The sequence below is a fragment of the Phodopus roborovskii genome, unplaced genomic scaffold (assembly GCF_943737965.1).
Source record: "Phodopus roborovskii unplaced genomic scaffold, PHOROB, whole genome shotgun sequence".
In the NCBI taxonomy this organism is placed as follows: Eukaryota; Metazoa; Chordata; class Mammalia; order Rodentia; family Cricetidae; genus Phodopus; species Phodopus roborovskii.
Genome location: NW_026125546.1, coordinates 5,418,306 through 5,490,394, shown reverse-complemented (window position 1 = coordinate 5,490,394; position 72,089 = coordinate 5,418,306). Strand labels below are relative to the sequence as shown.

General features: G+C 37.2%; 1 protein-coding gene across 1 annotated transcript; it reads right to left on the bottom strand.

Annotated features, from left to right (window-relative positions):
- Nucleotides 1-13,998: 13,998 nt before the first annotated feature.
- On the bottom strand, nucleotides 13,999-65,030 carry Calcr (calcitonin receptor). Its single transcript, XM_051177208.1, has 14 exons — nucleotides 64,936-65,030; nucleotides 49,668-49,746; nucleotides 45,169-45,328; nucleotides 43,741-43,851; nucleotides 41,836-41,948; nucleotides 39,902-39,993; nucleotides 34,428-34,554; nucleotides 33,396-33,506; nucleotides 24,251-24,404; nucleotides 20,950-21,010; nucleotides 20,801-20,867; nucleotides 19,810-20,028; nucleotides 18,420-18,461; nucleotides 13,999-14,370 (listed from the first exon to the last, which is right to left on the bottom strand). Exons 1-14 carry the CDS (start codon nucleotides 65,028-65,030, stop codon nucleotides 14,107-14,109), a joined length of 1,695 nt encoding a protein of 564 aa, XP_051033165.1. The 3' UTR covers nucleotides 13,999-14,106.
- Between the last annotated feature and the right edge of the window lie 7,059 nt (nucleotides 65,031-72,089).

Genomic DNA, 72,089 nt, shown 5'->3' with positions numbered 1-72,089 from the left:
CTACTATCAGCAAGAGCAACATTGAGCAATAGATATATACTACATGATGCCATATATATGATATATATATGTACATATATATGTATGTATATATATATATATATATATATATATATATATATATTTGATAGGACGTATCTGTAAAGTCACATCATATAAGACAGTAGTTATTTACTATTTTACACAAGATTTATAATTTCTGTTAATTTCTTCATATATAGATTTAATCTAAACTTGAAGTTTTAAATTTAATTTTTAGTCTGTTTTAATTTATTTGAATATGATTATCAATGAGCATGCAAATACCTCAGTGACCATATTGTTTTATACTCTTTATAGTATATTAATTGTTCATCCCCTTATTAAATATTCCTAAAATAACAGTTACTTCTTTGTTCTTTGATCAATCTCATTAGAGATCTTCTTCCTCAATATATTTTCCAAAGGTTAAATTGGCATTATTCTGAACAGTGATACTGAAAATAAATGAATATCCCCTACTTCAAAATGAGATTCAGGATTGTAGAATGGTATTTCTCTTATTTTAATATCACATAAATTTTTAATTTTTTTAGTTCAGGAGTTCGGCTAATGTCTAGCTATGGTGTCTGCTTCTGATTCCATCAGCTACTAGATGAAGGCTCTAGGATGGCAAATAAGGTAGTCATCAATCTCATTATCATGGAAGGGCATTAAAGGTAGCCTTTCTGCCTTTCTACTATTGCTTAGATTGTTAGTTAGGATCATCCATGTAGATCTTTGGGCATTTCCCCAGTGCCAGATTTCTTTTTAAATCTATAATGGCTCCCTCTCTTCTATTCTTTCCCTGTCTCAATCTTCCTGTTCCCTCATGCTCACCCCTCTCCTTCTCTTTCTCCTAACTCCCTCGCCCCTCCCTCCATGCTCCCAATTTGCTCAGGAGATCTTGTCCCCTTCCTCTTCTCCAGAGGACCATGTATGTCTCTCTTAGGATCCTCCTTGTTTCCTAGCTTTTCTGGCAGTGTAATTGTAGGCTGGTAATCATTTGATCTATGTCTAAAATTCATATATAAATAAGTACATACCATGTTTGTCTTCTTGTGACTGGGTTACCTCATTCAGGATGGTTTCTTCTAGTTCCATTCATTTCCCTGTGAATTTCAGGATTCCATTGTGTTTTTCCACTGAGTAGTACTCCGTTGTATAAATGTACCACATTTTCTCCATCCATTCTTCAGTTGAGGGGCATCTAGGCTGCTTCCAGGTTCTGGCTATTACATATAATGCTGCTATGAACATAGTTAAACAGATATCCTTGTATGAATGAGCATCTTTTGAGTATATCCTTAAGAATGGAATTACTGGGTCTTGAAGTAGTCTAATTCCCATTTTCCTGAGGAACCACCATACAGATTTCTAAAGTGGCTATATGAGTTTGTACTCCCACCAGCAGTGGAGGAGTGTTCCCCTTTCTCCACATTCACTCTAGCATAAACTGTGTTTGGTGTTTCTAATTTAGGTATTCTGGCAAAAGATGGTATCTCAGAGTTGTTTTGATTTGTATTTCCCTGATGGCTAAGGATGTTGAGGACTTTCAGTGTCTTCCAGCCATTTTAGATTACTCCATTGAGGATTCTCTATTTAGTTCTGTACCTCACTTCTTAATTGAATTATTTTGTGTTTTGGTAACTAGCTTCTTGAGTTCATTGTATATTTTGGAAATTGGCCCTCTGTCAGATGTGGGGTTGGTGAATGGCTTTCCCCATTCTTTCTAGTATGCCAGCACCATTTGTTGAAGATGCTTTCTTTTTTCCATTGTATACATTTAGCTTCTTTGTCAAAAATCAGGTGTTCATAGGTACATGGGTTAATATCAGGGTTCTCAATTCAATTCCATTGGTCTACCAGTCTATTTTTGTGCTAATACTAAGATGTTTTCAGTACTATAGGCCTATAATAGAGTTTGAAGTCAGGGATAGTGATGCCCCCGGAAGTTCCTTTATTTTTAAGACCAGGCTGGAGAAACCCACAGAAACAGCTGACCTGAACAGCGGGGGAGCTCATGCACCCCAGTCTGATAGCTGGGAAACCAGCATAGGACTGACACAGACCCCTTGAATGTGGATGTTAGTTAAGAGGACTGGGCAGTCTATGGGGCCTCTAGTAATGGATCAGTATTTGTTTCTAGAATATGAATCGGCCCATCCCACATAGAGGGATACTCTCTCAGCCTAGACATATGGGGGAGGGCCCGGGCCCTGCTCTAAATGATATGACAGACTTTGAAGACTCCCCATGGAAGGCCTTATCCTCCCTGGGGAGCATAAAGGGGATGGGCTGGGGTTTGGTTGGTGTAATAGGGGAGGGCCGTAGGGTGAGGGAACTGGGATTGACATGGAAAATACATTGTTTCAAATTTAAAGGAAAAAGGAAAATTCTGTTTCATTTTAATGAGTGTACATATTTTTCCTGCATGTGCTTATGTGCACCACATTCATGTCTAATGTGGAGGTCAGAATGGGGTGGGGGACAGAGCACTGAGAATGGGAGTTGTGAATGGTTGTGAGCTACCACATGGGTGCTGAGAACTGGACACAGATCCTCTGAAAGACTAACAGTTTTTGCTTTTAGACTATATAGTCCATAGTATTTTATTATATCTCCTTGAGTGGATTAACATTGTTCTCTTTGATTTTTGTCTAGTGTTACATTTACTCTGATATTATCTTAAGATAGTATCTGTCTTCATTAAGGTTTCTATTGCTATGAAGAGACACCATAACCACAGACACTCTTGCAAAGGAAAACATTTAATTGGGGTTGCTCACTCACAGTTAGAGGTTCAGTTTATTATCATCATGGTGAGACATGGTGGTGTGCAAGCAGATGTGGTGCAAGAGACAGGTAGCTGATACATGCCTGTGTGTAGGCATCAGGAAGTAGACTGAGAGTCATATTGAGTGAAGCTTGAACACAGGAGACTTGAAAGCCCACCCCCACTGCCACACTCTTCTTCCAACAAGACCACATCTACTTCAACAATGCCACACATCCTAACATGCCACTCTCATTGAGGATTATAAGGGCCAAGTACACTCAAACTACCATGCTATGTTTTATTTATTTTTCTGTCACAACATTTCTCATTTCTCTTTGGTTTTCATTTTTCTTTTTGTGTTTTCTAGTGTTTCTTGTTGCCTTTAGAACTTTTTTATTTTCCAAGTGCAGCTTTGTTTCTTGTTAGTTGGTGACTATGACAGCCTTGTTATAATTGTTATGGTTTCACGTATCTACGGACTCATTCACTCATTTATGTACTCACATTCCTTCCTAAATCACTTACTTCTCCGTCTTTACTTTTCAAGAGAAAGTTTTATATGTCTGTCATATCGATCTTTCCTTACTTTGATTTTTATTAACATTAAGAATAGTTTTAGTTTTATGCATTTTGGGGGAATATTTGAGTGATTCATTTTTAGAGTCCTTCATCTTTTACGGTAAAATTTTTGATGTGCAAAATAATAGGTTTCATTGTGACCTTTAAATAGATTCATAATTTTCCCATATTCATCCATCTGTTGCTCTCCCCCAACCTTACTGTCATTCTCTTTCTTCCCCTCAACTAGATTTTTGCATTTATATATTTAAGTCTAAATTCTGCATATGAGAGAAAACAAGGGATATTTTCATTTTCCCTTTTCTACTAAAATCTTTTATTCTACTTTTTCTTTTAAGCAACTTGAGATTTTTAACCACATTTTAATAAATGTTCAATTTTCCATTTTCATTTTTGTGTTCCTTTTGGGACCACTTTTGCCCATCTCTTCCTCTTAATTCTTATATTCTGCTTTTTAAAAATATTTTTATTCCTGGAGAGACTTCTAATATGATTTTCTATTTCTTTAATTTATTTAAAAATTTGCATTCATGTTTTTAATTAAATACTATTTATTTCATCTCTTCTGCCTAGTGTTACTTCAGCTATTGTATTTACATAACCTGTAGTCTCAATGGACTCTTTTATATAATCCCTTGTTTTCCCTTTGAGCTGCAAGCAATGCCATTTAAGTCTTCCAGCATACATTTCTAGCTTTCTGGATACATCATTATTTCTTGATCACTGCCAGATGTTACGCTTTATGTCTTCTCACTCTCTGATGGGAAATGTCATTCTGTATATGTTTCTCATACAGAATAAAGCACTGTTGGCCAATAGGAAAGGAAGATAGGAGGGGCTAGGAGATGAGGAGGAAATAGGAAGTAAGAAGGAGGAGTCAAGATAGAGAGTCTGGAGAGAACAGAACCGCCATTCCTCCGCTCTCGGTAAGACCACGTGGAAATACATAGAAATGGGTTAATAATTAAGACAGAGCTAGCCGATAAGAAACTAGTACCTGGCCAATAGCATTGTATCAAATACAGAGTCTCTGTGCATTATTTGGGGCTGGTGCGGTGGCAGGACAAGACCAGCGACGGGTGGAGAAAACCGTACACCTTACAACTCTCTATTGAAGTTTCTAGTGGACTTATCCTGAAAACTCCTTTTCTGGAGATCTCTGACATCTGTGGGGGAATGATTAAAGGTACCTTTCTGAGTTCTGGCAAATTAAGGCGAATAAATAAGGTGAGTCAAATGGTGAAGATGCAGTTTCCATGGAAGTTTACTTATATTGTTGTTCTACTAGGAAAACCTCAACTTGAACAGTTATGAAACTTTGTGAATAAAAACACTAGGACTAGGATGGGGAGAACTACCACAGGTTAAAGCCCTCCAGTTCCTTGGGAGTTGAAAAGAAGTGGCATGAATGTCCTGGGTAGTTGCTCTGTGTTGGTGTGAACTTCTTGGGTCTTTGAGGCATTTGAATTGCTCTGAGAGTATCCCATGAACACTGGGAGCAGCAATTGGACTTGTTATGAAGGAAAATTCCCAAGACCTGGAGAGAGTTGAAGTACTGAATCTCTGTCTTCTCTCCTGTCCTTTACTGAACATGGTCTCTGCCTATCTTCTTTAGCTGTCCTTACTTTCTTCAAATGCACACTGGCTCATGAAGCTTTGTTTTAATCTTTCCTTATTTGTGTTACTTATCTCCTACTAGTTGATCTCTTTTATTACTAATGAGCTAATTATTGAAATGGAACCCCAGACTGATAGCTGGGAAACCAGCATTGGACCGTCTCAGACCCCTTGAACATGGGTCTCAGTTAGAAGGCCTGGGCAGTCTAAGGGACCTCTGACAGTGGAACCAGGATGTAACCCTGGTGCATGAAAGGACTTTGGGAGCACATTCCCCATGGAGGGATACTCCCCTAACCTCGAGGCAGGAGGGAGGGCCTAGTCCCTACCCCAAATGACTTGACAGATTTTGTTGATCCCTCCTGGAAGGTATCACCCTCCCTGTGGAGTGGGGGCGGGGAATGGGACTGGGATGGAGTGATCAGGGGGCATGGGAGGGAGAGAGAGAGGAAGGGAGGGAGGGAGAGGGGACTGGGATCGATATGTAAAATAAGAAAAACATATTTAGAAAAAAAAGAGAGAAAAGAAATGCATGTGTTCTATCAGATTCTATAGCTTCTTGGAGGTTAATTCCAAGAAAAAGGAGTCATCTTCTAACCAGTTTGCCATCTTGACTAGTTCTATCATATCATTCCTCAGAATACCTTTATTCACCACTGTGATAGTTTATATGCTTCAGTGAATGTATAGATAAACACAGATTGGACTTTTTAAATTTTCTCAATTGTTTTTATTTTTACCTTTTGTGGGGGAGCTCACAAGGGTAGAAGATGACATAGAAGGACTGGGAAGTGAGTGTGTTTGAGCTACATGATGTGAAAATTCCCAGAGAATCAGTGAAAGTTATGTTGGAAAAGAAAAGAACAACCACCATAGGCTCATGTATTTGAGTATTTGGTCCCTAGTTGGTGGAACTGTTTAGGAAGGATTAGTAAATGTGGTCTTGTTGAAGAAGGCATGTCACTGGGGGTAGTGCTTGATGTTTAAAAGCTCATGTTACTCTTGGTTAACTCTCTCTGCCACCTACTTGTGAATCACAATGTGAGCTTTCTGTAGTGCCATTCCTGCCAAGCTGGTGCCATTCTCCCTGTGTGGTGGTCGTGGGCTTTAACTCTATTAGACTGTAAGTCCCACATCAACTTTTTATTCTATGAGTGGCTTTGGTCATGGTGTCTCTTCACAGTAATAGAAAAGTAACTAAAACAGAATAGTGCCAGGGAGTGGACTATTACTGTGACAGACCTGGCCATGCTGTTCTGGGGAGAACAATGGAACACTTAGGGACTTTGGATTAGGAAAGAGGTTAAACACTCTACCCCTACACATGGTTTAATGGGTCATCCTAGTTGGAGCTTATAAGACAAAAGTGTAAAAAACAATGTGAACTATGAAGGCCTATCTCAAAGGGTTTCAGAGGGAAATACTATTAGCAACTGGGTCTATTATTCTTATGTTATGACAAAGACAAAGAAAGTGTCTGCCTTTTATCCATGTCCTAAGAATCTTCCTGAAGCTAATTTTAAAACTATTGGACTAATTTCCTTGGTAGAAGAGATTTCAAGACAGTCTAATATCGATCTACTGAGTGGTTATTAGCAATCTCTCTTATGCAGGTCTACAATGAAAAGAATGAGAAGGACAAAAGGAAATTTAGATCATATTCACTGAAGTGAAAATGAGCACCAGGAAATTTAATGGGGAAGCCAAGGCTTGTGGTGAAAGAGATAAAAAGAGGTCTTATATGAAATGTAGTAAGGGAAAGGATGCTGCCAGAAGATCTCACCCATCTAAGCTTGTTAAAAACAAAGGCCTGGGAACTTTTTTCATATAAAAAGCAACAAGGGAAAGTTTCTGCAAATGAGAGTCAGGCTACACCCCAAGTGAGCAGTCACACTTGGCTGTGTTGTTCACATGATTCTGGCTTTGGAGTAGTGAAAGACACAAGCGTATCGAGGTTGTAGAATCTTCCTCTGTGATTAAGAAAGCCGCCAAAGTCAGGCACGTGGCCGTGCGGCCCTTGCATGGCATCCCTGAGAGATCATGGTATGAAGCTGTGAGAGTGAAGCCTGCAGCATCTTGGAGACCTTAAGATGTTGGACATGCCAGACCATGGGATACCTGCCAAGGAGAGCTGCACACAGCTCAAGGGACAGAATCATATTACAGTCAGCAATGCTGGATTCATCTAAGCCCTTCGACATCAGGTTTTGAGGTTTATCCTGCTGGGTTTTGTTCTTGCTTTGGTCCAGTGTTCCTTCACTTTGCCCACATTCATACATTTTGGAATGGTTATGTATATTTTATACCATTATTACACATGTTTGAAGTTTATAGTTGGCCTTTTTATTTTATAGGTTTTACATTAACAAATTTCCTTGAATCTCAGAATAGACGGGATTTTAAAGTGTTTTCAGACTAAAAAATTATGGGGACACTTGAAGTTGGATGAAATGTATCTTACATTATGATATCGCCATAAGCCTATGTGGGTTAGAGAATAGGATATATATATATATATATATATATATATATATATATATATATATGATCCTAGAATATTTACTCTTCAGTTGATGGGAAGGGTTAGGAGATATACTCTTCCTGGAGTAGGTGTGTCATTGAGGGTGTCACTCCCAGTTAGCTCTCTCAGCCTCTTATTTGTGAATCAAGATGTAAGCTCCCAGGACCAACCATCCTTGTCTGCCTGTTGTCATGCTTTGTGTGATACTACTGTGTGATGCTACTGTGATAGTAATGGACTCTAACCCTATGAAACTGTCAGTTCCAGATCAACTCTTTTTTCTACATGTTTTAGTCATAGTATACTCAAGCAATAGAAAGTTGATTAAGACTGCACAAAACATAGCCCTGCCTAATTATCCTCAAGATTTCATCAAGTGTCTTGTGTTCATTGAAAGATTATGGAAAGTTTCCCAAAATCTTTTATTTCCTAAATGTGGTAGTTTGAATAGTATTGCACCCACAGACTCATGTTTTTGAATGCTTGGCCACAGGAAGTGACACTATTAGGAGGTATAGCCTTGTTAGAGGAAGTGTGTCACTGTGGAGGCAGGCTTTGTGGTCTTATGTATGCTCACACCATGACAGTGACAGTTGCTTCTGCTGCCTGTGGATCAAGAAGCAGAACTCTGAGCTCCTTCTCTAGTACCATATCTGTCTGAAAACCACCATGATGATAATGGACTAAACCTCTGAAACTGTAAGCCAGCTCCAATGAAATATTTTCCTTTATAAGAGTTGCTGTGGTCATGATGTCTCTTTATAGCAACAGAAACCCAACTAAGAAACCAAATATGTGCATAAAAACCACATTCAAGATGGAGAAGCTGCAACCAAACACTGTGTGAGGACAGAAGAAAACTTAAAACGTGGGTGTGGGTGCACTCATTGTGTTTGCGTATGTGCACTCACATTTGCTTATGTAGACACAACGTTTGTAGATTTGAGGAAGTTACTGGGTACCAGGCTTTATCACTCTTCACCTTATTCCTTTGAGGCAGGGTCTCTCACTGAACTTGAGACTCGCTGTTTTCTGGCTAGGTTGACTGGTCAGCAAGCTCCATCAACCTTGTCCCCAACCCTCTCTATCCAGTGTTGAGATAACAGGCATCTATGGTCATGAATGGCTTTTGACAATGGTGCTAGGGATTCTAACTCAGTTCCTCATGCTTCTATAGAATACATGTTCACCCATTGAGGTGTCTTCCTAGTATTAGAAGCAAACTTTTAATCTGCAAATGCCTTTCATCTATAGAGTCCTTATATTTGAATGAAATCTACAGGTCAATAATTAAGGTAATTTTGGACTCAAACTATATATAGTATAAACAATCCTTTCTGTTCTTTCAACCAGTAGGAGGCAGTCTTTTAGTGTCCTTTAAAGTTAAACCATGAAGGAAGAGGACAGCTATATTTGAGAGACAAGAATGCCAAGTTAAAACTCTTGGGTTAAGGAGTTTTGTTAAGTCTTAGCTCAGCTATTATTGTGGATTAAAAACGAAATGTCTTATGAGCTCATGTGTTTTAACTCTTGGTTTTCAGGAACTGAGAAAGCTGTAGTACTCTTAGGAGGCAGAGATTACCTGGGAAGAGTGGGGCAATGGGGGCATACCTTGAGGTTTTATAGTCTGCCCTACAGCCTGTGTATTTCCTGTTCAGGACTGTAGACACGATGTGACCACCCCCCTCATTGTTCTTCAGTGGCACCTTCCCTGTCAAGATGGGAGGTATCGCTTCTTTATGGTAATCATGATATTGTAAATTTATTCTTTGAGATTTTTATATATTTAGATAATATCCACTCCCTCCCCATCCAACTCCTCCCCACCCCTCAAACACAGGACCCTCCCAACTTTGCCAACTTTGTGCCTTTTTTTTTTTTTTAATGAGTGAGTCCAATGTCGGTATTCATTATTAAACCATTAGCCAGATTGATCCATTCTCCCTAAGGCTGCTCTTATCATGCATTTGATTATAATATCAAGAAAGTATCTAATATAACCAACTGTTATATGTGGACAAATTCTTCAACTTCCTTGTATGTAGTGTTCTCATCATTAAAATGGGAATAAGGAGTAGATCAATTGTTATAAAAGGCAGTATAGTGTAATGAGATATCCACCCTGCCCGCACCTGTTGCATTGACCACACCCATTGGGGGGTGTGGGAACTGGTGTGAGTGTGACCTGGGGTGGGAAGGAGGACTAGGTTTGGAGTCCCAGACTCCAGCTCATGCTTTTGCTTCTTGGTCGGAGACAGAGAGCATCCGGAGGCATCCTTGGACCGGAACCTGCGGTGGTCATCTGTTTCTGTTCTAAGTGATTTTTTTCCCCTGAATAAACATCCATCAGCCTATTGTTTCCCAGATTCTTATTTACCATGTTATAGAAGAGCTAGTGGCTATTGGTCTATTTTATAGAGTTCAGTGCTTCCTTGAATGGTGGTTATCTTCTCTGCATCTTCATAATTATCTCAATAAGACCCACAGTGCCTATCTGTCCATGATAGTGCACAGAGGTCACAGTGTATTGGCACACGGGATAAGTCATGTCCAGCAAAATTCTTGCTGCACACAGACTAACTATCCCCTTGGCTGCATAGATATTTCTGGAGTTTGTAGCTGAGTCTATACCTAGGAGCATGGTATATGTGTGAGACATCTGTGTACTAGCTTTGGTTAGCTTGACTAGCATGGTTGTTAGTCTATTTGTGACTTTTTTTTTTTTAAATGGAAGACATTTTCAACTGGCTTTATTGAATTTCTATTGAACACTCACTAACATAGTCTGATATTTGGCGGCAAAATTTCCTAACTAAGAGATAATAGATCACTTCAGAAATGGAGATGTCAGTGACATTAGGTGGCATTGCTGGTCAATAGGGAAAGAGGGGCGGTGCAGTTTGAGTTTTGGTGAAAGGGCTACTAGGAAAGTTTGATAGAATATATTAAATTTCTTTAAGTGGAAAATAGGCATTCATCAGGACCATAAGGGACTGTGTGGCTAACACTTAAAATAAAATTTGAAATCCTCAAAGACACTGTTAATAAGTGAAGGAAGATTCTGATAAGATTTTGCTATAGTTTCAAGGGTGCTTTTCTTCAGCGCTTAAGATTATTTGGATATATTGAAAGGAAATTAATCCCATGTTGCAAACAAAAGAAAATGTTTTTTAAAGTTCTTAGTTTGAAAATGTGGGGTTGGAGAGATGGCTCAATGGTTAAGAGCCCTGGCTGTTCTTCCAGAGGTCCTGAGTTCAGTTTCCAGCACCCACATGGCTGCTCACAATCTGATGCCCTCTTCAGGTTTGAAGGCATACATGCAGGCAGAGCACCTCTATACATTGCAAAATTAAATAAATAAAAAGTTTTAAAATTTCTTTAAAAAAGAGAATGCCTCCTAACTTCCTTTGCCATTATAGTGACATATTATCATTAGTTTTCTTTATGTTTCCATGTCAAGTTCCCGTGCTCCACGCCTGGATTTTTCTTTCAAAAGAACAAATCAAGTTTTTCTGATTACTCTTCAAATGTGGTTTTAAACCCTAAGGTGTTAAGTCACATGATAGTGAGCCATACTGTAACCATGGAAGGACTGACGTTTCTTCCATGTTGTTATTTAGGAAATGAGTCCTAGGTAAAACACTGTGTAGATGTTTTGCTGAGAACATTTGCTGATGCTTGGAAGGATGCTACTTGGGAGGAGACCTTACATTAGGCTTACCATCTCCAACACATACCACATTGTTTTCCCGCCCTCAGAATACCGATGGTTATGTTTTCACTTAGAAGGTTTTGATTTGTACCCCTGGCATAGAAAATAAGCATCTAGCACTATTAATAAATGTTAGACTTATGGCAGGATGGGACATTCATGAAACATCTGTTCCAGTGAGTAATGAATGAAGTGTAGCTTCATGATGCTAAACATTTTATCATGTCTTTTCCAATGCCTTCTCCTCCCTCAGGATTATAGTAATCAGTTGTACACAAAGGCCCATTTTGAGCCATTTTATATTAGAAAAATCCAAGGAGATGAGCAGCTATCTCTGCTTAAGTCACTTCTTTGAATAATTACATCTATGGTGTTGGAAATTATTTTTGTTCTTCAAGATCTCAAGAGTGCAACAGTCTGTTATTTCTGCTCTGTGGACCATACAGGGAAAGATGTATATCCCTTCTCAAAAAAAATTCCCAGGTCTCAGGAAGCAGCAATTTAGGGTGCTATGTCTATGAATCACTCTTGTTCTCCTTATTAGCTCAGGAGTTCATACTTAATCCTTAATCTTCAGGTTTCCATTTCATGCTTTCTGGATCTGATAAATCTTTCTAATAGTGGCCTTATGTATCCTAATGATATTTAATTAATTGGTCACCTTTTTATTAATTCTCAGTCTTTCTCCCAAATGATATTAGAAACTTGTCATTATAATGGTTCTAATGACCTGAGGAGATGTTGGACAGATCAAGTCTACCGCCAGAGCAATGGAAACTCTCACACAACAAAATGATTTTATACTTCCCCATCCTGGAATTCTTTGCTGTAATCCCCAAATATATCTCATGGCAGACTGACAGTTATGGATGGTTTCATATTATCAAGAGTATACAGGCTGTGTCACTAGGTGAGATTGAAAGTGGTTGGTTACATGAATAAAGACAAGGATCTTGTGATCTATGTAACCTATGCTTTCAGATCTTCCTGGCACACACAAGACGAACAAGGTGTGATGTAGGTAGTTTATGGTTGAAATGAAGGAAGCATGGAATGAGCAGAGACAAGATGGATGAATGGAAGATGAAAATGTATTTCTCTAGAAAAATATGCAAATGTACAGCTTTGCCTTTTCAATATGCTCTGTATTAATGTATACATGTACATAGCAGAAGCGTTTCACACAATTTAGGTTTTACATGCAATACTATGATAAGGTAGTTTGATTTCATCAGCTCCTACTACACCAGCACAACATCTCAAATACTTTAGCAATACATTATCACATTTGTACGAGAGCTGCCTGAAATACAAAGTTTGTGATGTTTGTAAACAAAAAAATAGGAACATCACCATGTAACACTGTGATTTGAACAAAATACCTTCATTTCAATTCTTCCCTTACATTTTGTAAAGGAGGCACACTTTCAGTATCCAAAGTCCATGGTCACTAGGAAAATGCAGTTTTCTCTGGGTGCACTAAATATGTAACCAGAATCTTCTGAAAGGCAGTGAGAGAAGATGTCATAGACGGACCCAGGTTTGGAGGGTTTCAATGAAACTCCTCATTTAGCATACAAATTAGATAATGATATTTTTGCTGATGCAGATTCAGAAATCAGTACTGGTATTGGTTGATTCATGGATCTTTGAAGGTGTTATACTGGAGAATAAGGAGAGATGTGGAAATAGAAGTCTGGGTTTTGATGAGAAGCTCGTTTAGTATTTTAAGATGAATTAATATGTGGTTAAATGAAATCTTTATGCTGCTCCCCCCTTTGCTAATAGCAGCAAACAAGAGGTCAGCTAAAAAGTGATTTGTAATTAGCTGCACTGAGTCTTCCTGGAAAACACAGAGATCTTGTTAAGCTTTAAAGCCAGGTGGAAGGAAGTTAATGGACTTGTATGGAGTCTCTTAATTACCAGTCATAAACAAATCTCTTTCTTACTGCTAGGTAGCACCTGAGGGCAAGAGGTAATCTGCTTTATAAACCTTGGAGTGATTTGCTTTATAAATCTTTTACTTTAGGAAAAGTGGAAACTCTCTTTAAAGAGTGTCCTCTTTCATGGAGAATTAAGTTTTTGGCAGTTTTGTGAAAAAATTGGTGATAGATTGTTGGTGACCTCCCAATTTATAAATGTCAGTGGCCAAGTCACATACAGCATTCAGATCAATTCCTTACAGCATTTGGGTCTTCCTGGTGGACAGGATTATCCAAAAGCAATCTGAGTGTGGTACAATTCCAGCAAAATCACTCTGGACGTCTTTTCATTCAAACTATCATATCTTCCTGTCCAGTGCACCTATCGTCTCCTATAACTTACCTGCTTGTATGTTTAACAAAAACCACATCATCTCTCAGAGGTCATGCTATTTGCGAAGTTTACATTGTATGGATGGTAAAACATTTATGTAATATAGGAATTGTTTGAAATAAAAAAATTAAAAAACCAGATCCATAGCCAAATACAGAAATAGTCTAATTCAAAGTCTAGTGTTAAAATTAAAAATATTGAGAATGATTTCAATTTCTTAAAGGTACAAATGGCTCAAGATTAACAAGAAGCACCCTGTGTCTGAACTAGGTCAATTTAGTGGCATTTTTTGGATACCTTGCCTTCAGTCTCAGTCCTAGATGAAAGATGGAGTTCACAAGTTGCAGTGGGAGACTCTATTCCTAGACTGTCTCCCAAAGCAATAGTACCAAGAAAAACTCTCTTCAAAATCACTAAGGACAAGTTCACTTAATAATTCTTCACGAATGATATGCTCAGCTCCTGGGAGGATGGGGGTCACTTGAAATGCATGGTCTATCTTTCTCCCAGGAAATGAAGGCTCAGTACATCACAATGCTCGGGGTAGCTTCACGTTCAAGCAGATCAGTCTTCCTGGGGGACGGATGGGTCTTGCTGGATGACGTTCATGGGGATCATTTCTATACCCTCTTCGCCTTGATTGTTGTTGATGGGAGCACTCCTGGGTTCCTGATGGCAGATGTAAATGGGGAGGCCACCTGGCTCAGCGAAGGCTGTAGCACGAGGAGCCGCGACCACGCGGTTGGTGGGGCGGCGGCGGCGCCTTCCCCAGCGCTGGTTCCACTGGATCTTCAACTGTGCCCACTGGCGCTTCAGGGCTACTTGGACCTGGAAGAGGAAAGAAAGGCTTGTTTTCAGTGACTGTCAGCTTATATGCTTGACCCCTGGGGCTTAACAGAGGCTAAAGGAGGATAAATTGTAGATCTGCTCTAAGAACCGAGTACCGTGGTTATGAAATATATCACCCTGGAATAACAATATGGCAATAGAAGAAGTGAGTTCCTCATCTGGGTAACAATGGGCAAGCTGTTGGCCATTTTTTGAGCAAAGCTTTCTGTCTTGGCTCTCACAGCCTGCAAGGGAAGGTTGATTCGTTTCATAATGTAGCAGACATGTCTCATTAGAGAGAAAGAGTTAGGAAAAATTTTACCTGCTGCCATTCATGCTAAGACATGATTTTATCCAAATATGAACTCGTGGATCATGAAAATACATCCATAAGTGACAACAGAGTCCCAAATTTTATGATAATGGACCCATGTTGTGGATTTACCCTTACCAAACAAGGCTCCAAGTGAGTTGTCCATAGAAAATTCTGACTAAGGCAGCTCAAAACCTTTCAAGAATGAGACTTCAGTCTCTTTTAGGAGAAAAACAATAAGAATAATTTGTCAACAGAACCATTGAAATAATGGACTTTTCAAACAAACTGTGGATATGCCTGTTTGGGTGTACCGTTTCATATTCAATTATATTTTAAACAGACAGAGAGACAAAAACTTGAAGTGCTAAGGGCTGGGGTATGCCATGCAGCTGGATTTTGCCTTGACAAAAGTCATACAGGGACAAGGGATGGCAAAAAGCATTTCGTTAGCACTTACAGACTAATTGCCACAGGCCATATTATAATCACTTGATTTGCATTAATTCATTTAATCCTCACAGCTGCCTCCTTACAAGGGCACCACTGTTGTGTTCACTTATGGCCAGGACAGCTTAGACTATGCCATGTGTGCACAGTCAGGAAGCTACAATGTGGCAGAACCTGAGTTCCAAGTGAAGCTTGGCTTTATTTGGATTGTAGATAAGCCCCTTGATGTCAGGTTTATAATCTATGTACTCTTGAGAAATTAGGAAAGATGCCAGTTCATTATCTTTGAGATGCAGCATCTGTAGATAAAGGAAACCGATAGTTTCCATGGATTAGGCATCTCTTAAATACCAAGGTTGCTCTTACAGCTAAACCCTTGAGTTTTAGAGGCATCCATTGCAGATGGTTACAAATGTAGTGTTAGTTGGCATACATTCTCCACAGGGATGAAAAAAAAAATCTTGATTTTGCCTTACTTGTCCTTTTACAATCCCACTAGAGTATCCACATATACTGAATTATCCAGTCCAACATGAGGAAGTCAGCAACCTTCTCTACTTGCATCTCAAATTTATGGACCATTGTTTTGTGTGGTGATGGCAATCTGCTTCCATTTATAAAGAATACATATAGAAACAGGCCCTGAGCAGTATGAAAAAGATACTGTGATGGCTATAGTCTAATAAGGTTGGTTATTTCCTATAGTAGGAGATAGATACAGTACATGGACTAGATGCTGCTTTGATGGTAAGAATAAAGGTATGAAATCTGTGACCTGACAAGGGCGGGGTGGTGGTGGGGAGACTTTCATTGCTTCTGGAAAGCAAGAAAAATGTGTGCGGGTTCAAGGAGTGAGTCTAACACACAATATTCTGGATTATATGAGTTTATTGCTCATTTTGAAAAATGCAACAAACACAAATAACTTTAATTCCTCCTTGATTTTATAGATTTATTTATCGTTGAATCTGGAGAGTGAAAGCTTGGTCTGATGGCCTGAAGACAGAACTGTTCTTATTGGCTCTATTGTGTAGTATGAAGCCATGGAAGGCTGACATATTTGGGCCTTCATTCCCATATTTGTGGAGACAAACATTATACTGAAATCTTCTTGGTCAGGTTTGAATGCTTTGGGGGTATTTCTCTTTTTCCCTGTTAAGCTTATCATAAGCACCTGTAGTTAAGTGCTTATGTACAGATGACATGATTTTCCTTTAATGATGGAAAGAGTTAAGTCCCCCTCTTCATTTGTTCCTCCGTCACCATAGTGACAGAGTTTCTGCTGCACTTAGTCTATCCATGGACCCTCTATATAAGGATTTATTTCCATAATGGCAATCACTGACAGCAACATGTTGATAACGAATCAGAATTAAAATTTCAGTTTTTATCATTGCATTGATTACTCCCTTGGATCTTTGCTGAAACTCAATACTCAGCCAGGCAAAGTTCCATGACATATCTATCTCAGATAGAGCTGGAAATAACTTCCTATGAGTGTGAGTGCCTTGCTTGAGTTCAATGATAGATGGGGAAATGTGTGCAGAATGTCCAGCGGAGACCTGGATGTCTGACATCCATGGGACTGTGATATTACATTTGCCATAGCATGCCATTTTTGTATTATTAGAAATGTCATGCTTATTCCTTCCTCTAGCTACATAATCTTAATGAAAACAGAAACGTTTCAGAAACAGAGAAAACATATGCAATAAACTCCAGCTATTTCAATTGTCAAGAATAACCCTTGGGTTTACTTTCTGAGACTCCCATTGACATCGTAGTTAAGATGCAATAAATATTGTAGCATTTTTACAAAGGCATGCAATTCTCTTGTGCTTTACAAGGCTTGGCCCTTCTGAGTCTGACTTTTCTATTAGCTCTATTTTGATATTGTTTTAGAAGAAAGAGTGCATTTTGTTTAGCAAAAACTAACTCAAAATGCAAGAGTCCACATTCACAGAGTATTCTCACTAGTGTAGTATTCTACACGGGATGATATGAGCCCTATTCATGTTTTAGTTTTTATTGTCACAAAATAAAGGAGGGGTAGAGGTTACTCTATCAGCTGGAAACAGAAGGATTTCTCATTTTTACCCCAGACTCCTAGTATGTCCCTTAGCAATCATGAGTACACAAATACATTTTGTTGAATGGAGCAAAAGCTGCTGGGTGAAAAAACAAGATGTACCAGTAAAAGGGAATAATAAATTTTTTTTCTAAGTTGGATTTGGAGATGGGCACTAAGTAACAAAACAGACAAGTATTTTAGGTACTCAGTGAATATTATCTAAGGAAATTATAAAGCAGTTATTAAATATCAACTATTAATGATTAAAAATATTCCTAAATACTAACGGGATAGTATATGCCATATCTTAACAAACAATGCTTTGTCTGAAATAGAATTATTTTTAGTAGGAATCAATTTGCAATGATAAGAACAAGGGTGTATTAAAATTACGTGGTCTTGAGAAAGTAGAGGATATTTTCTAGGGAAGGATCACATATATAGATAATTTATTGGACTTTGGTTAATTTAATTGGGAGTCAGAAAGTCTGGACTATGGTCCTGGCTGTCACAGCTATTTGTGACACTGAGCCAGTGCCACCGTTTTTTTTTTTTTTTTTTTTTTTTTTCCTGAAGCTTAGACCGATCACCTAAAATTTGAGGGGAACTTTGGAATTGTACTCCTTGAACTCACTGAAAGAACCCCCCAAGGGTTACAACAGCTCTCTTTTCACATTTTATAATTGAGCTCTCAGGTAAGAGTTTGTTAGAGGACAGTGGACTCTAGTTGAAACTACCTGAGTAGGCTTTATTCCATGACAGCAACTGTCATGTTTTGAGAATCCATTTTTAGTCTTAAGTTCAGTGTCATTTTTCAAAATATTTGAACACATGGTCTTAAAGTGGTGCAAAGTAACTGGAAAATATTTTGAACACTGACTTTTGCAGCCTGGCTGTGAGTTTCGAAAAAGAATATGACTTCTCATTCTGTGAGAACCCAGAATAGTTTCTCCTACTGCTGCTGGGAAAGCTGCCCAGTGTGCAGCCCAAGGACATATGAGCTTAGCATGATCTTTGGGTTCTATGTGTAATTGCACCACACATCCAAAGGTGAGACTCAGCTTGAGGGAGTAGAAAAAACCCACTCTCCTATTACTCACAAACTCTTATGAGATCATGTAGAAATGAGATCTGGAGAAGTTGCACTGTGGTCCTTAGGAAATTGCAAACTGCTGGCTTTATATAAATGGGTGATAGTATTACATGCATACTTACCTCATGGTTGCAGAAGCAGTAGATGGTAGCAACAAAGAATCCCTAAAAAGAAAAGGAAAAATACATTTGAAGTTCTTCATGTTTGCATGATATCATTTCATAATGCTAACACACAGAGACTGTCTAGAGAGGAATATCCCACTATCGCAACAGCATGTCACGATTTGATGAAAAATAAAGGTAGGAAAAAAGAAAGATCTACCTCTTCTATTCAGTGCTACACCACAAAAATATTTCCATTAGAAGTCTATTTTCTGCTCAGTGGTAGAGCATTTACCTACCATGTATGAAATCAGGGATGAATCTTCAGCACTAAAAGTTTAAAAATCATTCTATCAGTAGAGAAGTATGCTTCTTGTAAAGATTCAGCAGCTAGAATGGCTCTAGGCTCTAGTGAATTTGCTTAATGTATCACTTCATTCAACATGGAGAGTTTCCCTGAACATACTGGTTATGGTGGATTTGGAAAGTCTTTGTACTTTAAAAAAATTAAAGTTGTGACCACCAGAGAAACCTCTTGCAAGTCTGATATGAAGCTGTAAATTAGTGAGTGGCTGTCTTAGCATGTCTTTCAGAAACCCACTCAGTTGCCTTTGGGGCTTTGCTTAATCCTTGTAAGATGCCTTGAGTTTTAAGTATGATCCCAATAGCTTATGTTATCAAAGAAACACCCAGGATTTGTTTTTAACCTATTTCACTTTGACTGTCACCTTACATTAGGCCTTGGCAGTTGAGAAAAATGCAGTGGATTTGAAATTTATAATTGAGAAAGAAAAATTCTGGCTGTCCCTGAGAGCCTCTTCATGCCCAGATGGCCTCTCAAAGTACTCAGCAATGTCTTAATTAGAGTTTATGGTCTGGACCACGACTTTGGAGTGAATGGGAAGAAGGTACCTGTTCTCTTGCCTAGGTTGGTTAAGTTGGTTCTCTTGCCTAAGTTGGTTAAGCAGCTCTGCAGCTCACCTGGTGCTTGTCTACACGAGAAATGTGAGAATCCCAGGTACAGTGCTCCTGTACAGTCCCAGAACTCTCACGGATAGACTCTGACTATGAAAAGGAGAGGATCAGGAGACATGGGCAGCTCTGTGTGAATGTCTTACCCTCTTCACATCAAAATCAGATTGGTTCATAAAAGAAAGGCTGAGAACCCACTTGATATGAGGCCAGTTGCCTGGGTGGGACCAGTAAAGGGCCCGAGTAGCAATAAAATGGAAAAAAATGCCATATAGACCTTCATTTCCTTCTACAGCTTTGGTTTGGCTCTTCTGAGTTGAAGGCTGTGAGTTTTGACTTTTAAGATCATGGTCTTACAAAGAAGATTATGGAGTTTAGTCATATGGATCTAGTAGGAGAATAAGCCAGCAAGTAAACATACAGTTGGTTTCCTCACCTGGAAATGAATCAGAGAATGCATGACGTAGTCATAGATCCTCCCAAGAATCTTGTTGGAGGGCCTCCAGGGAAACACAACAAACTGGATCCCCAGCAGGGGCACAAGGACCATGGTAGCCTTCACAGCCTTCAGGTACAGGTAGGTCTCTGCCTCATGAGTCTGCCTCATCTTGGTCACAAGCACACGGACAATGTTGAGCAGAAAGAAGAAATTGACCTGCAAAGATGTGTAAGAACAAATAATCTGTGACTGTTGTGTGAAATATACTATCTGCCAGGTCAATGACTAGAGAACTTTTAAAATAAATCTACATCTTCTGAACCACAGGTTTTCTGGCTCTGAAGGTTAGTTTTGAAAATAAAGTTTTAAAATAATTGTAAAGTGCTTAGAGTGAGCTTTATAAAATCTGGGATATAATTGGCCATTGGGCAATACTTGTAAGACAAGAATGAGACTTTTGATAGTAACTGAATTCTACAGGCCTGGAGTCCTCTACTGAGGAAAGTAATGAAAGGAGATGGCACCAGCACCCGCCCTCTCTGCCTGCTGACAGGGCATGACCCTGGGACAGCTGCCTCACACTCTGTCTTGCATGCTCTGTCATGAAGGCCTGTGTCACCTCAAGCCAGGAGCCAAATAAACTTTCTTAAGTTGCTTTTGTCACAGCAAACAAGAGACGATGCTAATACAACTGGAGAGACGGAGAAGCAGCCTGGACAGCAATCCGTCATGCTAGGTTACTAAAGGGTGCCTCCTCAGTGTAGGAGCAGAATGTGGGCATAAGGATCTATGAATGTGTCTTAGAGATGAAAATGCTACATAGACTCTATCCTTTTCATGCAAACGAGCTTCTCTACTTATAAAGAAAAAGACAGTTTTCGAAGACTATGTGATAGAATGGCATTAAATTGGCTTTATTTTCTGGTTAAGTACATGTGCCACATAGGAATATATTCACAAAGCTGTATATTAAGAAACTAGTTCTTACCACCAGAGCCATCATGACAGGTCCATGGATGATGTAAAGCAAGTGGGTGTCCACACTCAGCCAGCAGCTGCAAAAAGCAAGGGTACACATCAATACAAATATGCTTTCACTGTGGACTATATTAACTTAGAAGTTGGTGCGATACTTACTTGTCATTGTAGTAGAGAGCACGAGTGATGGCATGGATAATGGTTGGCACTATCGGGAACCCTAAAATTGGGGAAAGCACAAATTAAACTTGGATCCCATGCCATAAGCTTACCCACAATTGCATGGATATGGGTAGCATTCTTGCAAAGGTGGTGGCAAATTGAGTGTGCCTATCAAGACATTCCCCTGATATGTTTGCATACAAATTCTTTTGTCAAGTGAGACTTGGGGAGTTTGGCTAAGAACGTCCAGACAATTAACAGCATTTTGTCAATTCCTAGCCGCCTAGCTACCTTGTAACGTGCATTGTGACCCTCCCTAACTCTGTTGTGTTTTTGAAGAAGGTTTTGCTGATGCTATGAACTGGAACAAGCAAGTCTTTCGTTGTTGAATTACCCTCTCATATATTCTTTCATTGTGTGATTTACACTCTCTAAGGGGTGTGACCTGGGCCGCTGCCTGCTATGAAAGGCTTCCCTGATATTCACATGATTTCTGTTGGGTATTTCCTTTTCCTGTTTACTTTGTGTACATTGTTCCTGTTTCTCTTTAGAATAAGTATTTCAGAAAAGCCAGTATATTCTTACCACTCTAAGCTCTGGCTGTGGCTCGTAGAGGGAGTGTCCTCTCCCTTGACTGAGTACTAGTAAAGATAAACAAAACTCCCTTTGAGTTTATCTTGAGGAAAATTCAGATGCCATCTATTCAGCCAGCCAAATTACATGTTTTTAAAATAAGTTTTCTTTCCATGAATGCATTCTAAAGTTGTAATTTTCCTTTTAAAAAGACTGTCTTTTTACTCAGCTGTACCTAGTACATGATAATACAGTTTGATTTGATTGCAGCACCTGTAGAAAGAGGGTTGTTGTTATCTCAGGTTAAGAACTATATCTCAGGAAAGAATTAAGCTGGTATCCTTCAAATTTCAGTAAGTGAGATAGATAGAAAAGAGGTCTCAAACTATTAGGTTTTCAAATGAAATCATATTGGTTTCTAAATGCACAAATGAAATAATTCAATAATACTAGTGATTACATATTGGGCTTGAAAGAATTTTAACCTGGACTATTTACACAACATATCAGTTTTAACAGATTATTTCCTTATTTGAATTCAAGGACTCAAAGGTATTCTCTGGATTTTTTCTGAAGTACACATTTTAGGTTAAGATAGCAACAACAACAAAAAATAGGCATTTGGGAAGCTGAGTCTACTTCTCCACGTCACTTAAAGATATGCATGTTTCCTAGTTAATTTGGTAGACCTGACATCTAATGCTATGGTTTGACAGCTTCCTATGGCTAGTGTGGCTTTTACAATAAAAAAGTTTTGATTATTCTCTCTGTTCCTGTTCTTCTAGTCCCCAAGACTTGTAACAACCTATCCTTTCTACCAAAGATAGTGAAAACGAGGGCAATACTTATTCTATAGGATTCCCTTTTTAGAAGCAGGAAATCAGAAACTCCTATGTGAGAATCCATGGGAAGATTTTCCTTTCTTCTGTTCATAGCAAGGGGAAACATGTCAGGGCAGGAAGCATCTTGAAGATGTGGCATTGCTTGGCTATGAGAGATGCCTAATACTAAGTGTTGTAACACGGACGAGGCAAAAAGCATCCAAGGAAGAATCATGCTTTCATTTTGTGGTGGGGAGAATTTCAGCACTGGATAGTTGCTCACCCACAGGATGGGTTTATTATGCAGCTCACAAATCTTAGAATTCCATTGCATTTTAGATCCTGGATTTGGAAACATTTTTCACACAGATGGCCTTGATGTCCCCTAAAGGCAAGTCAGTTCCCAGAAAACAGCTTTTAGGAGACATATTTTTTATCCATCCCAACTTTGAAGAGTATTTTCAGATATTCATTGAAAATGTAAATTCTAGAACCCATGTTATTATTTTAGTATTTTCAAAAGAAAACTGTATTGCCCAACAGAAAGTTTCTTTGTTTCTTTACATCTTTTAACATTCCTGTGAAATGTTATCTTGAGAATATTTTGGGCTTCCCTTTACTTGTCTTCCTTCCACACAAAGACAATGCTATGTCAGGATCTAAGTGAAGGCTACTGCTTTAAAAATGTGCCATTTTTTTTTGTCTTGTATTTGTTTGGGGGAGTTGTATTTGGCATTGTGAGTTGTGAGTTTCTTCCTTCCTTCCTTTCTTTCTTCCTTTTTTTTTTTTTTTTTCTTAATTTTTTTCATGTATTTGGCATTGTGAGTTTCTTTTTTATGGTAATTTTTTATTTAAATTTGAAACAAGCTTGTTTTACATTTCAATCTCAGTTCCTGACCCCCTCCAGCCCTCCCTTGTCCCCTCCCCTAACTCCCATCCTATCCTCTTTCTGCCTCCAGGGAGGGTGAGGGAGGGTGAAGATTCCATGGGGGAATCTTCAAAGTCTGTCATATCATTTGGAGCAGGGTCTGGCCCTCCCCCATGTGTCTAGGCTGAGAGAATATCCCTCTATGTGGAATGGGCTCTCAAAGTCCATTTGTATACTAGGAATAAATACAGATTCACTACCAGAGGCCCCATAGATTGCCCAGTTCTCCTGACACCCACGTTCAGGGGGTCTGGGTTGTGAGTATCTTTAATGGTAAGGAATGTGGTGGATTTTAGTTTTACCTTTGTTTGTGTATGTGTGTGTGTCTGTGTGTGAAGAGCAAATCCTCCCTTTTGAAATTTTTTCCTTCCTGTGGTTAGAATATTGAACAAGAGATCTACTGCCTTAGGCAGCATTGAACAGCAATGCTCTGTTCTGTGTCTACTGTGAGTGTAATATTCTTTGATTCTACTTGGCTCATGCTAATGAAGTTTTAAATATTTGCTGATCAAAGAAGATTAAGGTATTGTATGAATACTTTGTTATTATTCCTTTTTGATACAGGCAAACAAGTTACTTCTTTTTTTTTTCTTTGTATTTGTTATGTGATAACAAATTGAGATGTATACAAAGATGCCAGCAAGCTTTATCATTAATTTCCAGTGCACCCGTATGGAAAGACAAATGTAAATGTTCCTTCCAAGGTACCCCTATCTCAGCTAAATGTCATAAGCAAGAATAAATTTATAGCCAGTGTTTTTTTTTCATAGGATATTTTGATTTTGAGTTTGACAAGTAGATACTTTTGAAACACTTATGGAAAAATCCCATCAATTGTGTTTCAGAAAGTTGTGAGAGAGGCTCTGCCAAAGGCAGGAATGCCGGGTATGTTTCCTGAAGTCGAGACTAGCAGAAGGCTATACACCTGTGAGTCCAGGTGGACCTAGCTCAAAAGCCAACTGTGTGAAATACATACCCCAGCCGAGAAGGTAATACCAGCGCAGGCGTTGCTCCTCAGCAAACACAGCCACCACGATGAGAGTGTGCAGGTAGATCCCCTCACAGAGCATCCAGAAATAGTTGCAGGCCATCATATACTGGTGGAAAAAGTGGAGAATCTTGCAGCTTATCTGTTAGAAACAAATGGAGATACTCAGGGGAAGGCATGGCCATAGATGCAGTGGTAAGGGAGGAGTACAATTATGAACCACAGTATCTGCATTGAACTCTCAAGAATCACCCTGCGTATTTGCTAATGTGTGCCCTCTGTATTTACAATTCAAAGGGATGCTGTGTAAGTCACAAGTATTGTATGTAAATAGCCACATGGGCCATTGGAAGCTGAGGCCATTAAATTCTGGAGACTTATCTAGACTAGAGACGTTCATTTTCCTACAAGGTGTCTGAGACTGATGATGCTGAAGAGCATCCTAGTGTTTGCCATATGACTTCTTTACGCTTTCTCCCTCCTATGCTATGGTCCATGAGGCAAATAACCCTTGACATTTTAAGTGATGCTTCTGAAGCTGATTGATCTGTTACCAATGCCTTCCTAACCCTACAGAGGAGATGGGCCAGGGCAGAGAGATCTCTTGTATGGACCTGAGCCATGCCGATTCCAGTTTGTTTCATATGTAGCCCCGTTTTCTATAGTAGGAACCAAGTATTTGCCAAATTCTCTCTGTACATTAGGATTAAGCCTTAGGAAGCATACCAGTGTAGATTTAATCACAGATCTCCTAACCAGCTGTATAGGAAAACCACAAACGGTATAACATAATATTCTGTTATTCCCTTTGTCATTCTAGAGTAAGGTTCTTCATCTTGACATTGCTGACATTTTGGGCTAGATAGTTGGTGTTGTTGTGAGAGGTCCCCCCTGGGCTTATTGGCAGTTAACAGTGTTTCTGCCCTCTATCTAGGAGATGCCTATAACATTTTTCACCCATTCATGATGAAAATGTCTCTGAATGCTTCCAAATGTTCTTGGTGGGTAGAATGTCTCTAGTTAAGAACCCCACCAGGGGACACCTAGCACTGATTAACTTCCAACCACCACCAGGCAATGAAAAGACTCAGAATTCTTATTTTAAGTAAATGGAAGTGGTTGTTTGCCCAGCTATTATTTTACAAAATGGCAAGTATTCTATTACATTGCTCCTCCTAGGGGAAGCTTTGAGTCTAGCTGGATTTCAATTTTCCTTTCATAAAGCAATGTAAAATGAAGTGTCTTTCATTCAAAGCACCTTTCTGGGCTTGTAAGTTTCTATTGAATGCATGAGTTGTAATTCATTTGGTGGGAAGTGATATGTAAACACTTCCTATGATGGCTCCAGGACACCCAAGCATTAGTAAAATGAGAAGTTCCCTTGAGATTCTAGATTCCTGTTGTAGATTACTCTTTGAAATGTCAGTGACCCCTGGATTGCTAGAGACTGTGGTGATTTTTCTCTTGTGAGGGAGGAGATAAGTAGGTGGAGATGGCCTTTGCCTATGTGATCCAGAGTAGCTGAGGTTTTGTGTTTAACCAAGCTCATTCTCATTATTCTTAGCAGTTACATTTTGAGAAGTCATTATAAAAACTGAATTAGCAAGCACTAAGTCATCCATCTAGGCATAATACAAGGTGAGTACTCTTTGAGACTCTGGTCACAACATTTTCATGAAGTAACTAATATATGGCTTTTGTCTTATATGTTTTGTGTAAGACACCTTATTATATATATATATATATATATATATATATATATATATATATATTATTGATTTATTGATATTGAATGCTTGGCCCACAGCATAATAACTACTTGAAAGAAATGTATTTAATACTTTCTTCGTAAGCATATCAAGACTTTTTTTTTGTTTTGCCTTAAAACAAATTTAGCATGGGAAAATTAAAAATAATAGTCATATATTCCTTAAAGGTTCTATTCTTGCAGAGTTCAATGCTTATGGTTAAGGAAGTGGCCTTCTGGTGGCAAGACAGACAAGTAAACAAATGTAATCATGCACAATGACTTCTAGAAATATATATTTTCTAGTTAACCTGAGTATTAAATTATTTTAACAATTGTTTTCTCGAGTACATAACAAAGTCTGGCATTTAGGAGAATCAATGAAGCCAACTAGAGGGGCTTGTTTCAAGAACATTAAATTCTATACTCAATTTGTGGACAACCAGCAAGGAGTGGAGTATTTTATTGTGTCAAAACTGACCACATTGGTCAATACTGTAAAGCACTTTGCTCACACACTAGCCTTTGCACTTTTGTGGGTCTGGGGGCTGCAATGTGTACTATTTTATACTGACAGGTGGCTGTCTATAAATTACTTTTCAATTCCTTATGAAAATATTGAAGCAAAACAGAGCGAGTACAAAGAATCTTGCTCCTTTTTCTTTAGTTATTGAGGGACAAACAAGTTCCTAAGGAAATATGGCAAACCTTTTAGACTACATTGCTTACTATAAAAAATTCAGTGTTTAAAATATTAGTTTGGAATGGGCTAGTCTGCTAACTCCTGAACTAAACCTTCCAATATTACTTCTGCCAAGTCTTGTTTTTAAAACAGAAATAAATGTTGTTGCTCATTCAAGTGATCTCCAGCAAGTCAGCATGTTTATTTACAGTTTGCTGGAGCTTCTGAAAATGTTTTCTCATCAGTTCATTTTAATACAAAACTAGGAGAGAGAAGCTATGTTTACTTATTCAATGAAAGATGGATCAATAGTTCAACTTTTAAACATTTAAATTGATGTGTGAAAACACCAAAGATTTGTGGTCTATGTCGATTCAATTATTAGGTTATTTTAATTAAATAGTACTGAAATTCTTTGTAATATTTGTAGAGATCAGAACATATCTGACGGGGTCAGGCTGCTGACATCCATAGAAAATGTGTAATGTTGGGCTAAACTCCCCTAAATTGAATTTTTATGTTACTTGTATTTTGGATCTTTGTCATGTTTTTCTAAGTACCCAGAAAGGGTATTCTTTGATGATGGAATTTCCTAAATAAAACACCCAGATAAACCCTGCTAGTTTTCTCCTGTATCTCTGGTAGGAGAGTTGTTTGACTTTGCACAGCAGTTTTTTCAAAAAATTGCTATGTGTATTTCCATTTTCCATTGGGTGCACACAGAAACTGTCTACTGGTCAACACTTTGACTTCTATTAACCCATTTTTCTAGATTCCTTTATTGAGTAAATGTATATTACAATTCCACTATGCCTTGTTTTTCCACAAACAAAACAATTTTCAGGTGTCAAATTGACAATTCAAAAATATTTATGGTTAAGATAATAAAGTTCCCTTGAACTTAATTTGGTATGTTCTGGCTTTTCCTGTTAGATGCATTGACTTTCTGAAGTAAATAAATTGGACATAGTATATTTTCACTTGTTGGTATCTTCTGAAACTAAAATATTTGCAGCAAGAATTATGACCATTTTCACCTGAATTCCTTGTTCAAGATGTGAATTTTGGTTAAGACAATTTATCCTTAATAAAGTTGGAAACATTTTTAGCTTCACTTTTCTTCCAGTAAGTTCTTTGTTGTTTCTTCATGGTATTCATGGTATCAGTTTTTTAAATTTTTATGTATTTGGTTTACATGGCCTTGGGACAACTCATCTCCCTGGCATTTTATGTGTATTCTTCACATTGGATAGTTACTCTTGGTTAAGCATTAATTTTGCTGAATCTTTCTTTTGTGCTCTCAGTCCTGCAAATAAGCTAACCTAAAGTAACATATTTAAATTTCAGTTCCTTTTCTTTTTGGTCCTAGAATTTCTACGTAGTTTTTGGTTCTAGGATTTCCATGTCATTTAATTTTAGTAATTTCAACTTTTCTGGTTAAGATTTCTTGCCTTCCCATTCACTCACAACTTTTACATAGTTATACGACTACTATACAGTTCAATAATTTTAAATCTGGATCAAGTAACAGTTGATCTTAATTCCATTTTCTTTCTTGTAGCCCAGGCAAACTTTACACACATGCTTCAGTTTCCTGAGAGTTGGGATTACAGGTGTGAGCCAACAATCCCAGCTTTACTTTGTCTTGACAGTGAGTCATATTTTCTAAATTTGTTTTTCATTTGGTATCTTTGACCTATTTCTAGATATCATACATATTGGGATGTTGTGGATTCTCTGGTTTAGAGTCTAGATTCCATTATACTCCTTTGAAGTTTTTTCATTTTGTTTGTTTGAATAGGTACTTTACATAGCTAAATTAAAAGTACAAATTCCCAGTTGGACTGTTGGCCCTTTAAATCTCCATTATTTGGATTTAATCATTCTCTTGGATTCCTTTGAAAATATACAATCAGGTGGAATCTAATCTATCTGTCTGTCTGTCTATCTAGCTATCTGTCTATCGAGAACCTAAGCACTTCCCCATTCTGAGAACAACAGACTTTGCTTTACTTTTAGGGCACTGTAATTGCATTATTCTAATATTATTCAATATAGGAACTATTCAGCTAGAGCCACTTTCTTTTAAATCAGACATAATTTATAATACTTTGTGATGAGTATAATGGCTGGCTGAGCATAAACCAAATTTTAAAGAAGCATTTTTCTTCACAGAACTGGTTTTGCTGTTTATGTAAAATGAAAATAGTAGGCCAGGGGTGACTGTCAATTATAGGGACACATCTTGGTGTTATTTTCCTACATCCCCCCAGCAAAGCCACTCTACATGTTTATTTCCAGTCTGCTCTCCCAGAGGATATTGAAATGGGTAATCCCATCTGGTTTAACCTACTGTGAACTTTCCATTCCAGCCTGTCCTCTCAGTTCTCTCTCCGTCATTCATATGCTCTGCCTTGTACCAGCAGCTTCTGTCATCCACCCTGGATTTTACAATCCCAGTATCTAGATTCTGAGCACCCTTTCAGGTTGACCTTTCTGTAATCTCTTAGGATGATGCTGTGGTACAGTCTGGTGGCTCAACTGTACTGGACGAGCGAGGGTTAGAAGAAAATCATGCCATTTTTGAGCTTGGGACTCTTTTGCCTTTACTTAGATAAGACACTAAAAAAATACAATCTGATTGTCTCAGCTTTGGAGGTGCAAAGTGCTCAGGTTTCCAGTAAAAACCAATCTCCCCATATTGTCCCCTTTAGAGCCAGATAGAAAGTTCAGACAGATATTTCTTTGTTCAGCTTTGTTCAGATGCAAAAGAACAATGCTTTAAAAGCTGCCTCTTGACTCTACACGGAGATCATTGAATGAACAGATAGAACAAGAAAAGTGAAAATTTAGATATTATGGAAATGAAATGCTTCAATGACAATGGGCAATTTTCTTATCACTCAGTAAACTGAGGATCTATTCAGCCCTTATTTATGGCATGAGTTATTTTGAATTTAACTTGAGGAAAAAAAAACAAAATAGAAGAGAGTAGAGGAATAAGAATCTCATCTTGGGTAATATAGGAGAGAACAAACCTATCAAAAATCTTGAAGGGAGGAAGTGACTACCTTGATGGAGAAGGTGCCACAGAGTGACAGAGATTCACCACTGTTGAGTGGGATGTTCCATGCCCTTTCCTTCCTTCACAGTTAAATAAAAGATCTCCTAGGAGATCTTTTATTATGTACCACATGTGGTACATATGAGATGAGATGACCTCTCTCATTAAGAATGAATTTCTTCTTTTTAATATACTCCTTTAGTTATTGGATAGAAAAAGATTTGTGCCTCTTGGGTACTGACTCAGTGGCTTGAGAATAGGGACAAAGTGGAAAAAATGTGTCCCTTCTCTGATTTAGTGAGTTTTGGTTAGGAGGGAAAAATGTCATTGAAAATTAAGTATTGTGTTCTTCTTTAAAGGAGACAGATGTCCATATAATTTTCAGAAATGGAAGTGGACTGGTGAATTAGCTTTACTTCAGCTTTTGGTCATAGCTATAATTCTCACATTATATTTCAATAAATATTTGTAGACTGGCAATGCTTGATAACATTCCCTTCCCAGAAGATTTTTTTTGTTACATTTTCTTTCCTATTTAATTGTTTGCAATTTTTTCTTCCTCATTTCTATTTTTTATGGTGACAGGAGCACCTTGATTTAATACTACTTGGGTTGTTATTTATTTATTTTTTAAAGAGAGATACTTCAAATTACTACCTTAAAGTAACTTTCAATGCATGATTCTACATTTGGTTTAGTAGGATTGAGAACATCTTGGTTGCTGGACTTTGGATACTGTGTGGCTATCTCATGAGAAAGGAGAACTTTACTTCCAAGAAAGAGGGAGCCTGGGAAATACAGCTGAGTCTTTCTTGTTATCATCGGTTCCCTCTTACTCAAGTCTCTGGCAAGAGGAAAAATGTCCTCTTTCCTCATACTTAAATTATGGGGTCTACTATAACCATAGAAATAATGTTCTGGATGGGAAAAGATTCCCAGAAATTGGACTTTCATATATATACTTGTGATCGACTATACATTTGCAAGGTGAGAGAATACAAATTTCACCTTGCATCTTCCAGAGAATGGCTTTAAGGACCAGACACATTTCAAATATTCCTGTTTAAGAAAATTCCTGAAGCAATTTTACTTCCCTAGAGTGAGTGGCCCTATGTTACTTGCTTATGAAGGGTCCACTTTAGCTAGTTCGCATTGGTAAACAGTAACTATTCAAACAGAGAAAAGCATCTGAAGAATTGGTTTCTTCTGGGAAAAGGGTTGACTGTGTAGTTTACAGGCCTGGGTTAACTTTTAGAATTGTAATCATTTACTTTTAGCCTATACTATTTAAATGGTTTGGTTAGAGGTTTGGGTTCCCACACTTTCTCTCAGGGATGAAACAGGCATTTGGAATTATGAAAGAGAACACATCATGGCATCACTTATTTACCATGTAATTGAGCTGATACAGGCAGCCCATTCTCATTTCGTCTAGCTTTAGACAAAAAGTTGTTTCATTGTTAGACACAGAGAAAGATATACAGATTTGTGTTCTTTTATTTTTTCCATGATAAAAGCAGCCACTTTTCAAAACAGGCCAAATTACAAACACAAGTGTGGCTGCAAAACATAGTATTCCATGTGAGCCTGGGGTCATTCCTAGAGACAGTGGAGATGATGGCAGAGAGACATATTGTCACCTATCACTTCTGTCTTGACTGAGGACTAACCTTCGAATCTTGAGTGCTCAGTAAACAACTGATTGGATAAAATTATCCTTGGTTATAGTGTTCCATAGTTTTTCAATAGGAGATTTTTTTCTTATATATTTAAACTAGTAAGTTTGTTGGATTGCAAATGGCAGAACCAGGTTTTTGTTAATGACACCAGGATAAACTTCTATCCTTTTACCCTAATGCATATGAGAGAATCAACCTCATTCCTAAACACCAGAGAAAAGCCTTCTGTTTATTTCTCTGGCTCCCCTAAGATCTCACTGACATTTTCCCAGGAAGTCAGCAGCACAATGGCCAAGCCAGCTCTCCAGACATCTGCTCACCAGCTTCAGTAAAGGTTCTGGGTAATGGAGGAGCCACAGAATAGATACAGGATGATATGGTGGTGTTTAAGAACAGCTTGACTAGAAAAGTGCCTTGGCAAGTCTTCCACTAAGACAGCCTATGAAAGTTAAAGCATTTAGCAAAGATAGCTAATAAGACTATTATGAATAAGAAGTTGTGTAATAAATTAGTTGGAAATGCCAAGCACAGAGATGCATGGACTTAGGCACAAGGTAACAGTTAGCAGAAACCTTGTGAGCTTACAGTGTTATGCTCTTGGGGATCCTAAAAGTGTTAATCATTCTTTTAGATTCTAGGAATACTCCTTAAAACCATGCAGAGTGTTTTTTTTTTTAATTCTCATTTGATGGATAAGTTTCCACCTGTTTCTACAATTTATTAGTAAACTTGGTAATGGGGTAGAGACTAGCTTTTTAGAGTATTTCAAGATGATAACAAGGTCAGCAAGATCTCACAAACTGTGAGGTTCCTCTTTGCTAGTAACAGCAGAGGGGCAAGCTGAACAGATGGGAGAAAATCTATTTGTGAGCATAAGTACTTCACAATGTGACTGAGCAACAATCCCAGGTCAGTGTGGTTGGTTATTCAATAACTGAAGTGATACCCTTTAATGAGAAATGAAAAAGCCAAAACTCTGACAGTCCTGAGAGATGGTTTATGCATTGCTTCTACTTGATGGGGTTGGCTCATTAAGAAACCATACAATGCATGGCTAATTACAGAGAAGCAATGCAATGGATGAGACATTTTTTTTCCCAAGAACATAAGAAAATAACAGGCCGTCAAGAGTGTAGGAAAGAAAGATAGGATTGAATGAGATTGGGCTATCTTCGAATCCTATCTCCAAGTATGCATAACAGGCAAGAAATTTGCTTTCACAGAACTTTAGTTTCCTAACTTTGAAAGCAGAGTAATATCCACTTCTCACTGGAGATGTTGTTAGCATTAAATTAAATGAGATTAATTTTATTTCAGTTGGAGTTTAAAAAGAAAAGTCATCAAGGAAAACCCTTTTGGTTACATAATTCTTCAGATAAGACAAGACTTTGTGTCCATTAGCAGATGGCAGGGACTTTAAAGAAGAAACACCATGCTTTTCTGAATATATTCAAATGGCAAATGATTAACACTGGATTTCATTAGAAGCCAAATTAAACTTCTTTCCCATGCTATGCCACTGTTATGCAGGATGCATGCTCTGGGCAGATTTCACGCATTTTTGTCATTGGGTTGGCAGAACTGTCAAATGCCAGATTTGAAAGATGAGGCTATCTACAGATGCTTGGATAATACAGTTAAGCAGAGAAACAAAAGTTAAAATATGCCCTGGCCAGTCCTGTGTGCTAGATGGCTTCAGTTTCTGCTTTCAGGTTCCCTCTCCTCCCCATTCCCACTGCTCTGGGTACATTCAAACATCTGTCTACATCTATTAGGACTTCCTTGATCTCTAGTTTCTGGATTCATCTCAGTTACTATGGGACCCTTTACACAAACTAGTAGATGAGAATGAATTACAAGAAAGCAAACCCCCGCCCATGCCACCCTTTGTGGCTTTGTCCCAGGCTGGTTGTGTCTGGAGACAGAAGTCCCGAGTTTCTGAAGGTCAATTCTCCTCATACCACTTCACTGTCATTAGGGTCCATCTTTCCCTCCTTTGCACTCAGGGGTAAGGGTGGTGACAGTTCCCACTGCATTGTCCACATATGTGTGTTATGATGAAATATATGCATCTGTCAATGTTTCAGAACAAAGATGATCAAATATTGGCAATTTCAAATGCAATGTAATAATTACATCATTAAACTGTTTTTCTTGAATTGACTTTATAGCAACTGAACTTCAGCATCACGCGAATAGCAACTAGCTAATATTTATATTTCCCCAGTTGACTAATGCGTAGTCACATTCAGAAACCATTATGAGGAGCACAATCTTAGAGAAAAAGAAAGAATGTTAATGACAAGTGTGAATTATTGTAAGCAACCCTCAGGAAAATTTTGGCAAAAGGAATCCATGCTAGTTCTTGGTGTTAGAGCCAAGTGATTTGACTTTTCTATAATACATAGAATCCTGGTGCACATGGCATGAGTTTCATGTCTATCTGTCTAGTAGACCTTAGGGTTTTTTTGATTTCTTTATGTTAGTATGGATTTTTTTCCAAGCATGTAGACAGAGAACTTGATCATGTTTGGGTAATTCAGCTTAGATGACTGCAAAACCATTCTTAGTGGCATAACAATGAAGTAATTGCTATCTTGGCCCATGTATAATAATCAGTAGCAAACTGAGGTTTACTGGGAAGCACTATTACATTGGTACAGTGTGCCTAGTATTATTTGCATTCCCAAAAAGTGCTCAATATTCTTTCCATAGATTTTAATAGATCATTAACACTGATAAATTACTGGTTAGTCATAAAACATGATTCATTGCACAGTTCTTATTTAGCTATGTTTCAATTATTCCCACCCCTTTAACATGTAACAATTACTTTCATGAACCACTAATAGGCTTTTCTACTGCAAAACTCAACTACAGACATAAATATGATTATAAGCAACTGATCAAGTCAACCATTAGCATTATGTTCAATATCTATAGGTACTATGTTCTTTACAATAAAATTAAAATCAAAGTCCGATAGTGCTTACTGGATCCCGTCGCACCAGATCACCATTGGGCACAACCTCAACCAGGTGGATGATGATAATGATCGAGTTCAGTATGTAAGTAAGAAACATGTTCTTGTGCAGCGTTACCCTTTGGCATCTAAGGTTCCTGGGAAAAAAACAATATAAGAAGCATTAAGTGTTGTAAAAATGTAGACATTTCTTGATGAGAAAGTTGAATAATTCAGATTTTCAAAGGAAAGCCTTAAAATCCATTTTCCATTGGCATTTAGTGACTTTCTTTTCTCATAGTGGCTTCCTATAATAGCTGGAAGATTGAGTGGGAAAATTCCTTTTAATGATAATAAATGCTATAGAATTAATTAAGAGAAAGGTCATTAGTAAAGTAACAATGAGGGTTTTGTATGTGCTTACAATCCAAAGTCTACTGTCCATTGCTGCGAGCAAGCACAAGGCATGCAGCAAATAAGAGGACAGTGTGGTCACAACTGTGGTGACAAGGCACAGGATCCATGTCCAGTGCTTGCTATCATCCCTCTTTTGTCATTTCCTGATGGCGGAGCTTAGACACCAACAATGAGCTCTAAATGGGATCAGATTCACTCTCATGGTGAGGCCAGTTGTGGTTTGGATCTGATGAGATTGACAGCCGCTACTCCTGTTTGGCACAATCTTTTCCTATCTTATGTGCACAAAACAAGTTTCTGGGTTTCCTCTCTACTTCATTGACTTGGACATATTAGCTAATGTTGATGTTCACATGAAAATAGAAGTTTGAAAGTTCCAAAAGTTCAACGTGAAGTAATCATATACAGACAGGTCTTAAATGACAAGGAAATGTATATGTTTGGGTTCAGTACAAATCCTTATACTCAAATAATTCCTCTTCCATTCTCTCTTTCTTCATACTCTGTGTTTCTGCATGAATACTATACCTTGGTTAGTCATAACAGTTATCTTTGCTATTGGTAATAAGAAGTTTCAAGAAAGCAGAAATGTTTGATACTGTCAATTGAGTGGTCTTTCTGGAGGACCAGAAAGTCCTCCAGAGAAGTATAATGATGAACACTGCACAAGACAAGATTGCTTCTTCATACAATATGCAAATATGGCAGGGGTTGACAAGTGGTTTTTGTATATGATAAATATTTCTTCCAGATGCCCCATGGAGAGCTGTTTTTAACATCTCCATGATTACACATGTTTTTGTCAACCGAGGAGACATGCTCTGTCTTTAGATATGTATTTATAAATCACAAAACATAATGGATATTTTTAAATATGATATTTAGCAGTCATAAAAGTATGGGTACCAATCAGTCACAATGAAGGCTAATGGATTTTCTAATATGCATGTCTAGATAGAACAAGTGGTATGCTTAGTATTTAAAATTATTTCATGGAAATGATGAGTCACTGGCAGAACATACAGTACATGTGAACTTATTGTGACCCTGCTAGAAATCACCAGGAACCAAATTCAAATGAGTGGCCCGGCCACTTGTTTCCCCAGGGTCTCCTTTTGTAGCTCTGTGGAAGCTTGCTATTGCTTCCTTGTGACAGGTTTTGCTGGAATAGTCTGATGCTCATATTTAATTTTTCTATTGTTATTTTTATTTTTCCAGCAAAGGTCATAGACCAAATGCCATCCAAAAAGACGTTATTCTATTTCATTAACTGGCAAACATTATAAACTGCAGAGAATCCTGAATATTATTCAAATTTTTACACAGATAAGATCTTTAAGCCACTAAATCCTTTATATAGTGAGGGAAGAAAACAGAGCAACTTAATTTTTCCTCTACAAGCATGAATTTTATATTTATTTTAACATAAAGTTTCTAGTGATACAAAAAGCATTATATTTATTTGTTTCAAGGTTACACACTTGCCTTATACCTTTCTTTGTATATTCAGAATAAATATATCACATTTGGATCAGGGACATATTTTAATGGTCTAATTCTAAGTAATATTTCAAAATTATTAGTAAAGGATGGGCTCCTTCACAGCCTCCTGAATAATCAGTCACTTTTAATTTCTCTGCAGGTTTCTTTAGCCTGTTGGCTTGAAGATGCCTGCAGGGTTCCTCCCTTGAACTGACTCAGTAAGACAAGTTTAAAGAGTCCTGATGGCTTCAGAGTGGGATTTCAATTGGATGATTTTGAATGAGGTACCAGTCTTCCAGACCTCTATGATTAGCTAGTGGCAAGCTGCTGCAATCTCTGACCCTACAGGCTTTATTTGTGGAAGAAAGATATCACCACAAGCACAGAATTAAGCAAAAAATTGATGATTTTGTTTTGCACAGGTTCCACATAAATGACTCAATTTAAGTGCACATATCATAAGGCTTTCCATTATACTGTGCACTAAGGATCTTAAAAGTGATGTTGATTGTCTGAAAAAATGCTGGGAAATTTAGCTAGTTAAAAGACAGATTCTAGTGACAGGTCAGCATTATTCTTTACTTTCACAATTCACCCTTAATGATTTAAAAACGCAAATACATGAAACCATTAGAAGAGCCAGTCACATTGTTTAATCTTAACAAAACAAATGTCCTTATCAGTTTTGGTTAGGTACTTGAAAGAAACATCTGAAAACAAGAACAAAAGTGTGGACAACTGCTTTGGGGTGTGGATCTTTGGTGTTACGGTAGTTATGTTCTGTGTTTATCATCATTTCTTCTTGTTGCTTTCCTGAAGAACTAGATACTTCATCTTGTGTTTCCTCATTATCAGACTCAGACTGTAAATCAGTTATATGTGTCTCTCCTTCCTAGGTTTAAGTTTAGTAGGCGCTGGGAATTGGTAGGCAGTGAACTACATTCAATTCTTCCCAGATGATCTGCCGATGCTAAGTGAAGGGTATGACAAGAATCATTTTCTTTTGGGACTGACTTGAGGAATACTTTGACTCTGCCCACGTACTGAATTTATAGACATTCATCTTGAGTAGCTTAATATAGAAACAATGGTTCAAAGACCATTCTTATTTTCTTTTTTATTTGACTCTCATACCTTCTTGCACATTTAAATAACTAGTAAAACAGGGACTCAAAAGTGGCCTCTGCCACTTATCTTTGAGCCACGGCTACATTTATTATTGTGTGTGATTAGAATTTTGGAGATTTTTCATTCTTTCACTTTTCTTGTGGTTTTATTAAAAAAGAACTCAAAGGTGGGCTTTGAGCGTCATGCTTTTTAATGAAAGCTGTTGTGAGTCATGATGATTTATTTATTTACCATGGTGAAGAGCAATTGAGAAATGAAGAGACATTCCAAAATTAATCATGTGTTGTAATTACTCTACTACGATCTGATCATTATAATTGAAAATGCTCTTCTAATTCCAGTAATTAATTCTCTTGTCTTGTTGCCTTCTTCTGTTAACCTCCCATGGAAGGAGCTTATTGATGATTTGCTTATGTCATTTACTAATCACTAATATTAGTGTAATATTTAAAATATAAGAATTGTGAGTATGGCAGAAATATAGATGTAAAAGGGATCAAGGAAAGGTATCTTGCTAAGTATGTGTTTACAGGTGATTATTTGCCCCTTGTATTAATTATCTTTAGTATTATCAAGGCAATATTTTAATAAAAATCAAATTAGCATTTTATTATTCTATCTATGAGTCATTATATATTTGATAACATGTAATATCACTTGAGCATGGAGGATTATTTGGATTTGGAACTCAAAGAAAGCTCTCCAGAATTTGTATCATTCCACAGTTGTTATTAATACCAACAACAACAGTGGTGATAGCATTGATAATTATGCTAAACACACACACACACACACACACACATATATATATATATATGTGCATTTATTTTGTGTCAATAAGTACTCTAAATCCCGGATTGTTCCTACCAATTTTTTTTTTTTTTTTTTTTTTTTTTTTTTTAGTTTCAACTTATTTACTTAACTGTAGTAGTGTCTCTATAAAGAATGCACATGTGGGTTACTTTAAATTCACACTGGTAAATATAGGTAACACAGCCAGTGAGGCATAAATTATGGGTGCTTTATTTTGATAAATGTTCAATGTGCATAAGCATTTCTAACTTGAAGTATGCATAGGTGTATTCCTGTGTCTGGAGAGGTGAGAATACAGCTGCATACACATGAGTGTGGAGACCAGAGGTCAACTTTTGAGCCTTCTCAGGGTGTTCTATACTTTTTGAGACATCATCTCCCATTGAGCCTGGACCTTGCCCTTTCAACTAGATTGGACACTGGGATCTAGTAACCATGTGCCTCTACTGGTCCCCCAGTGCCAGGGTTACAGACAAGCTAGCTGTACCTGGATTTTTACATAGGTGCCAGGAATCTTTACTTAAGGCCCTCATACTCTCATGGTAAGCACTTTCCAGCTCCAAGAGTTCATAATAGAAAGCATACAGCTACTTAAATGATTTCTAAAGATTTAAAGTCATCTAAAGAGGACACAATGTCTTAAATACATTGTATGTGTTTTTCTCATGTTTGTTTCTGCTTAAATTGTTCATGTATTAAAGAAAAAAGAACACCATTTGAATTAGTTTTGGCAGAGATACCCTGCTCTGGTCACTTATTATTTATAATAAAACCAATGTGCCTGTGAAGTCATAGCAGATGCAATTGCTAAACAATTTCTATAAGCTATTTCACCATTTTGGCATTTGTGTTTGTCAACTATTGGTGGTAAGCATCTCTATGAAGGAAATATTTACATGAACAAAATAAATACCCTCTTCCCTGCAAGTTGGGAATTTTATGGAATTTCCATAGCACCTATTGTACATATCAGATATTTAGCTGTTGTTCGGGATTTGGCTTTTATTTATTTATTTTTAAGAAAACTTGTATTTATTCTAGATATTTTTCATGGGTGTGTTTTTAATTTATTTTTTGATTTTATTTTTTATTCATTTTACATACCAACCACAGTTCCTCTCCTCTCCTCTCCTCCCCCTGCCCCCTTCTCCTCTTATCCTGCTCTCTTCAGCTACTCAGAAAGTGTAAGGTCTCCCGTGGGGAGTCAACAAAACCTGGCACATTAAAAAGGACAAAGTCCCCCCTCCCCCACCCTGTATCAAGGCTGAAAATTAGCAAGAAAACTGGTAAAGGAACTTTTACTGTATGACCACAGGGTCCTTATGAGTTTTCAGAATTAATATGGGAAGGAGGTACATTGCATTTAAAGATGATAAGGAATAGATCTTATGCTCTTCAGAGTAGAATTCCAAGTATATTTAGCTTATTTCTGCTTTCTTGCTAATTTATCATGCCCAATGGCACACGTTCCTACAGTCCCCACAACCCTACTCTTTCAAGAATTACTGCTATTTATGTAACTGGAAAATTAATAATAATAAAATGATGATGATGATGATGGAGGATGGCATTTCAAGAATTCTTCTTATGATATTATCTTGCTGGGAACAAATACGTAAAGCTCACATTAGAATAACAATAAAGTGGTATTTTAAATGTACTTACTTGAAAAACAAGAAGATCCCCATGGAAGCAACCAAAGCAGCAATCGACATGGAGTGTCCCACAAGCGCCAGGTAGTACAGGACGTATGCATTCTAGAACAGAAAGGGTTGGAAAAACATCTAAGTAGACTGTGGAAGGAACAGTAGTTTCTGCTTCTAAATGTAAGCATCAATCAATAAAGGTCCATCCTTAAAATATATCTTAAAATAATAACAAATATTTCAGAGGATGAAATTACTTTTTTCTGTATTAACGGTACACATAGGAACAAACTGAGTCACTTTCAAGGCCAAAGTTCTTGAGACAAATACCATTTAAAATACTGCAGAAGTGATTTTTAAGTGAAAGCTATTATCCCTAATCTTAGTAAGCAATCTTGGCAGATTTTGAGTTCTGGGGTCCTGTCATGAGCAACAAGTATATCTGATTCACTGAAGTGTAGATGAAAAATCTTTCCAGATTCTTCAGACCCCTGACACTTAGAGCAACTTAGAGATTAGGAAAATTGGTGTAGAGTTTTTCACTTTTAATTAACTTAAAATTCAAAGATATATACCTTTACGTATCAATTTAAATAAAATTGGAAATTTCCATTAGTATTTTCTTGGCTGAAGAAGACAACATTCTCTTTGAAAGAAATTTGCTAATTCTATTCTTTTTATCACCACAATTAACCTATTTCTGTTCTCCTGCTCTTATGTTAGTGGACTTAATATCTTCCTCAGTAAATTCATAACATTATAGTTTGTTTTTTATGTCTGGTACCTGAAGGTGAGTATTTCTTCTCACAACCATTTCTTTCTTACAACACCGAAAGTAATTTATTTAGATTTCCATTGCTCCTCATACTCTAACTAACATAGTTTTAATGTTCTATATAAACCTAATTAGCACACACCCATGAAATTCCTTTCACAGCCACATCATTTCTATCAGACTTTGTTAAGTGACTAGTTCTCCATTAGGTACAGACATATATCTATGACATGGAAGAGCTAAGCATTTGTAAAGGGCTTTGGTGAGCTCATCTGATCTTGAAGGTGGCCCACTTTGGTTTTGTCGTGTTATTTGTTGCAGTTTTAATAAAGGAAAACACTTATGTGCTTCTGAACTTTCCAACAGCAAAACAAGGCATGAAGTGGTTTTAGTTTCTGACTCAGTAGTTACTTAATGCATAGGCCTCTCTTTGACGGAAATGACTGGCCCATGTTGTAGCTGGCAGAGTCCTTCAAAGATTCTCTTTATAGCTAAATATTGATGTTATTTCTCCTATCTCTCAAGGGTAAAGGAGCTGGTGGTAGATTTAGTAATATGTTCAGATTTTTAATGTAGCTAAAGACAAAGTAGTATCTATTTCCCTCCTCAATGGACTTAAACACTTTTAAGCCAAGATATTATTAAAAAATTTTCACAGCCTATAAGGCACAGGTATTAACAAATCAGAGTTGACATCTCTGAAAATTGTCTGAACTGCTCTCCCTATATCAGTGGGCTGATGGGAGGCTCCACCATATCCAATAGTAAAGTTAAGATCATATCCAACATGTGTGTGAAGAGAAGGTAACTAGCTTGTTGCTCTCTGTAAATCAAAGGTTCTAGAACTCTCTCAGAAAGATGTGTTAGTGAGCTCCCTAAAATGCTGCCTAATTTCTGGCATCAGAGGAAATCCCATCATCTGCTCTGTGTACAGTATTATCTTTGTCATAATTGGCCTGATTCCACATTCAAGCCGAAGTACTGATACTGGGTACCAACAAGAAGGGAGACACTACTTTCTCTAATGTCCTTCAGAAGCCTGATTTCTGTACATTATAATCTGTTGGTCTTTTGCTTGCTTTTGTGGTTTTTGGTAGCAGATATTTCAGTTTTACATCCCTTTCCATGTATGAACAATGGCACCCTCACCCAATACTGAACTTTTAAACAGAACTTACGTGCAGTTTCTCTGAAGTGAAAGCATTACACAGAGTATAGTTGGACCAGGTTCGATTGCTGTCAGGGTGTTTAAACCATTCTCCATTTTCATCACAGTATTTTGAAACCTTTTCTGTTAATGGAACAGAATGGTGGTGCATTAGTATCTCAAATCCCAAGAAGAAAAGTAATAGCCTAAAGCTTATAAGCTATTCCTAAGACTGAATCACACTGTAGAACATGAATATAGAGATAACACAGACCATCCTGACATTTAATGTGATAGAGTGAGTCCAAGTATGGGCCTCATATGCCTTCTTGGTAAATGTTCTTGTTTACACTGTGGCATATTCTTGTGCACTAGAGCCTCTTCAGGATTCCAATACTGAATTCATTCTTTCACTATTTGTTTGTGTGGTACATGTATGTGTATATGTTTCTCTGTGTGTGCGGTGTGTGTAGAGGTCAGAGGTAGATGTGTTAGGGATTTTTCCCAATTCTTTTCCATCTCATGCTTTGAGACAGGCTCTCCCAATGAACCTGGAGCTTTCCAATTTGAACAACCTGGATGGATACTTCTGCCTCTGCCTTCCCAACATTGGGATTTAAAGATGTGCCTCTGTGCCCAGATTTTAATGTGGGTGTTGGTGAACAAACTCACATCTTCCCGCTTTCACAAACTTGTTGACTGAGACTTCTCAGCCCACCCCATCTGTCTTTTACCAAGTACTTCTTCAAAAATGAAAACCCTAACATTCCATTGGAGTATTTTTGTGATACTAAGGTGTAGCCCCATGTCAACAATTAAAACCATAAAGAATTGAAATGTGTTGAGGACAGACATATTGAAAATTTGCTTTTTTTTTTAAAGAAGAGAATTTGTCTCTTAGCTCAAATGCTTAAATGGCTCCATCTAAAAACTAGACTGAAAAGATGGATCTATAACTGGAAATCTTCACTTTGCTTAGCAAAACCTTGCATTTAAGTCAATATTTATAGCTACTTTGGCAAGAGCCCATTGCTACTTTCTAATTGGCCTGTTAACCTCAATTGCAGAACAACTTTTTTAAATGTTTCAGTCAAGTCACCTTAAATGAAATTACAGACCAAGATAAATGACATATCAAATAAGGGCCTGAAGAATTCTTATCATGCAAAATTTTGATTCCAGTTTACAGGAGGGCAGTTCTGGGGTGGCTGGATGTGATTTTTCTGGCTTTGATCAGGCAGTCCCTGTAGTAAGTGGCTATCATCACTAAATCTTCGGTGCCCACCTTCCCAGGATCATCTGGTATTCTATGTTTCCTAAGACACTGAGTGTGCCAAGCCCTAATAACTTCTAAACATGGTTTTCTTCATCTTTTATTAGATTCCATTTACCCAATCCCATTTTTCCACCCACATATTTCTGCCTAGTTTCTATATTGAGGCTGTGACAACCTACCCATATGCCACTTATCTACTCCTAAGTATTAATCATGGAACAGCCTCAAATCCAGACATCTATGTGTGTATACATGACAATCCTAAACTAAGTGACACCAGCCCTTTAATCTTTAATGTCACTTGGAACCTGATTGTCCTAGACTATCATTCTACTTGAGCATTGTAGGTTGCCATCTAATAATATGTCTGTGACAGGATCAAGAAATGAAAAAGCAATGAGTCTTTTCTTAAAAGTTATGAATGGACAACATATACAAGTTTGCATGAAGGTTAAGAAATATTTAATTTTGAATAGAGAGGTCTTGACATCATGAGGTAGAGTCAATACTCTGAGTATGAAAATACTTTAATGTGGAAGGTGATGTTCAATGTGAAACATCGCTATGTAACTTCCGTAGCTCAAACGGCTTTGGTTCCACTTGTCCAGTTCACACATTTTTATTCACAACTAAAACATAAAATGAAACTGAAGACCTTACCTGTTGTGTCAAAGTCTGGAAAGTAGTCTGGGCAATGCTGATAGGCCGTTACTCCAGCCGGAGTGTCATCCCAGCACAGCCATCCATCCCAGGTACGGTTGCAATATGGGCCTGGGAATTTATAAAGAAATTGACATCAGAAGATGTGATTTAGCTAAAAGACTGTTTACAAGAAGATCTCAGAGAACCAATCCTACTACTTAGTCTAGACTAACCATATTTCCAATGAGCCATTCTCATCAATTTTGGAAATAAACTTTCAAATGATTTCAGATTTTATATAGGAAAATATCTCATTGAATGACAGGCAGAGCTCTTGTTTTTCTCTGTAAAAGGTTCTGAAGCTGGGCTTCTCATAAAACAAACAGCCCTGAACAATGCATTTTAGTCCATTTATATAATTGTGGAAGAAATCTAAAGTGTTGCTAAGAAATCAATCAAATGGGCTCTGAGGTATGTTTACAAGTTTTTACTTATAGAAATTTTACCTTTTTAAAAGTATTCAGCCAAGAAGTTGAAATGATAATTTGTAAGGTGAGGCACTACCATTACCCGCAAAACAGTTTGAAAAAATATTCAGTGAAGGCATTATTTATCAAAATTTATGACAAAAAGTAATTACTCAAAAATCTAAAATAAATTTATGGAGGTGAGGGTATTCTCTAATTTAATAAGGCATGTCAGTATGGTGCATCTAATAAATGTTTTGTTTAGTTATTACTTAAAGCAAATGTTTTATTTATTAGTATAATAGAGTATACTTAATCATCTCCCCCCTTGCTAAGCATCTTTGTCTTAGAATGCTCAAGGTTATATAAAAGTCTTAATTGAGTCTTTTTATGTTTCAGGGACATGGAAGAGAATTCAAAAGGCTGTGTTAGAGCTTGGCTGTCAAACATTCTTCCATTTTACTTTTCTCTGGGATCCCTATAGCAAGTAGACTACGCTTAGCCCTGAAAATATTTGGGCTGCTACAAAGATTACTCTAAAGGAGGACATAGATTAACAATGCTTACTGAGGCAACTTATTTCCCCCTCTTATTCCCCATGGAACTGGGGGGTGGGGTAGCAAAAGAAAAGAAATAGCAGAGGTTGTCAATGAATTGACATTGAAGGGAAGATATGCCTAATTAATCCAAATCAGACAGGGTTTGCTCAGGTTCTGCCTCGGGCAGATTCTCTGCTCATCACTTTCTATTTCCCCGCCGTTATTCAGTCTTGTATTGTTCCTGCTTATTAGGAGTGAATGCTGAGTTATTGTGGTAATTTTGTCAGAAGGGCAAATGTCAGCCAAAATGATGTTAGATGAAGTAGGGGGGAATCGTTATATCGGCTGCACAAAATACACAAGCACACTATGATGTGAGAACTGTGTGCCTTGGGAAGAAACACTCCTCAATGATGTTTCCTTCACATGAGTTTTCTTACCTTCTCCCTCATAAGGGGGCAACTCCTGAATTCGGTCATAGCACTTGTACTGGGCGTCCAGCAGCTTCTTGCGCCCAACCAAGTACAAGAACGGATCGTGATTAGGGGTGGGTTCAGGCTCACTGTAGTTGGAAGGGGCCTGAAGAACTGGAGTAGGGCTCTGTATAAAAGATAAAATCATTCCTTACAAAGGAGCTCATAAATTAGCACACAAATAAATGTGATGATTTTAAAAGTATGAAAACATTTTTTTTTCATTTTATAAGCAACTTTTATACAGATTTTCTCTATACTGAAATGTATTACATTTCACATTTAAATTCTATTTATATTTTTTACCAATACTCATTTGCTATTGAGAATGTACAGCAACCATACATACTCACACACATCTTGATCATCTCCTATTTGAATATTATTGTGTTTGGAAAGTTTATATACAAACAAAACAAATAATTTGATTTCCAAGACATCTCCATTATGAAGCCAACTTTTCCCTTTTTGAAAATCTTAAGAATCATGTCTCACATATTAAAAAATAGAAATATATGTGAGTGTATTTATAAAATCCAAACTAATATGACTGAACCACCAAAGAAGGGAAGATTACAGTCCCTTGCAGGAGAGAGATTAATAGTTTATTTTATATTTTAGAAACCATTTGGGGGATCGCTTGATATGTTTAATCCTGGGACATCTCATTGTTTTCTAATTAATTTAGAAGCTAGAATTTCATATATATGGATGTGTATTTTATACTAGAATTTTTAGACATTAGGAATTACTTTTCTTAGGTTTGTGTCTTTCCAAAACCACATTCTGAATTCTGTCCTTATATGTTTGGCAGCTCATTAAGAAATGCTCTTGTATTAATTGGAAATTAATTAAGCCTGGGGGGGAGTATTATGTACTAAAGATGCTAGATGGAAAAAGTCTACACCTGTGCTTTCAGTGGCATCTTTATTAGGTTTGACACTGAACAGCACAAGTGGGTAGAACATGTGAGAGTAGGTACAGTTCAGCTGTTTGGGGTAGCTTCATACTTACCATTCTTGCAATATTGAAACAAACACCAGTGAATTTGGTTTGGAGCTTGGCTCAATAGAGATTGTTTCAACACTGAAAGAATGAAAAACCAGAACCTCTGTTGTCGGTTGAGCCACAGGAGCTCCTGGTCTGGTCCTTGCTTGAACATTGAGGGTGGGATTCTCCCAGTGGCTCCTGAATCTCTCACAATGACTTTATTCCTAAAATTACATGCAACTTGGGGTATTCCATTTACAGATGGATGGATGGATAGATAGGCAGATAGAGACATGAAAACGCAGATAGAAATATATAATATATTTCTAATCATGAAATTAGTGCTGCTTAAAAACAACATATACATAACATTTACATTGTTAAATTCTTACAACAATTCCATGCAAGTAAAATTGCTAATGATATGGTATTATTTTAATAACCCCAGCAGTGATATCATGAGACAATCAAGCAATATGGAAGATATGAAGAGATTCTACTAATTTTAAGTATTGTGCTTATGCTATGAGTGATTCAACAAATACTTGATGTCATGCTTATAAAGCTATCAATGAAACATGAGCATGTTACATGGCTCTTTCAAAACCAACCTACCTCTCTACCTACCTACTTACCTATCTACCTACATCTTAATTGTTGTTCCATGTAGCAGTTTAGTAGCCATATATGTGATGTCATTCTGGAAGATTATAGAAAGTGGCATCACACATATGACAACCAAGCTGCCACAGCAGCAGTCAGCAGATGAGGCATCACAAAGACTTTTTATGCAATAAATACTCAAAATATTTCAATATGCCAGGACCTGTTGTAGGTTCTGAAAACTCAGCAGTGAACTTGCTAGCATGGTTTCTGCCCTCATGAAGTGTACATTCTAGATGGTTTAATTCTCACTGAGCATGGAGGATAGAAGAAAATAATCTTAAGTGACTACATGCTAAAGTAACTCCTACTATATATGAGACAATCAGTCTTTTGGGGTTACTGGTGGTGACTGGAAGTATTGCATCAGTTAGAGCCTGTTTGGTATAGAATTTCCAAACAGTCCACTTCTGCTTGGTTCCAGCTCACTGTGTGGAAGGCAGCACTGCTAGTGACTGTATCAGGCACAATTGCTCACAAAATAATATGTATCTATCCACTTTCTTAAACATTTAATGAGAGGTCATTACCTACAGTAACATATTAAATGGCCCCATTTAATCCATAAAAAGTAATAATTGTAAGACAGAATATTAGCTAGTTTTAGAAATTAGCATAATTAATAGAATTTCCATGTCACTATCCTTGGCACTGAGTGTATATGTTACAATTACTTGTGTTTTTTTTTCTAGTTATGCTACAGTTATGCTACAGTGCTGTAGTGTATTAACCCCATTTTCCTACTATGATCAGAAGCCTGCTTGGTGTCCTATGTATTTTCTGGGGGAACACAACTAAGTAGACAAATGATAACAAAAATCAAGATACTTCTAGAAGAATCTTGTTTCTTTTTCTGTGTTCCTCAATATTGTCATTATTGCTACTGTCACCATCACCTGAATTATTTGATGCTCACTATGAACCCACCACTGTCCTAAGCCCACAGGGAGTGGCAATCACTGTATGACCAATGTAAAGGAGACCACAGAAAGGTGGTGGCCCAAACACAAAAACATGTACTTTAAGGACAAATAGGGGAATGAGTAGGTCGAACTTAATAAACCATGAGTGTGTTCTTACATCAGTATGTTACATAAAAAGTGATTATTTGGGTTAATTAAGACCATTTTACTTAAATTTCTTTCCAAGATATATCAATGTGAAATAAGCTGTTTTGAAGGAATTGGTGTGTTGAACTTTATGTGATTCAAAAATCCTCCAAAAGAAATATGCAATTAATACAAACAACACAATTTCTTTCTGTCATAGTAGAAACCACGGAGCAACCTACATACCCAAACATGTTTGGTAGAAAAGAGATGCCTATAAACCATATTTATTATAGCCTGTAAGTCATGAAAATGTATGCATTTTCTTTTTAATATTATAAAACAGAAGAGTAAAAGCTTTGACTAAAATTGACCTCTGTTAACTTTGTTAGATATCAAAATGATCTGTAGTGTAATTTATTTTGCTAATCTTTAGTAGTCTTTTAAAATTACATATATCTCTCCCCCAAGTCTTTTCAGGGAGATATGGAATAGTCTCAAAATATATTTAAATTTAAACATTGGTTTAAGTTCTAAAAATATTAAAAAATAAAATGTTCAATATTGTGTTCTTTATGACACAAAACTAAGAGGTGTTTATGTATATTTTACCAGAATTTAACTTGAGGAATGCAAACTAACAGTATAAATTTATGATAAATAAATACTATATTTCTACATTTATAAATATTATGTAAGGATTAGGCATTTATAAGCAAAATATTACTGTCTACCTCTACAACATTCTCATTGAGGTATTTCGTTTAGGTTTATGATACAAAGGAACCTGGATTTCTAAATATTGGGTTAAAATTATAAAATCATATTTTGCTAAGGAAATTTTCACTGGTTTAAAATAATATGATACTTTGGCAGAATAAACCAAGAGTTACAAAATGATTGCTAGGCATTTCTATAAGCATTTATTTGATCCACAAACACTCCGTTTCAAATTAGATTCATATTTACTGAAAGTCAGAAGTTTAGGTGGACTTGCAAACCTGCCACTTTACATGGTAAAGAATGAAAAAATGATGTCCTGGAACCCATTGCAAACCTTGCTTGGTTATAGAGTATGAGATTTTTGAATGATATTTATTGACAACTGTGATTCAGTTTCAAATGTTGTTCAGTGTGGTAACAGAGCAAGGATTCAGACAACTCTCATTTGCTTACCTCCCGTTTACATACTACTGAATGTGATGTGGTGGCGTGTTAATACAATAGATACTGATAGTGTTGTCTAACCGGCTAAATCTCCATGAATTGAGCAACATGAAGTTCTGACATATGAATCTGATCTTACAATCTGCAGAAGAATTACAGAGTGCCAGTGTTTCCTCAAGGGCCAAAGATTCTAAGTTTTTATCAGAAACATATCAGAAATCAGTCACTAGACTGATGGAGTTTAGGTGTTTTAAAAGTATAGAAGAACCCAGAAGCCACAATTCAAATCTGCTTTTCAAAAACACACAAAAAATAAACTTATCCAGGAAAATTCTCAACTTTCTGTCCTATGGAGATGATTCAGATCATTACTAACTTTTCCAAACAAATGGAATCCAGTTGTCTAGATAAACCATGTCAATAATTAAAATGAGCAAATGTTCAAAGGAAAGGCTTGTTCACAAAACGTGAAGAAAAGTGACAGTTTGAAGAAATGCAGTTTTGGTTTCCTTGCAATTGTCAGTTCACCCACACTCAGACACTCCTCCCTGCTCTGCACACTTATTAACACGGAACAGAATGATTTTCTTCACTTACGAGCAGAAGCAGGAACACCAGGGTGAAGCGGTTCATCAAGTGGAACCTTCCCCTCGGTTTGCGAGAGTGCCCCCTTTTACTAGAAAAAATAGAAAAGTAATAAAGATTAAAACAATACCGGTCTGATATCTTTACATTATTCCCTCTCCAGACACACTAAATATAACACACATGGAAACAAGAACATTATGCCTGTGACATACTTGCAGGTATGTGTTCCATTGTCCCTTCCGTTAACCAGACTGTTGTCCTTGAGGAACTGTTTTTTAAAAATTCTGATTGTATCTATTGACATTTGTTGTCAGCTAACATGAGATTTCCTGGCTTTTAAAGGTTAAGCTGAATGAAACAGTTTAATACAGGTTTAAGAAAGAAGGAAAGATATATTTGAAGCCAAATGAAATATGTATGAATAATCAGGTCATGAAATTTGTTTTAGAGTATCAAGCATATAGGTACAACTTTAAAGTTAGTATAATTTATTATTATTTCTCAAGTTTAGTAAACTATGTGTACTATATTATACTATAAAACAAACAATAGGAAACAAAATACAATATCTACTAAAATGTTTATCAGATATTCAAATTAACCCATTAAAAACTTATTTTTCACTATGACAATTTCAGTACTTTTTTATTAGTGATCTGTAAGGCTAAGTATTACAGTTGATATGTACATAAGGCCATTGATGCACACACAATGTATTTACTTGCCACCTTATATTCTGACTATTATTCATTAGGACTGATTGTTTTCCAATCCACTCAGTAAATTAGAAAATGTTCATATGTTAGAGCATTATGAGGCATGTGGGTGACCTGGGTGGGGTACAGTTCACGCTAGGATGTTGAGCACTTGGGAGAGTTCAGGAGTAGATATGTATTATAAAGTAAGATGTGGACAGTAACTAAAATATAGGCTGGGTTAAACATTCATCAACAAGGTGAAAGACAAATTCGGTAATTTCTGATTAAGAAGGCCAGAGTAGGGCTTATATTTTGAAATATACTGGGAAATCTAAATAGGACTGTGAAAAGCAAAGGTCTACTAGGAAGAGAAAATAAGAACAAGATGTGGAGATGAGAAAGAGGCTAATTGAAGAATATTAAGTTGAAGAGTCTAATTTAGTTGGAGCATAGCTCCTTGGATGCTGGAAGCAAGTCTAGGGAATCAGGCTTTGGAGTATGTGGGAAACTTATTAACTAAACCACCTTTGTCATTTTGCATATGAGCCATATACCCTGGCAGTTTTACTTTATGCTAGCCCTTCTCAGATAATTGATTTTTAAAATATCTATGTATGCCTGGCATCTCTCCTCATCATTTAAGTGTGATTATTGTTATTATTTATAATGATTCCTTTTTGTATGCTAACAAACTAAAAGAAATATAAACCTGGGAGTTTTTAAGCTGTCTTCTCTGCACCACCATGGTAACAAGTCAGAATTTCTATTTTCTTCCTCACACTTGTATTTTCCACACTTGAGACTTGTTCAGTTATCTATAAATTGTCTGAATGAGAAACCTAAACTTTCTTTTTCTTGCTATTATTTAATAACCCATTTTCCAGAAATTGAAATCATTTGAAAATATCTTTTTTGGTTGATTGGTTAAATGCTTCCAACAATTTTGTGCAATTAACCGGATTGCCATAACAAACTGAGAGATTCAGTGAGATTAATATCACAGGCATGGCTGGTCAAGTTGGATCTCTAAATATCAAACAAGGTGAGATGGATAAATTTCATATCAACTCTTTTCTCCTACGGTCAAAACAGCTAATAAATGAAGTTCTGATCGGAGGGACTTTGATCTAAAGCAATCATTTCGTAGTCGATTTCCATATTGCAACTGAACTTTTTAGTGACCCAGCTGCTTTATTGAAGAATGAGTAGTAAGGCTCATGTCTGTGGAAAACAGATAGACAAATGCTTCCACATAGTCTACATGGATTATAAATTTAGATTCAATTTAAATAAACACTGGCAAGATAAATGTTGAAATATTAGGGAGGCCCAAGGGCAGGATACCATTGAAACAAATTAATAACTTAAGAGAAATTTTCAAATATAAGAAGACATTATGAGTAATTTCCTCATTTTGCCATTAATTAACACTTTGTTAAATGCTGTGGAGGCTCACTGCCACGTCAGCAGGTTAATTGCAGTTCAGTTGCAGTGGGTCATTTCACAACAGAAGAATGTTTTTCAAGGAGTTCTGTGTACATAGCGAATTTGGAATTTAAAAGGGACAGCAAATCTCACTGTAAAGTATACTGTGCCATCTACCCACTCACCAATGCACAGATAATCACCCACAACAGGAAACGTAAATTCTTTGGTCTCATGGTTTATTTCAAAAATAAGAAACAAAACCAATGGCACGTTTCTGAAGGCCAGAGGACAAGCTGAGGTGTTCCTTAGGACGGCCCCCAACATAGCTGTTTGAGACAAGGTCTATCACTGTTTCTGGCCTGGAAATTGCCAGGTAGGCTCAACTGTCATTCCTTTCTTTTTTCTCCTGTAGGAAAAGCTTCATTGCTTTCCCACTTAGTACAACAAAGCAATTTAAGTTTCAGAAAACAAAATAACTTCCCATGGTTAGAAAAGAACAGAACAAGCCCCTTGTTTCTCCTGATAGTCCCTAATGAAATCTGGGGAGCCTATGAAGAAAGGGACTGGCGTGGCTATTTTGGAGGATGGGTTGTGGAAGAGGAAGCCTGGACGTGGCGGTAGGAGGGAAGATTTCATGGAGGAGACCTTGAGCTGAGTGCAGAGGGTAAGTGTTGAAACATCCCAGTTTGAGCAATAGCTGTCTGCGTGGCAAATGACTTAGAAAATCACAATGGTAACTAGAAATTTTAGAATAACTATAGCTGCTGCTAAGACAGGAGAGGGATTCATCTGCATGGCTAACATCTACTGTAGGTAATGGGCTTGTTTCATAGTCATTTTTATAGCTTATATATACTCAACAAATATTCAGTATGCTCAAGGAGTAATATAAATTCTTTAAGAGAGTAGGGTAAATTCATACTTAGGAGACTTCTCAATTAAATTTCCAATCCTTGGAAATGGATAGTTTTTGGTTTTAGCCTTACATATAAGAATATAAAGAGTAAATTGACAAGAATTTATTGAGCATAGCGACAGACTGGTAAGAATCACTCACAATAAAGAAATTCTAAGCATTAAGAAGTGGACAAATATATCTCACACTTTAAAATTGGGAAGAATAATTAGAAGTAGATCCATTGACAGACCAATCGTTCGACTTCACTGACCAACATAGATGAACTAGTAACATAGTGATGAGTGCTAGCTAGCTATTGCAAATTAAGTGATAGGGAACTTCAGGAGACACTGACAATTTAATGAAGTACTAAATGAAAATTACAGGAACTAGTATCAAATATTTGGAATAAACAACATTGATCTCAGCAAAAGACAGATTTCTGTTAGGGGGATAGACATGCATTGCTCATATAAAGGCAAGGTAGGGAAGGGTACCAACAGATCCCTTTGTTAAGACCAGCTCTATATGTTTCTATTTTAAATGTCTTCTAGTTGAAACAATTATCTTAGAACCAGATATCCTTAATGTTCTGTAGGAGCAAAATAAACCCTGCTGAAATATAGTCCCATGAATTTTAGTCTTTTTGGTGATGGATAGGATACAGACCGAATAATGGTTAATCTTCGTCCTATGGGCTCAGCAGAGTATGTTTTGTGGGTACTAAAAGGGAACTAAAAGCTTGGAAGAGAGTTGGTGTGACCAGACCTCATGCTATTTGCCTTTTTAGCTACTATTCTGTTTCGTACATGGTGATTTTAGTTTTTAGAGAAAGTCACTGCATTCCAGAGAGATGAAGACACTCCCCAGCCCAGGCTTTTATTTTTCCCAGTACCTCACATTAGTTTCTTCTTGTTAGAAAAGTCTTCCACTTGATTGCTACAGTATGAGATACAAGTGACCCAGAGTCTTAGAAACTTTCATGAGAACTTTGTGAAATTACATGGAATCAGCAACCGTGTGGTAAATTCACACATGGGGAATACACTCTCGCTGAATTAAATACAGCTGGAGATCTTACAATATTTAAGATATTTTTTTTTGGACAGCATGAATTGTTATGACTTGTATTGACAACCTACAATGCCTGAAGGGGAATTGCACCTGCAGAGTGGATATTCTTGGGCTGTTCTTGAAGGGCCTGCTCCTGCCCCTTGAGCACTCAAGGGTATCGTAGGGTTTTAAAGAACATGACATGGTCCTAAATTGTCCTCATGAAACCTTTATCCTTATGAGTCACAACACAGTTGATTTATGGTAAGCTCCTCCTCCCAACCCTAGAAAATAATTACTATTCCTAGGAACTTCAATCTCACTGACACAGTAGAGCCTGCTATATAACATAACAAAATGTTTCACAGAAACTGGAGACTCTGAGAACACAAGAGTTGAGGGCTAACACTCTCCTGATAGATTTGCATTTCCTGACACTTGCAAATAAATCTGACTTTTCCCAATGCACTCCAAGGAAAGTCTTAAATGTACTGACTTCAAAGAAAATTGGGATATAAAAGAAATACCAATATACGCAAGTGTTCCAGCGAGGATGTGAAAACAATTTCTATTTTCAAGAAAAACCAATGTGATTTATGTTAACAAATATTTAAAATAATTAAGTTTTTGTTACGGCATCTACTCCTAACAATAAAAGGACAGAACATTAGGTTATTTCTTCTGTTTTTATATTTACATGTATTAGAATTGTGAAGTTTTATTCTTAATAATTCTACAATTATTATACTATATTGTATTGGGTAGTGCTAGTTTTTCAATAAAGCCAGTAACATGTGTCACATGTCAGGATAAAATGAATAAGTCTGAATCTCTGCTATGGTGCTGACCATCTGTGTAGTGGAGGGAACATTAGTTAGTTACTTTGGAACTCTATTTTCTCATCTGAAAAATGGGTATCACATTTACTCTCTTGCACCTGACCTCTACCAATAAGCCAGTTTCTTGTTTAGTCATTTTAAAAAAAGCACGATATATATATGCTCCTCAAATGGGGGAAATGATACTGACAACATGGGATCTAATCTCCTTTCTTTTTGCTAACTGAATTATTTGTTTAAGCTGGGATTCTGTTCTAATACAATAATTTCTTATTCTAGTTATGGCCAAGACAAGATTTTTTGTTTTTGTTTTTTTTTTAGAAGCACCATATCCACACAATGAGAACAAGCTGTTAATTCTGTGTGAATGTATGACAATCTTGTTACTTCAACATATATTGAAATTTCAAGAATTTCAAGCATAAAGTCCAGTGGTTCTATAGAATAGATGCCATGCTCATTCACACTCATCTCTGTCTCTTTACATGCCAAGGGTAGATGACCTATACAGGCAGAGATCGAAAGGGCAGAGTACAGGTCATATAGAGACTAGCATTCTGACTCATGAACTATTTTAAACCTTACATTTTAAAATTACATTTTGCAACGGACTTCACATGTGTAATCTCAGTTGTACCTCATGAGAACCACTAATGGAGAGAGCAGATATGAACCTGCTTACTTTATAGGAAAGGAAAATGACATTAGGGAAAAAGAGAGCTTGCTTATGGCTTACCATATGCTTAATGCTAGAAAGAAGTCTAAGAGCCAAGTTGTAAATGATTGGTAATGATGGATAAAACATATATAACACACCATAGGGGTAATAATATATAGCAGTCATTACTTTGGTATGTGTCCAGCATCTGATTATGTGTGTATGTTTATTTGCACATATTATTTTCATACATTGATTTCAGTCCTTGATTCTGCTGAAATTATATATATATATATATATATATATATATATATATGTATATATATATATATATGTATATATTTGACATGTTGTTTTCCATAATTGAAAAATCTCTAAAATAGAGATGAATCTTACAATCTGAGTTTAATCTTAAGTGGAAAAATGTGTCCATGGGTAGTTTTGAGTTGAAAAGTGATTCAGGCAAAGCCAGTCTGATGTTTTAGGGTGCATTAAACAATTTTTCTTTCAGTTATTTTTATTTCAATTTAACCACAGAATAGCATGTTGTAAAAATCTATCGAAATAAGCCTGAAAGAATTCTTTCAGTAGGTATAAAATTTCTAAAACAGGACTGTGGGGTTGTATTATAATTGAAAGTTCTAATTTCCATAAAGACACAAAGTAATGGCATGTAATAATGGGGGTGCTTATAATTTCCTTCGTTAGCAAACATTAGAGTAACAGTCTACCTAACATTTTTACTTATTAGTCTTCCTTAAAATTTTTGTTGAAATCAATTTGAGATTTGGAACATTGCCTCTTGTTAAAATGTAAAATGGCTTTAGTTTAATCCTTTAAATGTTGTGAATTCCAAGTTTGTAATACAAATAAGTAGGTGGCACATTTGCATTGCTTATATGTGACTCTGACCTCCACTGTGAACTCATTAGAATGTCCCACCAAGGATCTCTGTTTTGTGGTTAACATCTATTTTCAGTAGAGCTTTAACATTTTGTATACACATCAATTCAAGAATTTACTGCTCAGAACATTCTGTAAGGAAATCACATGTGGGGACAGATTTGGCTAAAAGAAAACTAGCCTTGGACTGTCGATTGCAGCACAACTTTCCGTGTGGTCCTGGGGACAGAACTCAGGTCTCGGGTTTAGCTGTAAAGAGCATTTACCTGCTGAACTATCTCACTGGCCCATTTATAGAAACTTCTAAGTGTGAAGAATTTATTTTAGAATGGCAAAGTATTTTATATTTTATAACTAAGGGTAGTTACTTCTACAATTCACTTCAAATTTTCATGTTTGAGCAGATCAACTAGATCACAAAGGACGCGAGTGGTTTATAGAGAATACAAAGTTCATTTAAGACATAGCCAGGAGAAACTCAGTATGCCATCTGTGATCCACACTTCAACTCATTCACCTTATCTCACTTTCTATAAACCATCTCATGCTGGCATGAAAATATATGTAATTAAGTAAAGCGACGAGTATCTAAATAATTAACATTTTAAAAAGTTATACTCTCTTGTGTCAGCGGCAAAACTTTTAAAGAGAAAAAATAGCAAAGATAGAGAAAAATCAATTTCTTTTCAGTTAGTTTCTTCCCTTTTTGTTCAGCTTATAGACAGATGGCTGGGAAGACATAGATGACTCTCCCATATTAATGCATGTTACTAAACTGAATGTTTTAAATGAATATGCTAATCATGTTGTTTCACAGTATGGATCCCTTTGACATATAACAGAATATAGTAAGTAAAACTATTAATCAAGCTGCTAACGTATTTCCTTTTCAGCAACTTATGATCTTGAAAAATTGCTTTGAATTTTCTTTCAAACAATATAATGCAAATGCCCATCTCATTCTAGATGTCTCACTTCACACTGAGATACACATGTGTTCAATTCTTTCATATTCACCCCCCCCCCCATTTTGAGCAGGCATACAGAGGGTCTTAGAAAAAACATTTGTGTCTGTTTAGTGAGTCTGAGACCAGAGGGTAACATCATACACTGGCTTAACAAAATAACACAGTAAGTCCTAGGAAACAGATTTCCTTTTCAATTTTTTTTTAAACTAGTGACTTATTTATTTATTTTTCAGGGCTGGGAATTAAACAGAGGGTGGTTTATGTGCTAGAAAAGTGCTCTACCACTGAGAGAAAACCCTACCCCCTACAGATAAGATTACTTTGTAAAACCTAGAAATTGATTTTACTTTTGTAAATCTGAGCCACAATCTCGAAGTAGAATTTAGAAAAAGTTTCTAGTCATTAGCTGGTAGAGACCCAGTGTCTAACCTTCGTCTGCGTCTGATAGTTTAAGAATGTGGTCACTTCCTTTTGATGTAGTAGGAGTCTGATATATATATATATATATATATATATATATATATATATATATATATATTCTAAGAAACAAGTTTTTATAATGGGCTCTCATATTTTATTAAAAAAAAACTACCACATGATGTATTTATGACCCTAGGACCCTAATGATAACTAACACATTATAATTCTAGTTAACATCTGTCTTGCCAATCCATGGTGCTAACACTTGCCTTTTCAGGATGAATACCCATCACCTGCTCCAAAACAGAGCACTAGACAGATGAGGGAAAGTGTCACTGACTCTGAATTACAGACAATATAAAGGGAAAGGTTAGGGTGTGACTTGTCATGTCCATTTGGATCAGCACCACAGACTACAGCATGTGAGGTGCCTATGTGTGCTTAGGTGGCTGGTCACAAGAAGATTTCAAGGTATTTCAATATAATATTTGAATGTCATATTAAATATAATACTTTAAGACTTTTATAAAGTGAGATTTTCTTTTTTTCAGAATTGTAATGCATCAAGCAGGTCATGCATTTGAAGCAGGGTGTTATCTCAGGAAGAGACAAGCTGACATTCCTCATGTGTTAATTCAATAGGAAGATAACTGTGTCCTGCGTTACGTGTGGCTCCAGGGACTTTGGAAGTGCATTTAACGTATTTCCACGCGCCTCCTATATGCTTTAAAGGAGGGAAGCATTATCTCTGTGGGACTGAAACTGGTACAGCACTTAAACAACTTTATCTAAATGTTGGGGGGAACGAATGATTGCCCTGATTTCTTCAGGAAATTCGTGCCTGCAGTTTCAGTTGTAGCTATGCTGTGGTTGGTAGCTGCAAGCAGATGATTATGGCCAAATTAGGGTTTAACATGTGGGGGAATACATGCATAAATGGACGGACAAATGTTTGGACATGCAATAAACAAATCTTAGTGGAGTGGGGGTGGCTCACACCTTTAATCCCAGCATGCAGGGAGGCAGAGACAGGCAGATCTCTGAGTTTGAGGCTAGCCTAGCCTACAGAGCAAGTTCCAGAACAGCCAGGACTGTTCTGTCTCAATCCCTGTCTCAAAAAATCAAAACCAAACAACAAACAAAACATAAACATAAATCTTTCCTATTGTTGCAAAATAAAGACACAATCTGAAGGCCCACGAGAGCTGTGTGCTCATTATTGCGATTTTGTCCTATTTATTTTTAAAACACTTGTCTGGTGTGTATCAGGGCCGTTTTAATTTGCCTTCTAATATTAAGTTTAAACACCCTATATCTGGGAGTTTTAGGATGCTTATTAAAATATAGGTCCAATGCACAGTTTTAAGAAGGTAGAAAACTAGGCGTGAGTATTTGCAGGAAGTAGACAAAGGTCTGGGGCACGTCGGTGATTACTATTTCATTTTGAATAGTCCCTGGGAAGCTGGCACAATAAAGTGCAAATTTCCCCCTTTGTGTTTCAAATAACTGTTCAATTTGTGTTCCACTTTGACTCACAAATAATATTTCTGCATCTTTTTATGGTAAACACTGTCTGTGTTTCCAGAGTCTTTATCAGTGCTTCTGTTTAAGCAGGGTCTCTCAGCAAGTCGGTTAGCCAAATTGAACACCTGTATATACTAATCGGCATTTTGACTATTATTTTTATTTCAATAAGTTAAGTTCAGACAACTCTTTCCATTTGTATTATTTTCAGTTAGGAGGTAGGGCAACACAACCATGTTCTATTATGGAAATAAAGGAGCACACAGAGAGGTTAAGGGATTCCCAATAGGAAGCCTGGACAGACAGAGGTTTTGAATTTATAAATCAAAACATTTCCACTTTACTGACTTTATGAATAAAAATAACCAGGACTATATCTTCTTTCCTGACTGCTAGACTATCTGAAAACACAGCAGGCTGACCAGTGTTCTGTCTTCATTGTTGGAAACCACATTCATTACATAACCACTTCCCCCTTTTAATTTAACTTTAATGCCCCTGCATATAAAAGTGTTGACTCAAATTTATTTTGGTGGATTAATATATCATATTGGACAGGAGTCCTATAATTTCCTTAACACACGAAATGCTTAAGATCATCCACAAGTGGTGCATTTTAAAATTCGTTAGAGATCTTTGACATGCTCTACTCTTAGCAAGGTTCCAGAGAACACAGATGGCAATTAGTCATGCAGGTGCTGCTGACTAACTTTTCTGATTGAGGAAATTAGTACTGTCCATGGGGCTGGGGCTGGAGTGGGGGGACAGCTTCTCAGTCTACAGAGACAAGTGGTATTATCAGATGCTAAGGAAAGCATCTTATAAGACCTCCTATACTTTAAATGTCTTGGCTGGTTTTACACTTCCTAAATGTTTGATTGGTGGAAAATCCAATCCTAAAGAACAATAGGTTCTTTAGTTATGCCAATGCCTTTCCAGTGGTCCCTGGAGTAGGCAGCCACATGGGCAATACCCATGAGCCTCTTAGAAGTAAGTATTCTTGGCTTAAGAGCCCCAGGTGATTCTCATCAAAGAAAATGCACACATTTCTTGAAAGTTATTTGGATGCATTTGGAGAAAAGTTTCTCTGGAAAATAAAGTGGAAATGTACACATTAAGTTATCATTTTTTTTTTTTACGTTTATATTCAAGTTAGCGTTATTTAGTTACAGGTGGGTTGTTTAACTCTTAGCTTTCATGTATTTATTTTTAATTAATTAGAATTATTGTGGGTGAATTAAGAATTAACTAATAGCACTAGTAGGATGTTAGGTGTAATTTTATTCTGTAAAGAATTTTTACAGGGTGGGGGTCATTAAGAATTGGGGCTGGGTTGAGTGTGGCTTAAAGTTTTTATCCATGTACAAAGTTACTGTTTTGACGTTTCATGTCCCATGTCCATCTTTTATGTGTTAAGATTTCAGGAACATTTTGATTGCATATTACCCTAACATATCACAAAATAGTGCAGAAAAGCATAAACCATCTTAAGACATGATGAAATTAACAAACTTTCAACTTGGACAATATACAATTTAAAAAAATCTCCTTTTAATTTATCTTTTCATACTCATCAGACCAACTCCAGAACTCCATGGGGGTACAGATGTACATGATCTTATATTTATATTTAGCCCCCTATTCCCTTAATTTTATTCTATTCTCATTCCAGTTTCCAGTGCAACAATGTCAAAGGTGAATGCCATTCTTATGGGATCTTAGAAACAAACAAAAGGAGAAATTCTCTATCCTAGAATAATAGCTGAGATACCTTGAAGGTGTCCTTAACAAGCTCCCAATCAAAACTCACTGTGAAGCCAGGTTTAATAATATGTTAATCATCATAAAGGAATTAGCATGAAACCGTTTCTAGTTATCACAACTGTAATGTAGAGAGTGTTCCAAATAAATCAATATAAAAAGCTCACATATGCTATTAACGTATACCTTAGATTGAAAATCATTTCTTTGTTATATTTTTTTTAAAAATTGTGAGGACAATATGAGTTCTATGTGACTGCTGTAGAACAGTGTTGCATGCTTGCCAAGCTCTGATAGTACCACTTGTCGAATCCTGAGACCTGCTGAACAAGGTCTGACTAGAGGGACCATTGTTATCTATATACTCTATAAAGTGTCAGCCATTGATGGCTATGAAGAAATAATCATCACTAGCAATTTTAACAAATTGCAACACAATTCTTGCCCTCTTCAAAAATTCCTTCTCAACCTTGAGAAAGATGTAAAGACACTTTCTAATAATGTCCTCCTCCCAAGGGTAAATCAAAGGCCATGCCCACAGCTCTCAAAGACCCCCTAAGGCTAATGGGTCCTTCTTCAATAGTGTAGCAGTGCCTAGGACAGGATGAAAACTCTGTCCTGCTTTTCTTGGTCTCCTCCACTCTCCACTAATCGCTAACCCACAAGAGAAGTCCTATTGTTTGGTCTGATGTTTGCTGAACCACTTTTATTGCCTTGTAACTATAAGGTAATTTTCAGGAGATGCAAATAAAAGAAACTCCCACCATCAGGGAGTGCTGCTTACTTGAAGGACTGGACTCATTACAGATGGGTGGTACTACTCAAACAAGAGTTCTGTCTGGTGAGCCAAAACCTCAGCCAGCGTCATTCGGACCCTGGAATGATTCCCTAAGTTAGAACAGATGTACTAACAGTCCATCTGGCTGAATTTCGGAAGGGAGGACAGATTGTAGACTATCTATGGATACAATTCTTCGTGATATAATGGCAGAGGTGACTTCATCAAAAGACCCAAGAAGTTACAGGCAGAAATCCAATACAAGCCTATATCACAGAGCATTGATTGCTCACATCCAAAGCAAAATAGTCTCAAAAATTTATGAGTATTTCTGTCTTTGGGGTGAAAGATACGCTCTCAAATCCTGATCACGACAGTAATGTTTGGCAAACTAGGCATGAACTAACCTCATTTGGCCTAATTGCCTTATAAGGAAAATGGCCCTCTGACTTTCTTTCATTTGACTGACTACAGTATGACTAGGAGCCAAAGAGAATTCGTTATTCTTGTGAAAACACTGCTTGTTGTGAAGCAATTGTCTTAATGCATTTTTATCTTCCATTAATTTGGGGTGGTGGTAGTGGTAAAATTATATACTGAAGAAATGCACAGCAATTGTAAGAAATATTTAGCTTTCTAAAATGGAAAGCCTGCAGTGCTGAGACATGCACGGGTAATTCCATATAGCACTATTCAATATTCAAATACAGAAATAACTTGTACTGGCTACTTCATGGAATGCTTCAATCTGTTTAAAAACCAACAGAGGCTCATTACTGTCTTCATCTTTCATATAGAAAGACTGAGGTTTGAAAACTAAACACTTGATCACTCTTGTTAAATTAGTGAGTGATCAAGTGGCGATGATAATCCTAACTTTCTAAGTTCAATATTATTTATAGACCATTTTATGTCATTAATAATCCTCCTGTGACTAATAATTTTTCCTGTGACTATGTAGAGAAATGAATGCAAATTTCACTATTATCAAAATGTTTATGGGTTAAGGTTCTTCATCCTGTACTTATCCTCTATTTGTTCAAGTATAACCAATACTTCCTATAATACTAACACATAATTTATTCTAGACCCAAGTCCTGATAACTAGAAGCTATTTCACAGCATGAATATATCTCCAACAGGGTGAAACTTTATTCTTCACATTAAATAATTTCCAACTAGGCAGGCACTTTTCTATGCTTGCTTAAATTCCTTAGGTGGACTGTCCTGTCTTTAGTCTCCTTAGTGCTAATCATGGGCTTTTGCAATCATTTACTTCAGATATGGAGAAACTGGTGGGGGATTTTAATGTGGACTATGAATTAAATGATAGTATTGCATCATTAAATGCCATGATTTGGGGGGTTAGGGGAGGGGGTTAGAGTTGTTGCCTTCAGTTTCCATAAGTTGTTCTCCAAGGGTCATCGAGATGAGAACTTTAATTGCTACAGGAACTGAATTTTAGTTTTTGTTGGTGTAGATCTAGAATACTAATTACTTTAACAGGAACATGTAATTCAACTTTGGAGTTGGTGAGTTTTCAGGCCAATGAAACAACATCAAAGTAGATGGAGTAGGAAAAGGCAGGGAGTGCTCCTGGCCAGTGCAATTGCAGTCCTTTACCTTTGGTACAACTGGAGTTAAGTCTTTTGTGCTAAGTGTCAGGACTATGAAATAAATGATACTGTGTGGTGTGTACTGAGATGCAGTGCAAAGCCTGTCCTAGCCATACACTATTATCCCCTATTTTGATCTACTGTAACTCTGTCTTAAAGTAAAATTGAAGGCAATTTTATTGTCTACTGGCAATTTACTTAAACATGTATTAAACTCTCTCTTTTCTTGTTCATTTAAATTTTAAAACAACTTAATTTGTATTCAATATTTTAAAAATACACTCAGATGTGAGGAGAGCTGTAAGGGGAAGTGCTTCTGTATCATGCTCAAGTGCTTTAAGAGAATCAGAATAATAGCATAAAGGATTCTTCTATAAGTCAACTCAATTCAAACATCAATTTTATTATTCATCATTGATCAGAAGAGATTCAATAGAAACCCCACTCAATATTGGTAACAAAAATTCACCTTCATTAAGAAAGATAAGTATTTTGACATTAAAACTCACTGTCTTATAAAATCTGAAAGAATTCAGATGTGTTTCACTTTATAACTTTGTAACATATGATTGCCATGTAGATTCACTCCACTGGGCTGAACAATAGATACAAATTGGATTATAAGCTCCAGAGAAACAAAATCAAACTATAGCTTTGTGAATGAAACAGCAAAATGAGTACTGAATAATTTTTTTTCTTTTTAGATCAAAGAGCATGAGAATTGAAATTCAGTACATGAAGCTAGAGGGGGACAATTTGTCCCTTTATTATTATTTTTTTCTTGTTAAAGATCTATTTACACTTGTAGCAGTTATATAATTGCTGGAGGATTCTGCCTTTAATATTTTGGGGAAAATTAAAATTAAACAACACATGGAATAACAAATAAAAACAAATAGAACAAATGGAAACCAGAACATTTACAAGAAAACTTCAGAGCAAAAATATCAGTTCTAACAGTAAACATGCTTGGAATATACTCTCCCCTCAATGCACAATAACTTTTCATTTTATTACAACTAATATGGAATCCTGGTTATGTTACTAAACAATAACCAAAATGATACAGAAATGAATAAAGAAAGAAAAACTACCTGATACCAAACAAAAAACAAAAAAAAAGTTTAATGAACTGAAATTGGATGGCCTGTCCACTTCTGAGGTAAGGCTGGTTGTTACAACTAAAACACAATAAAATAAGATAAAGTATGTTTTGGGGATCAGTAAACAAATATAATATATTTATCACATTAATTTATGTGTCCCATTCGTTGTGAGGGCAGTTGGAAATTTTTATGCAGACTTCTCCCTCCATTGTTCATTGCTTTAAAGTGTGTGTGTGTGTTTGTGTATGTGCACACGTGCATGAGTGAGTGTGTGCATATTTTCTTACTAATTTTGGCTATTGTTGGAAAGCATTTCAGATAAAAGCTTATGTGGTATAGTGGTATGGGTTTGTCCTATACGCGTCATTTAGCTTTCGTCTACGCATTTGTTGTTACAACCACATAGGTTACCCCTTCCTGAGCCTTCACCAATACCTTCCTGTAGCTCTGCTCTGAGTCCTTTATTTGGGAGTTGGAGCAGGACTCGAGCCTTGGCAGTCATGGAGCCTAACTGACCATTTCTTTAGAGAGTCACACTTGGCTAGGGAAGCTTGTGACAAATCTTCCCACAGTCGTCCTCCAACTGCTAAGCAGCAAAGATATTTATGTCACAGCGCGTATCCACACCTGCGGTCAGGGATTTCATGCTGCTTGGGGCTCATTTCATGGAGAGCAGGAGGAAGGGCAAGGCTGCAGCTTTCCCAGGCTGAATATGAGCTCATCTTTCCTGCTAGCTGTCCCACACTTCCCTCAGACTTCAAGAAGGGCAGAAAACACGCTGCAGAGCACTGCTGCCTCTACTTTTCCCCTTATGATGCCGCACTGGGCACGGTTGGATGTGCTGTGTGTTAAATTGGTAGAATGGAAAAAAAAAACATGCAAGAGATTATTGGTGTACCCTGAAGCCCTGAGACCCTGTCCGTGCACAGGCCATTCTTGTTGATATTTTTTTGTCAGGACTAAAAATCCCTATTTGGGTCTTTAATAAAACATGACCCTCATGTCTGTGACTCTCCTTTGGGAGCATTTGCCCCCTTCAGCTCACTGGATAGGTCTGGTTTTGTTAAATTAAGATTTAAGAAGGAAAGATGATTTAAATGGTGTGCATTAAAATAATTTAAACTACTATGTAAGTTCTGCCTCCAGATGCAAGAAGATCCAATAAAGTAAATTTGTTAAGTGCTGAATTCAACGGAAATCAAATATGGTATATCCTAGTGCTAGGATTATATTTACTGAGAAATCCAGGTCAAAGACCATTAGCTTGCTGGACTTGATGGGGTTTTGCCAGTGAAATGATGGACACCCCATGGTTGGGGCAGCTGATGCTGAGGCTGGCAAGGGTCCTGAGAACATGTTTTAAAAAGACCCTTTGCTGGCAAAAGAGGGTGAGATGACTTCATGGGATTTCCGAGTCTAGAATTGCTGTGCTTTTATTACCAATTATTTTTGCTGGATTTTTTTCGACACAGTGTTTTTAACTTAAAAAAAAAATTCTAAACAAGTAACTGTCCATTCCCTGAAGTTGCACTGCTGTTCTGAGACTGACCTCACATGATCCCATCCACACTCAGTGCAGACAAGGTTGAGAGCTGGAGGGGAAACAAAAATCCTCCGAACTACACTCCATGTTGGTTTTGGAAACTCAAAGTGAGTTTTTCCTTATCAGCTACGACATGTAAAATGGAAACACACACTACCAAACCTACACGCTTGATTTCACTTCCCCTTATGTCAAATAAGACTCTGTAAGTGCACAGACATAGGATGTGAGTATTGAAGTAAACACCATGTTCTCCATATTAAAGCATGTGACACAAATACAATATGTAAAATATCTGCCGCTAATTAATGAATACAGTCATGTGTTTTCCTTTCATCATGTTCACAGTGGGGGGCTTGAAAGGTGTTTGTTTTATTAGCCAATGACATCTTCTTTCCCATAGAATCTTAGAGACTAAACAGTAAGGACACTTAGGCCTCCTTTTCTACTTTTTAATCGTGTGTGTGTGTGTGTGTGTGTGTGTGTGTGTGTGTGTGTATGTGTGTGTATGCAGATGAACACAGCCATGCTGGCTGAGGCAGAGGCCAGGAGTCAATGTTGTATGTGGGTTCTTGACATTATCTTTTGAGACAGTGTCTCCCATTGAACCTGGAGCCTACCATTCTGTGGGAGGTTGGATAGCTAGAGAGCCCCCAGGGACCCTCCAATTTCCTTCCCCAACATACTGGGGTTACAGTATCTCACTGATCCAGGCTTCTATGTGGCTGCTGGGGATCTGATGTCAGACCCTCAACCTTATGCTGTTCCTTATCCACGGGGTCATTTTCCCAGACCCTCCTTTTTGAATAGTTGTGAGCAGATTTCAGATGATTCTCATGATTGTTAATTTTGACCACTTTTCTAATAGGGAAATAGAATGAGAGAGGAAAGAGGATATTGGGTAGAAAAGAGAGACTAAGTCCTTCTCTATTGAATCTTCTAGTTGGCCTTTTGAGAATTCTTAGTTTGTAAACTATCCAGTTTCAGAAGATGACCCTAGATGACCTAAGACTACACTTGAGGCTAAGAATGAGCTGATTATTTTTCATAGAAAGTCCTCCAGGAGAACAATTTTAGGGAAGGATTATTGTCAGGGTAAGAACCAAAATGAGAACTAAGAGTCTGATCAACCCAGTTCCTCTGGCTCTAGAAACGAAGTGTAGCTCAAGGACTTAATGAAGTCTGTGCAAAGTGGAGATCATGGAAAGCAAAGACACACAGCCCTGCATTTGTAACTAACTGGGATACATAATCAGTAAGCTGTGTTTGAGCAAGAATATTCAAAGGAAGCTAAATTCTGCATCATGGCCATATGCTGCTACAGCAGAGTGCTTTAAACTAAGTGATAGTCCTAGGCACTCAATGTCTTATCTTTTGAAGATGTCTGATCAGCAACACAGTTAAATGTAGTGATTTACTCAAGAACAGTGATAAGAGTTCATCCTTTGTCCTGCTTTCAGGAAATATCACAAATGTCAAAATGTAAGGTTATCCTCCCAATTTTTCTCAGTATAGGACACTTAATCATTGTTGACAGTCTACTACTATATGATGCTGTTTTCCTTTTACAAGTAAATTAGCAGACAAAGCTGCCAATGTATAACCAAAGCTGATGGGATGCCTTTAGAATTAAACAAGGTTTCCATTTGGATTAAACACACACACACACACACACACACACACACACACACACACACACACACACACGTGGGGAGGATGAGAAAGTACCTACATGACATATTCAAATAGTTACAATGCCCTGCAGCTTTAATCTGAATTGTCTGAATGGCTGGTGGATCTGAGCCTCCTGTTGTCTGCCTAGCTACGAGTACAACTCAGATGCAGAGGAGATACCAGTGGCACTAGTGACCCCCAATCTATAGCAGTAAATTTACAAGAATGATACTAAAAAGTCTATAACATTTAAAGACCCATTTGCAAGCTTTATTTGCTTTTTCTTATATCTGAGAAAGAACAATTAATATAAACACAGTATAAATCTTTAAAGCAAGAAGGCATAAGTGGATCTCAGATTAACATATAAACCCCAAAGTAGATACCTGAATTCAAAAGTATTTGATAGTAAAATATGTTTTCAAAAATAAACTAAATACCCTGGGTATATATTAAACACCCTAGGTTTTAACCTAGGCTTTCAGCCCAGTTTAATAATATATTTCTTTGAACACAAAGGACACTGAGTGTTAACACTGTGCCACCTGCTGGACAACTTGACAGTTCCTAAGACATGCACGCCCAGTTTGGAAATGTATTTCATCCACAAGGCTTCAGAGAAGATGACGTTTGAACTACGCAGTCAAAAATCTCTCTGCACTCCTTGATAATAAATTGTGTTCCTTTTACTACTTGAAGGCTTTTATTTATTTATTTATTTTTGCTAATATAGAGTCACATATTTAGAACAATACTAAAATGTCCAAACAAGAACATTAACAACACAATCTTCCTTCATAGGGCTTTTCAGTATCAGCTGTCTTAGGTTGACACCAGTCACAATAACAGGTTCATTTATAGGCATTTTGTCAAACATGATGAGCATTTTGTCAAAAGGTTGCAGGAATGTCTTAGCTACTGCCTGTCACATGACCTACTGAGAAAACACATCCTAGAACAATTATTTATTTATTTATATTTTGGGGGGAGGATGGCATAGAAGAGATATACCACCTTTTAAATCAAATTTCATTCATGGTGGAGATGCATCATCCACAGGATGTTCATTGATAGCCCATGGAAGAGAGGTAGGTAGGCTTCTGAAGGGCCACAGGTTTGGATTACAGCAGATTGTTAGAGAGTTGTTCAGTAAGGGAAATACTTGGGGATTCTGAGGAAGGACTGACTATTAAGGTTAGGATCCCTGAGCAGTGGAGGTTTGATTAAGATCTCCAGCAGGGTCCCCTCCTATATTAACATCTTATGGTGCTAGGTTTACAAATTCATGTTGTAGAAAGGAAAAGAAATTACTCTTGTGGGTTTTTATTTTCCCTAAAAACTTTGGGAGATTAATGTAATGGTAATGAAAACTGTCTGCAAAATCCCCTCTCAACAACATGTACATTATATATGATGGTTCAAAGGGACACATTTGTGATCCAAGACCAAGCAGGGATGACAACTATGTAGGGCTGAGTCTACCACCAATCTTCTCGTGTGACACTTACTCTCACTATGCCCGGATGTGGCATTGGTGTCTTTCTCAAAACAGAGCTGTAGCTTTGAAAATCATAAGAAAATGGGCTGACCGTTTTCTTTTTCTTTTCTGTTGTGTTAGCTTGTTCAAGAAATTTGGATCTTCATATCAACTTTGAAACTTGCCAGGGTCAAAAGATAAACCTTCACACTGTGATTTACTTGTTGCATATTGTGATTTGTTCATGGAGTTTGATTAATTCCCATGAGAGTTTGCATCAATGTTTCATGTTGCTTTTGGTATACGGGAAGGTGGATAAATTCTAAAAATGACCATGGTGTTCAAATTATGCTTTATTGTAAATCCATTTATTTGAAGCTCTATTCACTCAACACTCTATCATGAATTCACACTTCTTAGAAACTGACAAAAGTTTTCAGCACTGTAAGGGAAACTGCTTGCACTTTATTTTGTACCTTTAGAAGCATACTGGGTATATATGCCCTTCAAAAAGAAGGGGGGGAAATCTGGGTGGGAGGAGGGTGAACGACATTGTAGTTAGATGGTGACTCATGATTAAAGGTGATTCTCCTAATGTTATATTCCACTTTTAGTTGATGAAACAGGATCCTAAACCTAAAGAATGGGGATGGGCAGTGTGGTATGACAGGATAATAGGGACAGGGCAGTACATCAGTAGCAAGGTGGCAAAAAAAACCTTTAAGGCCAATCAGCAATATTGTCCCTAGTTTAAGCCAAATGGATGTTTCCTCTTTAGGAATAGGACAAATGCAAAATTATAAAAGCAGAGTCAGTGAGTATCCCATTTGCCAAATCATATGTATAACACATGAGTATACAGGGCACTTTTATGTAGTACACCCTATCAGGTCATCACACCCAGAGCCTTTTGTAGTGACATAATCCTCTAGAGAGTAAGGAACTAACACCTCTACTAACTGAGAGGAAACTGAGGCACAAAATGTGAAGCTGCTTGCTTTAGGCCACTTTGTCAGTAAATCAGGTGGAATTTTTGACCTGAGAATCTCTGACACCACAGTCCCTATAAGTAATTACTGCACCAAGCAGCCTGGCGATGCTGGCTATGGGAAAATTCAAGGCCCCATCTCCCTAGGGCTTGACAGGTGATAGGAATTCCTGTGCAAGCAGTCCTGACCAGATCAAGCAGAGCTTCTGCTCCTTTGGCAGGACTCTACACGTGGCTGGGGAAATCCCTTAGAGAAATAATAGGTGATCAGGACTCTGAGGGAAGTTTGATTATCAGACTCCAGCTATGTCCTACCATATTCCTGCTGCAATACAGAGCATGCCCAATTAGCTCAGGCCTCTGCAGGCTGTGGGGAAGCTAGTGGAAGGCTAACTCATTATCCTTAAACAGGCTGTGAGGAGGAATGGCAGGGCCTCATGCTCCTGGAGTCATTTGGAGTAGTGGGGATAGAATAGGGTTGCTACCTCAGAATAAATTGGATACATGTGAAAAAGTCACTTATGGAATAGGATTAAAAGCAACAGTTTGAACGATGCCAACCTCCAAGTTGTTTGCAAATCCTTTCAAACAGTTGTCCAAGGGAAGATATTGAATTCCAAACTTTGTAAGCATTTATTGATGTAGGCAAGTAGCATTATCAAAGAATCTGAATAATCATAGCATAGTGCTTATCAAGTTTATTAAAATGGGTAGAAGTAGCAAACTAATACATATTCCAAAACTGTATCTTTAAAAAAAAAAGAGTGTTGGAAAACAAGAATTTGAAGGCAAGAAAACTAGACTTGGGTTGGCTGGTAGACAGTGTTTTTTTTTTTTTTAATTATATTTGTGGTCTATTTTAATTTTAGTTAAAACATTCTGTATCCACTGTGTTCTGTTTCAACTGTATGAAAAGGATTAAGTTTACCTTTAATGGAGAGGAAATCTACAGATAAAAGGGGTTGGGTGTGGCATGGAAGGCTTTCTGAATCCACTAGTTAACTGTAAGTTATAGATATTTGAATTTGTCAACAATAGGGCAAGATTGCTTTAAAATAGCAAAGTAGGCATGGATGATGGAAATAGGAATGGGGCTTATTCTCAGTGCTTTGCTGTCAGTATGAGAGTAGAGCCTAGAACTGCAGGGCATGGGTCCCCCCCACCCCCGCCCCAGGGATGCTCTAATTGCCTCTTAAGACCTTTTAGGATGTTATTTCCCACTGGTCTTATTTGCCAATACTGTCACACACTACACTAAACTCCAATGTGTAGCTAGACCCTAACTCTGTTTTATTAACTTCTTCCTTCTGCATCAGTACCACTGCTAATCTGTCCTGTCTTCATGGCATATTGACCCTTCACAAAACAAAGCCCTTACTTACTCTTATACTGTTTATTTTAATTATCATTTATTTATGTAATGTTTTGTGTATTTGTTTCCTGCCTATCTTCAGCTTTCATGGACTCTCAGGGATATGTGACCTTATCTTTCTTTTATCACTGTACCACATTGCCTAAAACAACAGGCAAGACTGTTAAAAAATCACACCTTTAAAATTTGGTGAAAGTTAGGCAAGTATCCATAGAATCTTTTACCAGGATCCCTAAGTGAATAATGTCCTAAGGATAGACCTTCTTAATTTGATGCTGATAGAAAAGCTCTTTCATCCCCACCCCCATCTACTAAGGCAAAAATCAGTTCCTCATTTTCTTCCAGCAAAGCTGGATTGATTGAATTTTTTCAGACTGTCTATCAGGGAGGGTCTTCCACAGTCCTTAGGGATACAGTATAAGACCTTTGCCCTTTTGTGGTTCAGGAAGAGGATTTATATTAAAGATCAAGACTATTATCTGATTGAAATTGTTTCCACTCTCTGCAATGGACCTGTAGTTACAAAGACAGATTCCATAATGTCTCTTCTATTTCACTTTTAATGGTGATGGGGAGGTGTTGGCAAAGTACTCAGACACTTGGAAAAACATTTTGAATATTTCTACTCACTACTTTTAATGGAACAAAATTAATCTTTGAAGAAATATTTCTGTCTTTTAGCATAAATATTTTAAAGCCATTTTCGTAAATTGGTAGATCTGAAAAT

Excerpts from the sequence above, each read along its gene's own strand:
- Calcr (XM_051177208.1), bottom strand. The coding sequence starts at position 65,030 with ATGAGCTCATATTCAGCCTGGGAAAGCTGCAGCCTTGCCCTTCCTCCT. Across the intron at positions 41,949-43,740 it reads TCCAGACTTTGACACAACAG|AAAAGGTTTCAAAATACTGT; the intron begins GTAAGGTCTTCA and ends TTCCATTAACAG. Across the intron at positions 39,994-41,835 it reads TCACTTCAGAGAAACTGCAC|AATGCATACGTCCTGTACTA; the intron begins GTAAGTTCTGTT and ends TTTCTGTTCTAG.